General features: G+C 34.4%; 1 protein-coding gene across 2 annotated transcripts; it reads right to left on the reverse strand.

The window, feature by feature from the left end:
* Positions 1-417: 417 nt before the first annotated feature.
* On the reverse strand, positions 418-40,253 carry LOC138710385 (uncharacterized). Of its 2 annotated transcripts, none has more exons than XM_069841267.1 (5): positions 40,016-40,253; positions 30,430-30,723; positions 15,232-15,271; positions 8,449-8,588; positions 418-3,422 (listed from the first exon to the last, which is right to left on the reverse strand). In XM_069841267.1, exons 1-5 carry the CDS (start codon positions 40,097-40,099, stop codon positions 3,330-3,332), a joined length of 651 nt encoding a protein of 216 aa, XP_069697368.1. In that variant the 5' UTR covers positions 40,100-40,253; the 3' UTR covers positions 418-3,329. The 2 variants fall into 2 exon arrangements, with proteins under 2 accessions (XP_069697368.1, XP_069697367.1); XM_069841266.1 differs by having other exon boundaries at positions 30,430-30,726; positions 40,016-40,178.
* Between the last annotated feature and the right edge of the window lie 31,836 nt (positions 40,254-72,089).

Here is a 72,089-nt window from a genome sequence, read left to right on the forward strand (position 1 = left end):
TCATATACCGTTTTATTTAAATATGCATAATTATATACACCACATATAATGATGCCATTTGCACTGTTTTTAAACTTTTATCATTTTCCACTATTTCCACCTTGGACATGCCTTCATATTCGTCAGTATTTAATAATATGTATTGTCTATTTTTCACATAGATATCGAATGTTATGTTTGAAGATGACCACAATTGGGCGAAAACGTTAACACTAATAATGTAATTGTAAAAATAACTATTTTAGTATTTTTCATTAAAATAATTAAAAAGACTGAACATTTGCATGTTTTTTTTTTTTCATTTGAATATACTTGTCTTATTGGAACTCAAAAATGAATTCGAACGAAGAACGATGTTCCAATTTTATCTCGATGTTGCATAACTGTTTTTGTTCAGCATAAAGAAAGTTGAAGCTCTGTGTATCCAATTCCATTTATTAACTTCTTAAATATTTTGTACAGATATGAATTTAAAAATACAAAATATAAACATCACCTTGATTCTGTATAAAAATAGATACATAGTACAATATTTTCAATTCATTATTTCATGGAAGTATAATCAATAAATAAATAAAAATAAATTTACTGATTGACAGAAAAATCTTCCATACATTTGAGATTTTTTATGATATTTGTGAAACGTGAGACGAAATAAATTATAGTCCTCAAATGTAACATTTTTTTGGCATATTTGTATTTATTTCAGTAGTGTAATCCAGTTAATTAATAGTGATTCATATACCAAAATATATTTGGTAATTTCTACTTACAAGAAGAGATATTTGTAACTTTTAACCTGTACGTGGCAAGAAAAACCTCCACCACAGTGCTGAATATTATTAAAATTTCCTTTCTTCTTTTAATAGCAAATATTTTTACTAATTTAAATTATGATTTTTTAATATTACCAAAGTAATTTATTATTTATCTGTTTCCCGTAGTTTGTTTCGTCATTCTTCTTGTAAGAACTCTGAACTAATATTAAATACACATTAGTAGTGGAACTGCTTAAAACTGCATAATTTTCAATCGGAAGTAAATGGAAGCAGAAGTGACAGTCAATTTCATTGACTGGCGTCAATTTTATGAACTCATGTCAATTGCAATTTTTATTTTATGTACATGTACGTACATTAGCAATTAATATTTCCAATTGATGAATATTTTGCATAATATATCACTTGGGACATAAAATGCAATGAGTCACAACGTTGCTAGGCACTTTTCTGAAGCATGTGAAAGTTATTAAGTTCTAAATGTTATTGTACCGCTTTATCAACCAAAATAAGAAATCAAAATTTAAATTTTTAATACATTCAGAAGTGGAATAATGAATAGGCCTATAATACAGGAGATTTATTTTAAGTCGTTCTATTTCGATATTGCCTATTATTTCTAAAATTTTGGAAAAGTTTATGAAAAAAAGACTATATAATTATTTGACAAGAATAGAATTTTTCTACATTCATCAATATGGTTTCTGGAAATCATCATCTACTTTAAATGCTGTTGTTGACATGGTTACTTGTATAGAATAAGCTCTGGACGAAAATAAAATTCCAGCGGGTTTATTTATTGATCTTAGAAAAGCATTTGATACAGTTAATTATTCAATTTTGTTGTGTAAACTGGAATCTATTGATATTAGAGGCATTGTTTTACAGTGGTTTCAGAGTTATTTAAGTGAACGGTATCAATATGTCTCAGTGAACGACTTGGAAAAGTGATACTCTCTTATCATCATGCGGTGTGCCGCAAGGATTAATTTTGGGACCTCTTCTCTTTCTAATTTATGTCAACGACATAAAATTTCTTCATTTACATGGGACTGCCACTCTTTTTGCAGATGACACTAGTGTATTTTATATTACTGACTCCATTGAAGTACTATTTCTAAAGTCTGAGACAGACAAATTTACTCTTGAAAACTGGTTAAGCGCAAATAGGCTTTCTTTGAATTTGAAAAAATCTGTGTATACGATTTTCACTAAACCTTCATTTTATTATATTATTCCGAAAGAATTAAAATTTAATTATTCTGTAATACAAAAAGTTGCATCAGTTAAATTTTTAGGTTTGATTGTTGATGAACATTTAACATGGCATAAGCATATTTTGGCTGTCTGTGAGAAAATTGCTCCAATATCTGGTATTTTGAAGAGGCTTAAAAGATCTTTGCCTATATCTTGTCTCTTGAATGTATATTATGCTTTCATGCATTCTCATTTAATGTATAATTATGTCATTTATTTGCGGACATAATAAGAAAACTGCTTTGAGACCTTTACAAATTATTCAAAATAGAGCTTTAAGAAATTTATTGGGTTTTCATTATTTGACTCCAGTTAAATATCTATCAATTTTCTTTCGTTCTACCAGTTGAATCAATTATAAAATTAGGTGCTGCTATTTTATGTACAAAGTTATTAACAATTTAATACGTAGTAATATTATATTTCAGTATAATAAAGATATACATACTTATTTAACAAGACAAAAATACAATATATTTTTTTCTCAGCATAGCTCCGTAACTTATGGAACGAAAGGACTTAACCATTTTTTAACAACAACTTTTAACCAACTTCCTTTAGACTATAGAATTTTACCAAATTTCCGGTGTTTTAAGAATTGTTTAAAAATACGTTTTTGGGAAGATTATTTATTTTAATTCTCAGTTGATTTATTTATTTCATGGTTTCAAACTTTTTCTTCTATCTACCCAAAACTTTCTCATCTTATTATTTGTTCTTATTTTGCTTTCTTTCCTTAATAAATTCTAGTGTTATTGTTTGTTTTCACAGACTGTAGTTTCATGACGTTTTCAATTACATTGTATAACATATGTATGTGTTCTTGTATAGCCCCTGGATATGAGTTATACTCGTTGGGCCATACTCAATAAAAAAAGTGGTGTAGGCCTATGACTTTATTTTGGTTTCGTCGATGTTTCTACAATATGCAAATATAAAGTCTTTGTCATACAATGTCGAACAAAGTACATTTTGATGACGTCTATGTGTACATGTCGTACATATGATTTAGCATTAAGTAGAATCCGCCCTTGCTTCATTATTTTTCGCATTTATTATTTCGTAGCATAAAGTAATTTGCATTTATGATACATCACAATACAAAAATAATTTACTCTCATGGACATGTTTGCACCATAACATCGAGCTGTACACTTCTACAACACAGTTTGAGTGTGGAAAATTACACTAATTATAACTATTACACTCCTTCCTAGTGTTTAAAACACCTGGACATCACGAATCTGTATGGCCAAGCTTTGGACTGTCTTGTAATATCCGTTTTAGCTCTGACTATGCTTTGGCCACACGACTTACTCCTTGGCCGTCATTTCTGTTCTTGTTGTTCAAGAGGTCGTTCACAGATTTCAGTACTGAAATTGGAATCTGCAACACAATAAAAGCATCGCATTAGTATGTTATATTATTTACTCTTGTAGAAACACTGATTTAAGTAAACAGGCATTCGTTGATGCGGTTTATAGTTTATATGTATAATTATTCACTTATCATGGGCAAATAGATCACCAAATATAATGGACGCTACAAGATTTGAGTTTCCTCAGAATATTTTAATGACTTTTGAAATGTTGTCTCGCTGTGATGAAATCTTGGAGTCACATTAATTTCATAACATAATAATGTTAGTTTAAATGAGAGTTTAAGATTAAAGACCTCTTGATTACGGACAAGAATCCATTATATATATATATATATATATATATATATATATATATATATATTCTATGACAGTGAATAAAGACCACTTGAGATTCCACTAATTGAAATTTGTAATTATTATTATTTAAGAAAATTTCGTACCTCGGTTTAATCAAATTATAGTGAACAATTATGTAATGTAGGGAAATTTTTAACGAAGATCATGTACATAGCAATCCTATACATCATAACTCAGATCCACATTTTGAAAAAATTGATTAGTATCGTATTATTTTGTTTAGCTAGGTTTGGTGAACTATGGATTCATTTCGAAGAATCTGTAAGGATGAGTACATTATATTAATTACCGTGAATAAATCCAATTAATATCACTGTAATTAGAACTTGTAGTACAGCGTTTCTCAAACTTTTTTGAAGTGGAGACCACTTTTTTAAGTCAGAACAATTCCGCGGACCACCTTACTTAACACATCGTTGCAAAAATTCGACAGGTTTACTTTTTACGCTCGCGTTTTTTCGTCTCTAAGTGCTATTTCAATTTCTCGGGTTTAATACAGTTGTTTGAAAGCACTTCGTAACAAACAACGCACCGAGGTTTTAATTCACTCTCATTGCTATATCAAGTAAATCCAAGTTCCAAGTAACTCTTGTCATATTTACGAAAGTATTTTTTTCTTGAACAGCTACTACTAGGAATAAATATTTTTTAATGGCACTAGAATCATAGATATTAATATCTTCACACACAGCTTATGTATAGTGGGCACTATAGGTATTTACACAGATATAGACAACTAATAGCGTGTACCACATAAGAAGGATTTCAAACAACTACGAGTAACTGCTAACATGCAAGCGACGAATCAACAATGCACAGAATTTGTTATATGTTACTTGTGATTGTCTACAAAAATATAATTAGAAAAGTATTGTAATTTGAATTTTTGATCTGATTCACCCGGATTTTAAAGTAGGTGGAGTCTAAAATTTCTTATATCGTCATTGGAAAAACAGAAATAAAGACAAACTTTAATGCAGTAACATGTCCGATTTTCAACAAGTAAAGATGCAATTTGGTACGTTCTATTATTGGTGTAAGACGTAAAATAGTCAGCATTTCAGTGTGCAGACTGGGTGTTGGAAAAACTATTCAGAAAGTCATAAATACATGAAAAGTTTCGGTACTTTGGTAATCTGTTGTGAATTCGTGTGGTCCCTGACTTGGTTACAGGTGCGACGCCAGAAATGTAGGAAAATATGGCGAGAAACACCACGTTCATAGTGCTTTAAATCCCTCTTTTGTTGCTGACAGTAGATTGGGAATTCGGTAGACGGGTAGAATGATACATTTCATAAAATGTCAGTACTGAGGGAAAAAATGAAAGGTGATTGCCATGTGTAATTTCCAAACTATCAGAATTTCAGTTATAGTGTGATACGTAATTCGTTTGAATTTTATTTTTTCTTCTGTCTTGCTTGAAGGACCACAAGGGCAGACCTCGAGAACCATAGGTTGTCCGGGGACCATAGTTTGAGAAACGCTGTTTTAGTATATAAGAAACATCATTAACAGAATTTGGTGTAAATTCAACGATTCTTGGATTTTTCACAGCAACATGAAACTTTAAAATGCAGTTATTGCAAAACTTTGCATTTTGAATTGTTTACCTTTTGAACTGTTCCGTCGAAATATTTTACGGAATATGCAGTGTAACGTAACATCTTCAAAAAATAAATACATGGCAGGTATTTACAAACAGCGAACTGATATAAAAACTTGAAACCTACGTATGGCCATCATTCAATATACCAGAATAATTTCCAAAGTACATAGATATAACCTTCAAAAGCAAAGTGTCGATGTAGCAATTCTCCATGAATATTTATGATATTTAAATAACAGAGTTTTAACACCTTCAGAAGAAAAAAAAACTTCTTGTAGTACTTGTCAACATAGCAATGGTTATTTTGCTGCCTTGTTGAACCCTTCAGATTCCATTAATATGAACAAAGCCCTACAGATGGTGAATTTTATACTGACGCAGATGGATCTCAAGGCCTCCTTTGTACGCGTTAGTGGACAGTATGTGCAATGCCTCAAGTGTAAACACTGTGTACTGGTGTATTTGTATTTGCCAATACCGGGAATCTGAAGTGTTACTGGAAGTCCATTAAGTTCGGCCACGCAAGCTGCGAGGTGACATTGTGTGCTTTTCGAGTATTTTGAAATCTAAAGAGAGAACATAATTACGGTGCGAAAGATTTTATGGCTACTGTGCTTTGTCTAGATATACTATAGAAACATCCAATATTTCGATTCCATCATGAGAGACGGTAAGGAAAGGAAAATTCGTCTGTTGGATCCGTTATCAAAAATTATTCTTCAGTTACGATCCAACATACACTTTCTTCTCTTTCTCGATGACAGAGCTGGCGCGCAGCTCCGAAACGTCAATGTTTGTACATCTAAGACGTAATGCACGATTCCAGTAAGTCTACATTACGATGGATACAATAGCCTATGATACGTCTTCTGAGAAAGCTTTATTTAAAGTTACTGAATTTAAGTGGCATGATGACGACCATTAAGCTAATACATTGAATTAGGGATGAGCGATCAGGGTCCGTCTATGCTTATCTAATTAACAAATATTAAGTATTAACATACTTGTCACATTTTATTAGCTTGAACGTTTTCGGCTTGAATAAGCCATCTTCAGAAAATTATGCCTGAGAATGGATATAAATGTAGATTGGTACATGAGTGTTATGTAGTACAATGTGAACAATGAGTTAATTATGAGCCTCTACTATAAACAATAATGTGGACTCAAATTAATTAAAATGTGGATAAAATTAAAATCTATGTAAGGTGTGTTCAATAAAATATTAAAATGTTAAAATATTAAAATATAAAATGTTGTCCTGAGTTGCAATTTGCTGAACCATCTGTGACAAAGCTCCAATGATGTCTTGAATGGAGATAATTCAACTGTAATATGTAATGAAAATGTATCAAAATGTGGACCGATATAATACATACATAATGAAGAAGTTACAAACAATAAGAATGAGATGTACTAATGTAAATCTTAATACTGTTGAGTCTTTAAGAAGCTTAATATGCGCCCATAACTCGCTATGCGAAGTTTGTAACCAGATTTATATATTTTCATATTAAGCAGCGTCTGAGGCTGCGAACCTTTAATAGATTGTCTGATAAAAAAACAAATTCATTTTAAAAAATGGTCAAATAGTATTTTCTTCTAAATCAATATATATATATATATATATGATTTATTAAAGAATGTAGATGAAAGAGCGTGATAGGCTATTTTATACATGAGTTTCAGCAATAAAATAAAAGAGAGAGAACATGAAAAAGGTAACAAGTTTATGAGTTATGAGGAAAAAGCTTCATCACTGCACAGTGAACTGCCACCGTTTTGAATTGTGAAAAAACAAAATATGAATAATCTTTTGAATCATACAAATATCTTTTTCATATAGCAGAAGGACAGTGTTTTACACATACCAATTTTCATTATTGTACAGCATACATTAATGGATGGAAAAAAATGTTGAATATTTCCAAAATTTTACTGCTGTAAGCTGTACCTGACCCCGTAAGTGATTTTAAGAGGCATGTTACAGTACATAACCACCTTTTAAATTTGAGTTTCCTGCCTACTTACAGTGTGATTTTTATTTCAAAACTACTACGCTGCGTTCACTGATACCTAGTAACTGTAGAAGAATTTTATTTTCCCTATATTTGTGTTGCTCCACTAAGATGACCGATGTTGTTGTGTATAGTTGGGGTGTGGAAGACTCGCTACGTGTTTTTATTTCAGTTGTATGCTAAAATATCACAGTTACGTAAGTTTCTATTTAGTATTATTTGTCTTTCGGTCTTTTAGAACATATTTCAGTAACAAGATTGTAATTTCTCCGACACATGTGGTGTCAATATAGAAATAATGTGGTGGTTTCAAAACAACCACTACGCAAACAGGGTAGTTATGCTTACCATAGCCAACAAAATGTTCCATTTTTGTGTCAGTTTATTCATCAAGGCTACAAGGAACAGGTGGTTGGTGACAATCACAAAGTGTTTTTGACAACTTTTTCACAAGTTTGAATCTGATGATCTCTAAGGCAGCAAAATATGAATACATGTGGTACAGTTAGACATGGGCGTATTGGTTTACCACACGACGAAAGAAGAGACCGCGACATGAAACGTGGTGAGAGTGATAACCATGCTGGAGTGTCCTGGCTCAAGTGGAAGGATAGAAGATCCATTCTTTTCCTTTCTAATTACCACGCAACACATGTGAAGTGGCACTTTGCCTTAATGAAACCAGAAACTGTTTCCTTTTGTATCATTCGCAATAAGTCTGAAGGCATTGTGTTCTGCAGTATTGCATAGTGGTTTTACCATGAAACCACCCATTTTCTGTGTAAAAAATTTAAATTTTTAAGATTTTTAAAATTTGAGACACTTCTCTTAGACAAATAAAAGTTTAATTTCATTGCAAACGCAATTTTTTATTTCCTTTACAAATGCGTGCTTCAAAGGGTTAAGTAAAATATAGCACAGAAAACCGAAAGATCCTAGAGTTATTTAAGCAGGAGCTGGCATTCAGTGTTTGGAGATGAGTGGCAAAATCCTACGCGACGGGACATATTATGGATGACAATAAAAAGAGACATTCATCTGGTAGCTTACATTGAAGATGTCATCGAAGAATGACTTCCCACCAGGTGCAGGGGCAGGTGCTGGCGCTGTGGAGTCTTTGGATGCTACCGTCCTGGATCTAGCTTCCGCACGATTATGCACTCTGTTACCACCCAGATTTGGAGTTCCGCCTGCAATAAAACAGAGGTGTGTAATGTGGCATGTGATTTCATACTGACATTGCAGTTATGTCAAGCAGAATGTGTCATAAAGAACAAATGGTTAGTTTTAATTTCACTCCATTAGTGTCTTCTTTAAATTGATATTTAAGACGTTCATTGAACTGCTTGCACCTGATTAGGTGTTTATGAACGCAGTTACGTTATAAGAGGTATTTATTGAATGACGATGTTTCTAGCTAGGACGATTATTTCAACACTGTTCACGGAAATTATTAATATTTTAATAATGGTGCTTTATAACTTCAAAGATTCTGATATTTTATATCTTGTTACAGATAAACCCAGTCCTACAAATTGTTTTAATGTAAATGCAAAAAGTCAATACATATAACCTAGTGCAGCATATATGAACTTAAATTTGAGTATTTTAAATAGTAATTTTATAATTTTTATTTGAATAAATTTTCCATTGGATTACATTAATAACAGTTGCTCACATAAGAAGTAATATATTACAGAATGATTCCACCATTGAATGGAGTGACAAATCATTGAGACCAATCCTCGCACTACAAACACTCAACTAATGGAATTGTATTGGCTTATTATGAAGTTGAAAGAGGAATCATATGGTTTTTTATCATGTTGTTTTAATGATCACAATTTTATAATTTGAAATATAAGATCAATACAACATTTTAGTCGCAATTTTATCATATATAATTTTAATACCTGAACTCATTTAAATTTCAGATTGTTATTTATCATAGAGTTAATCATGTAAATAGTTGTTCATTAATATATACAAGATTATAAATTTTAATTATCTGGTAAGCATTCCACAGCAAAGATATGAAAAATTGTATAAGATATTGTGAATTAAATGCCTGATGATGCCCAAGGGCGAAAACGTTTGCATTCCAATTTTATAATATGCAATGATCATTTACATCTGTAAGTGTTATTGATTTTAAACTGTGATATGTCAATTAGACTGAACTCTAAATAAAATAGCATTATATTATATTACATTATATTGACTATCGGAATATCTCTATCATCATGCTTTATAAGATAGTTTTATAACATATTTAATTAGAATTGCTATAACATATGCTATATTATACATACATAAGTGTTCTGTCCAAGGACAGGTCTTTCACTGCAAACCCAGCAATCTCCAATCTTTCCTATTTTTCTGCCTTCCTCTTAGTGTCCACATATGATTGTGAACACAATAATTTAAATATTAATTTGTGAAAGTTTTAAGTGACATTACAGAATAATGTAAAATTTCATAAACCTTTTACAACTTTGGTAAATGTAAGTCATTTTTGAAAGATGCATGTGTCATATATAAATCCATCCAGATATGGTTACCTATCTATCGAATTAATATTGTATTTAGAATTAATATTATATATTAATCTGTATTATATTCATGGAACAATCTGAGTCTAGTTGTATGAATATCACGAGGAAATGAAGTCGCCCGCCTGAGTAATTTATAGTGCACGTGTATAAACAATCTTAAATCACGCGCAGAGGGCCACAATAACATTAACTCTCTCATCACAAGTAAGATGGTCAGAGTAAGCAGCACTCATGTGATAAACTTAAAAGATGTTATCCATACATGCCTACTATTGGCTATTGATGACCTCATGGTTAAAAATACATCTACCCCTAATTGGATGCTAATGACCTCATGGGGAGGTAATGACCATGTGGTTCTGAATCTAATTGGCTGTCGATGACCTCATAGGGTGGAGTTTTTCATTTCCTCGGATATATAAGCATGAAATTCATTACCAGGGGCGCCTTTTGCTACTGGGAGCTCTACAGTTGAGTTCAGTATTTGTATTTTGTATATATTATAATAAATATACTCTACAATTTCTTCGAGTCATCATTTCGGGACTTAGGTTCCGAACGAAGCCTAACATTTATAGTTTATGTGACTACACCACACATGTATTACTCAAGAATTTGTTTGTTGTGCTATTACTGGGCAGATATTCGTTACATTTCTATTTTACTACTGCTATAGGCTATAAGCGTTATGGAAATGTAGAAATTACAAGCAATATCTTGAAAGTAACTAATTGAATTTTATACTGAAATATTGAAATAACTAGGTTATCTTCAATATTTCTAAGACAAATTAACGTTGTTCAAAACTTCACATATCTTAATAAAAGTTCTGATTTAAGGGTTAATTAATTATGAATATTAATCATATTGGAGACTTTTGTAAATATTGAATTTCCTAACTTTTAGGGCAGAAATGTCAAGTTTTGCACTCTGTTTTCGCTGTACTTCAAGAATGTGCTTAAAGCGAAACTATTATTGGACATTCTCATCGTTCATTAGCTGGATAGTCTTCTGCAATTTCGAAATAAGTAGACCTACCTGTGTAACAGGAGAAGAGCATAGAAGAGGACATGTCAAATGTTATCACTTGCAAGTAATGCAACTTACTCCTTAACCTTCTCGGACAGTTGACATGACGGTCAACAGAGCCGAGTGCATTGATCTCGTGACCTCGTTTCGAAGCCTCGAAGGGCTGCTCTTTGGCTGTAGGATATAGCGGACCATGCTGAGGAACTTTCCTTTTCCCTTGTGTTCATTTCCGTTTGACAATTACAGTGCCCACTTATCTGTCCTTGAAATAAAGTGCTTCTTTGTTGTGTAACCATTTTCAGTTATTAGGAATTGCTATATCTTGGTTACCCTTCAGTTCATCTTCTGATTTCAGTATCATTAAAACTTCAGGGTCCTCAATCCCACGCTATTATAAAATATATAATACTAAAATTAATGGGCAAAGGAATCATATTTGAAGCAAATTGACGCATTAATTTCACTCTGAGGATCACTAAAGCTCTTCAGAGTATTAGTCTATAAGCTTTTTGCCTTCGTCTTTTCTTTTTGCTCTTATATTTCCTATCAAACAGCTTGTATGCATTAAATTTCATTGACGCATGATGCACTTTATCCTAGTTTCCATATTCCTTCGATTCCCTTGAATTACTCCTATTATTAATTTTGTATTGTACCTATTTTTAAGAAGGGGTACAAGATTAACTGTGATAACTTTCGAGGAATATCATTTTGTTGACGTCGTACAAAATTTTGTCTAATATTCTTTTGAGAAGATTAACTCCGTACGTAGACGAAATTATTGGGGATCATCAGTGCGGTTTTAGGCGTAATAGATCGACTATTGATCAGATTTTTTTTATTCGACAGATATTGGAGAAAAAATGGGATTATAAGGCTACAGTCCATCAGTTATTCATAGATTTCAAAAAGGCGTATGACTCGGTTAAGACAGAAGATTTATATAATATTCTTATTTAATTTGGTATTCCCAAGAAATTAATTCGATTAATTAAAATGTGTCTCAATGAAACTTACAGCAGGCTCCGTATAGGCCAGTTTCTATCTCTTGCTTTTCCAATTCACTGCGGGCTAAAGCAAGGAGATGCACTATCACCTTTACTTTTTAACTTTGTTCTAGAGTATGCCATTAGGAAAGTCCAGGATAACAGAGAGGGTTTGGAATTGAACGGGTTACATCAGCTGCTTGCCTATGGGATGACGTGAATATATTAGGAGAAAATCCACAAACGATTAGGGAAAACACAGGAAATTTTACTTGAAGCAAGTAAAGCGATCGGTTTGGAAGTAAATCCCGAAAAAAACAAAGTATATGATTATGTCTCGTGACCAGAATATCGTGCGAAATGGAAACATAAAAATTGCAGATTTATCCTTCGAAGAGGTGGAAAAATTCAAATATCTTGGAGCAACAGTAACAAATATAAATGACACACGGGAGGAAGTTAAACGCAGAATAAATATGGGAAATGCATGTTATTATTCGGTTGAGAAGCTTTTATCATTCAATCTGCTGTCAAAAAATCTGAAAGTTAGAATTTATAAAACAGTTATATTACCGGTTCTTCTGTATGGTGGTGAAACTTGACTCTCACTTTGAGAGAGGAACAGAGTTTAAGTGTGTTTGAGAATAAGGTTCTTAGAAAAGTATTTGAGGCTAAGAGGGATGAAGTTACAGGAGAATGGAGAAAGTTACACAACGCAGAACTGCACGCATTGTATTCTTCATCTGACATAATTAGGAACATTAAATCCAGACGTTTGAGATGGGCAGGGCATGTAGTACATATGGGCGAATCCAGAAATGCATATAGAGTGTTAGTTGGGAGACCGGAGGAAAAAGATCTTTGAGGAGGCCGAGACGTAGATGGGAGGATAATATTAAAATGGATTTGAGGGAGGTGGGATATGATGATAGAGACTGGATTTATCTTGTATAGGATAGGGACCGATGGCGGGCTTATGTGAGAGCGGCAATTAACCTCGGGTTCCTTAAAAGCCATTTTTAAGTATGTAAGTAATTATTAATTTTGTATTTCTCATGTTTGTAATACGTTTATGTCAACATATCAATCAATCAACTCCTTTATCTCCTGATGAGGAGCATAGGGCATTCACAAAGTGCCTCCATCGGACCCTATTTGTAGCCAACTTCTTCACTTCGTTCCATGTTTTCCCCTCCCTAGCAATTTCCTCCAAAACTGTTCTCTTCCATGTATTTTTTGGCCTTCCTCTTGTTCTACTACCCTGGCGGTTCCAATCCAAAGCCATTCTTTCTACTGCTCCATCTTCTTTCCTGATTGTGTGCCCTATCCAATTATACTTTCGTCTTTTGATTTCTATTGTGATTTGTTATCTTCCACAGTTCTGAGTTTGTGATTATATCTGCCCATCTAATTTTTAAATTCTTCGTAAACATCTATTAACAAATGTTTGCAGTTTATTTTGTATAATTTTACTTGTTTTCCATGTCTCACAGCCATATAATAAGACTCACTACACTTTACTGTTAAAGATTTTAATTTCGTAGATCTGGATATAATATAAGATTTCAGTATTGGGTACAACATATCAACATATACTTCTGTTCTTTATTACGTAAATTGCTAAAGGATTTATTTTGCGTTAATTTTTAAAAATATAAATTGTAATTCTCTTTTGTTTCATAATCGAAATTGTTTCGGCACGTCTTTGTCCTAGGAACATTCAGAGGATGAGGAAACTACAACCTCTCTTGATAAAACTGATTGACTTTTAATGACAATTCAGTTATATTCGAAAAGTCCCATAGATAAACGCGAATGTCGAATACAAATTTTTCTCAAGTACCCTCAGAAAAAATTCCACAATATTTTAGTCTTTCAAAACAAGATCAATTTCATATTGTTTTCTAGGCTTTCATGTCTTATACTTGCTCCTTATGTGGGAATGGTTGTTTGAATTCGAATGGTCGCTTTCTTGTAGATATGACTCAGATATGTGCTGCCATCTGTTGATTTAGCCACATACATTCAAGGTCCGGTGAAATCCCACTAGTGTGAGCTTCACCCCCCCTCCCGAGCTTACTACGCTTCATTTTTATTATTTTCTTGGGTTATTTTACGACGCTGTATCAACATCTAGGTTATTTAGCGTCTGAATGCTATGGAGGTGATAATGCCGGTGAAATGAGTCCGGGGTCCAACACCGAAAGTTACCCAGCATTTGCTCGTATTGGGTTGAGGGAAAACCCCGGAAAAAACCTCAACCAGATAACTTGCCCCGACCGGGATTTGAACCCGGGCCACCTGGTTTCGCGGCCAGACGCGCTGACCGTTACTCCACAGGTGTGGACTACGCTTCATCACATTCATGATATCTGTAACCTAGTTCACAATACTGCATCCAAGTTCACAACTTTGAGTAGATACTATTGAAATGATGATGATGATGATGATGATGATGATGATTGTGACAATAATGTGGTAGAATGGTGAAGAACCCTAAGAAAAACCATTTGGAATTTTGGCTTTGTTTACCACAAATACGACTCCGCGGTCACTGGGATTTCAACCCGGGTCCACAGTCACCATAAGCCAGTGCTCTACAAGCTCGCGCCATTGCGTCCTCAGAGCAACGCTTGTCATTTTCGACCTATTACGCGAAACAATACGTTAGTTTACTACCAAACAATCATGGATAAATTAGAGGACAATAGAATTAGGATGCGATATGCGTTTCATAATTACGATACATTCATAATTATTGTACTGAGAAAATATCCATTAATATATTTATCATAATGCTTATATAAGCATCTTTGTCAACTCTAACCTTTAAATAAAGCAAATCAATAAATTGTTTTAAATAATGTATACCTCGTTTTGTAAATATTTGAAACAATACCTCTCATATCTTGATTATTTTTGGTAGGGTTTTACCACAGTCTAGTATATACAGTCACGAAGCTCAATACATAGTAAATATGCATCCATAGATAGTTGCTAACCACTAGGATCGCTACTATCGCCTCATTACAGACAATGCGAAATAGTACCGGCAGGGTCTAGTGTTCCTAGCATCCTCACAACTCAAGCTTCATGACTGTTTATACTAGACTGTGGATTTACTCAACCCTTCTTGTGTAATTGTTAAGAAGGTAAGAGTGTATTCACTTTCTAAGACTCACTCACTTGACTGACTAGCTATCAATCATATTACTGACAGTAGAAATCGCCAGTTGAGCCGAGTAAAAGTTCAATTAACTCACCTAGGAGTTGGTTTACAGCCTGCAGCGCGGATATCGGGATCTGAAACAAAAATGCATTATGATAGTATGACTTCATAACCAATTGCACAGCTTCAAATACTGGGGTTGTACTATACTGTACTGTCTATTGTAATTGGGGCTTTGGCGTGTTATATAAATAAATGAATAAATAAATACATATACTAATAATAAATTAATATGTAAGCTAACATTGTTCATGAAAGATTCACATTTTACTTTCACAAATACTGATTGAATAATGCGTCAAGAGGTTGATGTCGAGATTACAAACTGTAAGACTTGAAAGAAACAATATTTTTCTCCTAGTTATTTTTAGACTTATTAGACAGAAATCTATACAACCATGATGGCATGAATTTACGTCCTAACCGCTGGGTACAGTAATTGCATGCTTATAAATGAAATCAACATGAAAATAAAATTTACTGGCAAAAATACGCCAAGATCTTCGACACTATTAGCTCCGTTAACCTCATTTTGATTTAAATTATAGTTTAATTTCACCAAACTAACTTGCCTAGTAAAGTTTATGACACTAGTTTTGGAAATATTTATCTTTATGCTTTTCTCATCACATATCTTACGTTAAGGAGATTGGCAGTCAATAAATATTTCTATTGTATGAAATACTTTGTGCTTGTTTGAAACCTTAGCAGCTTCATTTATTGGATTAAGATTCATTCACCAAAAGTAAAACAGAGTATCAATGACGCACTTTCAACGGATTATCTGCTAATGGCGGAGTTCGTCTATTCATCAGCAGTTGAAGTTGCCTCTTATACGCCAACACCCTAACATTTACCTGCCATCCAACTCTCCAGCAGTTTTAAGTAAGATATCCTATAGCATTAGAACTAAGAAAAATTATAACAGCTTCACAGAATTTGGAACTCCAATATTTTTATCTGCCAGAAATACAACATACATGCCTACATTTTCATAGTAGTACCGCTTCGGTACAGAATTTGATGCAGTTCGAAAATACTGTATGTTTGCTCAAGATTGTTCATGTGATTAGGAGCCACAGACACCTGACACTACATTGCTTCAGAAATATTCATCTACGTAGGGAAATCCGGAATTGGGATCGTGTTATTGAAGTAATGTACCGATACTGTAATAATAAACTTAGATCGTTTCGACGAAAACGCTTTGGTTTTATATTTATCAATCCTATTTATAACAAAATGATTCCATAAGTGGTTATAACGGTTTTTAAATTTGAAAACACATTATTCTCTGTTGCTGATATCGAAAATATGTTTGTTCAAGATTCTTCTTGCGATTAATAACCATAAACACCTCACATTACTTTGCTTCAGAAATGTACCTCTACGTAGAGAATTCATACAGGAACTATAGACGCGTTGTTGAAACTGATGTTCTGTTTACAGGATATTAAAAGATAATTTCAGCGAACACTAATTTGTTTTAAATTTGTCAATCCTGTTTAAACAAAAATGATCCTGTAAGTAATGGTTATGAAATTATAAAATAATTACATTATTTTGTTGTTCAGCCAACTGACCGAAGATAGATCTGAATCTCACAAGTAATACAAACAAGGCATCATTCATTTGCTAATTAAGCCAGGAGTTAATGAGTTAAGATGGCTAGTTCATTTCCCCATACAAAAGTTATGGGAAAATAATTATTTATTCTCTTATATACCTACATTCTTTTACAAATAATACTGAATACTAATATTTACATACAGAATACTTAATAAATTTTACAGGAGAAAGAGTTCGTCCAAAGGGCTGGATTCGGGAAGAGAACCTAAAACGCTCATCGCATTTCCGCGTTGAATAGCAATACTTAAGCGTTGACGCAAATAAGTAGTGCAACTGCGATTACCAGTAATGGACATCAAATTTGGCCGATTTGAGATACCAAAACTTTAGCGTCATGACTCCAAGGACCAAAGGGGACAAAGATATAATTGTCTTAAAGATGAGCATATTTATTGACTTTTTTTCACGGCTAATTCAGCAGCAGATGCTGCTGGTTATTCATCCCGACTCTACGAACGATCTCATAGATGCTTCTAGTGCCGAAAAATGTTGACCAATTAATTCGTCAGAGACTGCCCGAGAGTTGCTACAGGCGGTGGCTGTACATTACACTCGTAATGAATGAATGATTGAATGGATGATGATGATGGCGAAGAATATTTGAAGACCTAACATTCTAAGTGTACTAAGTGCCAAATTTTTAAATTTAATTTTCTTCAATTTAAGGGAGAAACATCCATACGAGAATAACATACTAAATTGTCTTTGTCGTAACTGAACTGAAAGTGACTCATTCGTACTACAAAGTAACTCTGTCTAACTCGGTTCAGAGGTTAAATCGGTTCAATTTAAAACCCTGTCTCCATATTCAAGCGTAAACCAGTTCAAGCAAGTGCTACCATATACTGGTCAGGAAGAGAACTTCCTGTACACGTTGAGTGCCACTGATGCTAGCTGGTGTGTGTATTCTTTGTGTTGACAGTAAAATAATAGAGAGAATATAAAGGTGAATTAAGGGTATGTTATACATTTTAAATAATACTTTATGGTTCCTTTATTATTTTCCAGCAACTATTGCAGAGAATTTGTGCGATTAACTTTCAATATTAAGTTTAAGTTTTTTAGAAGGGATTATGGCTATTAACGCCTTCGTCGAAACAGTATTCAGTACTACCAACCTCTAGCGCAAAAAAGTCCTAAATTTGGATTAAATAGGGTCAGTAATATAGGACAAATAGGTTCAACATGTTTGAAAACAGTCCACTCAAATTAAGGATTTATTTTCAATTCTTTGTGACAGATGGTTAAATGTAAGAGGAAAACGTCAAATTCGTGGACTGAGAACGACATGCAGAAGGCTATTAAAGTATTTCGCGAGGGAAGAAGCCAACGTCATGTTGCTGAGTTGTTAGGAGTTCTTCATTCATGTCTGCAACGACGTCTTCAAAAAGGCCAGGACAACCACTTGAAAAGTAAAAGCCGTCAAACTACGTTTACTCCAGAACAAGAAAATGAATTTGTGTCTAGAATTTTGAAACTGTACGCATGTGGTTTTGGACTACACTGCAACACAGTTCGTTGGTGCAGAAAAGAAAACAGTGTTTGTTTGTGGAAGGTGTAAAGTGTTAAATTAAATCAATTCAATGTTCATTTTAAAGTTCCGTGCAGGTATATAGAGGGAAAAATTGTGACCCGATTTGCCCTAAACACTTACCCCATTTATCCTTATACAGAATGGTAAAAAGAGTCACTGCAGTGAAATATTTCAGTTCATGTACATACAGTTAGCTTAGAGTAAAAAAGAAACATTTTTGGGGAAGTAGTACTCACATGTGGCTATAACTAATGATATATTATGAGTGTAATATACAGTATTATGAAATTAACAATAAAATTAAGGATTTGTTATTTTTTGACTCCATTTACCCTTGGTTACTACGGTGTTGTACGTATCTCAACATGCATTTCGCAGTGTTTTTTCATCAATATTTCAGAAAGTTATTCTTGGCACTTTAGCACATTTAGAATGTTATGTCCTCAATTGTTGGGATCTCACAAGGGAACCGAAATACCCGGAGAAAACCTCTGTGCTGCTTAGGATGAAACGGTATTTGAACCATGGTCCCCTGGCTTATAAGCTCGATGCTCTAACACTGAGCCAGCATGGCAATCCAACGCACAATCGGTCATATTTTTAAACAAAAATTAGAGCCAAATTAAGTGCTTTACGAAGGACGAAATTAAAGAGACGTTTGTCGTTTAAAACAGCGTTCCAAGAGTAACAATATTTTCAACTAGCATATAGAATTTTTCACGTAGTTCACATGCTACAGTAGAAGTAAATCTCTGTGAAAGCCTTTCTTATTCATTTAACTGAATTTATTTCTGGGTTTGAAACGAAATTTGAAGTTATTTGCTGTTAGTTGCATTATCGTTTTATTTTATTTAGTTTTATCCTCCATTTAAGTATGTGTTTAAAATGCGTTTTATATTATTTATTTTTCTAGCATGCATCCTAAACTAACTAAGTCATGTATGGTTTTTCTATTTTAGTCTCACCTACAGAGCAAATTATATTGACTATTTCGTTTATATGGCGTCATTCCATTTTCGACTAACGAAGTGTAATGGAATTTTGAATTCCAACCAATCACAGTGACACTTTGCGATAATTTTTGCTGCTAGATTTATCGCTATCAATTTATCGCATGGTCGTTCTTTTGTTTAGTCGTTGTCACCAACTGTTTCCCCCTAAATCGATGATTATGAATACATTAAGATGCAACTACACGGTTAAACTTTTCTTTCAGCTTTAAAGCAATGAATGCAAGATTGATATTTAATATTAATGAATATATTTACGCAGTGAAAACGACGTTCAAAACGGCGCACCATGTAAACACAAAATCTTCATGAATCTTAATTGAACGTACCTTTTAAACTTGATTCTTTCAATATTCTTCCCAGCTTGCACGCATACGCGATTGAAATATTGAACTGGGTAGATGCAGCTTTAGTTCAGTTACACATTACAGCGAGAATGCGTTTGTCGAGCTATAAAAAATGCTTTCGTGTAGCATTGATTGTAACGGTCGAAATAAGACACAGCTGACATTGGTCCTGCTCCCACAGGTAACGTAATCTATAATTGTAGCCAATAAAATTTGTATTTTGTGAATGAAATGAAACAATTAATAAAAAGTCAGATGTTCAAATTTATGTAACATCATCGGATATCAAGCCCAAAGACCTTGCATAGTAATAATAAGGTCTTTGATCAAACTGCCTTCCGTATGGCGTTATAAAATTCGTGTTTTAATTAGGCCTATCTATACAGAGATGACTTCACTGTGTAGCAACATGTCTCGCTGTGAATACATAAGCATTGGTATATAGCTGTCCCCTCTGTTACTGTTAAATTAAATTATGATTTCAGCAGATAATGAAAATGTATTTATGTTATAATAATAAGAGAAAAGTGCAGTACATGTAATTAACATTGTTAAACCTGTATTCCACTTTTCGCAATTGGCATTACTAAATAATAACATCGAATTTCTTTATTGTAGTAATCGATATTCATCTACGACTATTACAACTTCACAATGTCTGAATAGGTTAAGTATTCGTTAATATACAATTACTAACATTTTGTGATCGAATTTTAGGGACATATTATTTACATTTTTATTTTATTCACGAAATAGTCCTAATAACAGAACATTACAACAGAAATGTTTTTAACAGAAAATACTAATTTTATTACTAAAAGCCACGCTTTGTTACGGATCGAGTTTTTTTTTCTAACCATTTCGAGTTTCCTTGTAAGAGATCTACAACGTGTTAAACGCTGTAAAAATAAAGTTTGGAATGACGATATGAGAAATAGCTATATATATAATAATAAAAACAGCAAAATGTTAACATACCGTCTAATTTGAATTCACTATCTAATAAGAGTGGATGGTAATATGCTATATCCTGAAGAAGTACTAATTTATTTATTTAGAGAAGAATGCAGGAAAAACCCAGCAACCTGTGAAACTGGAACAGAGAACAGTGTTTAATTTTTTGCTTGATGGAGAGAAAGAGGGAGAGGAAATTTCTTGTACGTATGTTCAAGGTTTTCCCCACTTCTCCTTACCGAAGTTACTAAGAGGACGTTTCTACACACGTTTGCTATTTCCAACTGAGGTTTCACTTGAATCTATCTGTACTGAGATGTATGTTAGTGATGAATTCTGCAGCTTTCTTTATTTTAATGAGATTGATTTAACAAAAGTCTTTTTTATAAATGAGCAAATCGAGAGAGATGAGAGTACTTTTGTTCACGACAGTTAATTGTAGTGATATATGTAGGTCTTTAGTAGTTAATAATTTGAAAAAAAAAAAAAAAAAACTGAGTTGTGAATAGAACTGAAATATTGTCTTCGAAAGATGACATGGCGACGGACCTTACCTACACAGAGTGAAAACGGTATAACCGCATTAACTCTAAGAACAGAATCTTTAGGTTGTAAGCACTGTAATCAAAAAAATCAAATATAATTTTGGTATTCGAATAGTTTAGCCGAATAAAATGTATCTAAGGATTGAATCCCACTTTATGATAATACTATTGGATAGGAGACATAAGAAATAACTGATTAAATACGCATTTATTTATTTATTTATTATTTAATTTAATTTAATTAATTTATTTAATTTATTTAATTTATTTAATTAATCTAATTTATTTAATTAATTAATTTACTTATTTATTTATCTAATTATTTTTCTAATTATTTAACTATTTATTTTTTTACTTATTTATGTATTTATTTATTTATTTATTTATTTATTCTGGTAGAGTTAAGGCCATGAGGCCTTCTCTTCCACATTACCAGAAGTAAAATACACATTGAAACAATGACAAAAATAGTAAAGTCATACTTAAATATGAAAATAATTTTCAATGCGCATTAACAAGCTTACATGGGCTATAATGAAATGTTAACTAAACATGATACATAATTAAGTTATTTACAATTCATATCCTAATTCTACTTTATGATAGGCCTAAATGACAATTTATATACACACAGAATAACCTATAAAAATCGGCTAACACTCACAAATTAATTTCATGTAAAAGTATGTAATTCTTAATTTAAATTGATTAACAATTCGGCAATCCTTGACATCACGAGGTAAGGAGTTCCATAGGCGACAAACTGACACGGTGAAAGAGGATGAATAGGAAGAGGTGCGGTGACGAGGAATGGATAATAAGGCCTGATGTTGATTCCGTAACGTTGTAAGATATTCAAAGCGAGTTCAGATATTTTGGAGTAGAAGTGAATAATATTCTAAACAGAACAGATAAAGAATATGCTATTCTACGTTCCTTTAGGCGGACCCAAGAAAGATCTTCAAAAGATGGCGTTATATGGTCAACTTTACGAGTATTGCAGATGAAGCGGACACACACATTATGAACACGTTGTAGTCTTTCAACTAAATTGACGGTTATATTTGTCAAGAGAGAATCGCAGTAATCAAAATGGGGCATCACTAGCGACTGAATAATGTTTCTTTTTATGCAAAGAGGCAGACAGTTCCGCAAGTGATTTAGAGAGTGGAGCAATGAAAATATTTTCTTACAGATGTGAGTTACTTGATTATTCCAGTTTACAGTGTCGCTATACTTAATAAACGATCCATTTATTGACAGTCTTAGTATGGTTTTGTCGTCAATTGTACTGAGTAAGCGCTGATGTCCCATTACAATTGCCTGCGATTTTCCTGGGTTTAACCTCAGTCCAAACTTTTGTGCCCACAGATAGAGTTTAGGTCTTCAGTCATTGTCATTTACAGTGTGACGAAAATTTTATCAGATAATTTTGTACGTTATTATAGTAATAAAGCGATTTTCAAAGAATTGACACAAGAATATTTTTTTCGGCTTGTTCTTCGCGTTGATATCTTACCATTCATATGTCTAATGCCTAATAGTTTTACCATAAATGGGATTCAAGGTTCAGACACAAATTATATTTTCGCTAATTTGTTATCCAAATATCAAAATAACATTTGATCTTGGTTGCTTACAACCTAAATATTTTATTTTTAAAACGAATGCAGTTGTATCCCTTTCACCCTGCATCTATGGGCAAAAATTGAACATTGTTTGCTTCAAATTATATCTACAAAGAAAAGACTTAAAGTTATATTAAGCAAATGTTGCTTTTTCATTTTATTGTTTTCATTTTTCGAAGATAAATTCTTTATAAAGAGATAATATATAATTATACAACAATTCCGTAATGCAGAATATAATTTCCTCTTTGGATATAAAGTCACTTATTACCTTTTCCTTACAAGCAAAACCAAATGATCTTAGTGGAGAAATATGTGCGCTTTCATATGTGCCTAATTTATTTCCTCCGCTTACAACGACATCGAAGTGATAAGAATAATACAGGGTGAACATAAAGTCTTTTCCTGATTATAAACATTTATTACTGAATAATGCGCTAGATGCAGAGACGAGATTTCCAGCAAATTATATCGCAACTTAGGAAATTGTCATGCATATCGTCGTTGTTCCTGCAATAACTCCTATGTGATATATTTATCGATTTTCAGATTCCTGCTCTATTAAATAACTGAAATAGTGATATAGCAAATAATAAAATCTCCTATATATAATTATATTTCTTTCTTTCGAAAATGTAAGAATTCATAATCTCCCATGTACCACTGCCACAGAATGAATAAATGTGTTTTTTACTTGCTACTAAAAATTTTATATTTTGCACATAGGAGTTATTGAAGGAACAACGACGATATACTTCAACATGCGCTCCGTTTGTTGCCTGGAGAACATTTAATCTATGCCTTTCTTTCCGCCAACGTCTCGCTTTCCTGCCCCAAAACCGAACATTGTATTTGTTTACTTTTCCGGAGGTGTGGACAATTTTGCACAGACGGCTGTAGTTCTAAGCGTTCTAAGTGCAAATCATGCAAGCTTTGTTGCTAGACGACCGTCCCCGAAGTGATGCATTTGCTGTCGATATTCCGGAGGGAATTGAAAGACACAATGACTATCTTAAGCAAATTTGATTTTTCTGATGAGGCAATCATACATACCTCTGGAAAAGTTAACAGACACAATGTTAGGATTTTGGTGTAGGAAAATTGATATGTTAGCAAAACGTGGCGTTCTACGGGTAACAAAATGACCACATGTTGAGGTGTATCCATGAAAACTTTGAAGGTTGAGGTATTATTTGCTGAAAACCGTGCCCTTGTATTTAGCGTAGTTTTCAGTAATAAATGCTTGTAATGAGCAGGCGCGGCTCCTTAAGGTTGTAGCAAGTTTGCGCTACACCTAAAAAAATTTACGGATATTTTGGTTTAAAATACAAGTTAAATTATTGTGGTCTAAGTACACGATTGGTATGATAAGCTGTAGAAAGTTTCTCATCCAACTATAATCGTTTGTAGGAGCCTCATCGTTGACTTGCCAGAGTAAATACTTCTTATGGGGACTGACTTGATCTTGGGTATCTCTTCGGGGCGAGGGGATGAGAGAGGTGTTGTCCACTGTGATACGTTTTTGATAAACGAACAGGAAGGTAAAGGAGCTTTGAAAATGGAAACAGATGGCAGTAGCTGATGAGTGACAATCAATGAGGCAGAGATTGAACAAGTCCGCCCTGCGACTGCAGTTAGGCGCGAAAACAAGTTTTTTTTTTTTTTTTTTTTTTTTTTTTTTTTTTTTTTTTTTTTTTTTTTTTTTTTTTTTAGAGTAGAGGGTGAGCTTGTATTTTATTGTGATTTAGCTTTCCGTTTCACTGCTGTTACTTGAGTCGAGTTTGTTGAGAGCGCGTAAGAAGCTGTTTTAATAAATTGTGTTGTTTGTGTTATTCTACTATATTAAATAGACCCTAGTTAAGATGAATACAATTCAGTCTTTAATAGAACATCAATTTTCATCGCGCAGCTTAGAAGAGAAGTGTGAGATTAAGCGTCTTGGTAGATCGACTCGGAACGTTTAAATTTCGCAGAGCGTGAAAACCAAAACCAGGTCGTTTAACAGAGAATTCAATTCTGACGCGTACGATAAGTTTCAGTGGTTAATGTGGCTGTGAAATAAGAAAATCTTTGTCCTGTTTTCCTTGTGTTTTGTTCGGAGGAGAGTAGGAAAACACCTTTCAGCCTCTGAAGTCGTCACAGGGATTGTTAGTAAACTTTCTAGTAATTTTGTATACTCGCCGAAAGTTGAACATGAATTGTTGTCTCTGAAAAAAATCCATTAGAGACACACAGCCTGAAATGTTTCTGAACTCGTCAGTGCCATAAATAACTGAAAGTTCAGTGCGAATATTCCTTTCATTTATGAACGGATACGCTCTAATGACACTACGAAGAGACTCTTCTGGGAAAACACTGTGGAAATAAATGGGTGAGTTTTTGCACATTTTTACGACTCCAGCATGATAGGCCTAATATTTTGTAGTAAGAAAGTAAACGAACAAAATTTTGAAGCACCAGCCGCCACTGATAATGAGGGAAGGACTTTATGTTCAACTTCTATAAACGTACTTGGCTTTTAATTTTGATTTCCATCAATATTTTATTAAAAATACATATTAATTTCCATCATTATTTCGTGAATAAATATGGGAGATGCCCGTTATTATTCGGTTGAGAAGCTTTTGTCATCCAGTCTGCTGTCAAAAAATCTGAAAGTTAGAATTTATAAAACAGTTATATTACCGGTTGTTCTGTATGGCTGTAAAACTTGGACTCTCACGTTGAGAGAGGAACAAAGGTTAAGGGTGTTTGAGAATAAGGTGCTCAGAAAAATATCTGGGGCTAAGAGGGATGAAGTTACAGTAGAATTTAGAAAGTTACACAACGCAGAGCTGCACGCATTGTATTCTTCACCTGACATAATTAGGAACATAAAATCCAGACGTTTGAGATGGGCAGGACATGTAGCACGTATGGGCGAATCCAGAAATGCATATAGAGCGTTAGTTTGGAGGCCGGAGGGAAAAAGACCTTTGGGGAGACCGAAACGTAGATGGGAAGATAATATTAAAATGAATTTGAGGGAGGTGGGATATGATGGTAGAGACCGGATTAATCTTGCTCAGGATAGGGACAAATGGCGGGCTTATGTGAGGGCGGCAATGAACCTCCGGGTTCCTTAAAAGCCAGTAAGTAAGTAAATAAGTAAGTAAGTAAGTAAGTAATTAAGTAAGTAAGTATCATTATTTCGTAGGAATAAATGGTATTAGGCCTGTTATATCTAGAAGTGAGTCATGTGGTTTTAGAACTCTGACCTTTGAACTGCAAAATAGAGCTCAGATTTCAATTTGCTTCGAAAAATGACCTAGAGATAGACATAACATAGACTTTAAAACCACGTTTAGGTCCAGTTTTATGACATTTCGGCACTACTTGCACATTCCATCTTCAAAGTAGCCTAATAACACCGAAATCTAAGGAAATTGTTTCAACGTACAAACCACAGTCTAGTATATACAGTCACAAAGCTCAATACGTAGTAAATATGCATAGATAGTTGCTTACCAATAGGATCGCTAATATCGCTCATTACAGACAATGCGAAATAGTACCGGCACAGTCTATTGTTCCTAGCACCCTCACAACTGAAGCTTCGTGACTGTATATGCTAGACTGTGGTACATACAAATTCCCGGCTGAAATCTCGTAAGCTCTTTGGAAAGTAAACACATCGGAATGCAGTAATGTTACAAAACCTAAAAAAATTAATGACAGTCTTTCTACAACTTTTCGTAAAAACCTAAGTCTGCTGCAAAAATGATTGGAGTTACAACACAAACATAATATTCCTGCTTTTTAAGTATATTTTAATTGCTTTTGCAGGAAGTATATTAATGTTCTTTCACGAATATGGGATTACATTTGAATGAGCTATTTTGTGTTGTTTAAGAGGAATATTTTGTTTTTATTATATCTAAAGTTAAAAACGTGACTGCAAAAAAATAGCTGGTCTAACACTAGAATTGATTTTCATGCTCTAAATAAGACATTATAAATTGTTACATATGAATGAATTTTAACGTAAGATTATACCTTACTCTCATAATTTTAAACCCGGAAGTATTTTTATAAACAAATATCTAATTTGTGACGTAAAATTGCGCGCGCTTCCATGTATTGTATTGACCTGTACAAAGTAAAAGCGCACACCTTTGACATAATCATAAAACTATAATGCATTATGATATTTGCAGTGTCATTATAACTTTCTATGCTTGAGTCGGACGTTCAAAGGATCTTGTGCAATAAGTAGCACGGAAATATCAAAATAATAGACGTAAGACATATTCACTTCTGAAATGTTGTGCAACAGCTCTGTTCTCTAAGAGCTTTCGACAAAAATTAACTTGTAACGACCGATTAAGACACGGGATAATCTACCCTCAGGTGCAGGATGACCAAGCGATTCCGTGTTGCGATATCAACGTTTTATTGTGACATACATACATTAATTCCGTCTGATACTCTAAGCGAGGAATATTGAAGTGCGATTCCTCATACTACAGTCATACAGTCCAGGGTAACACAGAGGGTTTGGAATTGAACAGGTTACATCAGCTGCTTGTCTATGCGGATGACGTGAATATATTAGGAGAAAATCCACAAACGATTCGGGAAAACACGGGAATTTTACTGGAAGCAAGTAAAGAGATAGGTTTGGAAGTAAATCCCGAAAAGATAAAATATATGATTATGTCTCGTGACGAGAATATTGTACGAAATGGAAATATAAAAATTGGAAATTTATGCTTTGAAGAGGTGGAGAAGATCAAATATCTTGGAGCAGCATTAACAAATATAAGTGATACTCGGGAGGAAATTAAACACAGAATAAATATGGGAAATGCGTGTTATTATTCGGTTGAGAAGCTTTTATCATCCAGTCTGCTGTCAAAAATTCTGAAAGTTAGAATTTATAAAACAGTTATATTACCGGTTGTTCTTTATGGTTGTGAAACTTGGACTCTCACTTTGAGAGAGGAACATAGGTTAAAGGTGCTTAGGAAAATATTTGGGGCTAAGAAGGATGAAGTTACAGGAGAATGGAGAAAGTTACACAACGCAGAACTGCACGCATTGTATTCTTCACCTGACATAATTAGGAATATTAAATCCAGACGTTTGGGATGGGCAGGGCATGTAGCACGTATGGGCGAATCCAGAAATATAGAGTGTTAGTTGGGAGGCCGGAGGGAAAAAGACCTTTAGGGAGGCCGAGACGTAGATGGGAAGATAATATTAAAATGGATTTGAGGGAGGTGAAATATGATGATAGAGACTGGTTTAATCTTGCTCAGGATAGGGACCAATGGCGGGCTCATGTGAGGGCGGCAATGAAACTCCGGGTTCCTTAAAAGCCAGTAAGTAAGTAAGTAAGTAAGTAGTACAGTCATACACACAGTGGGAAACCAGTAATATAAAGTCAATCTGAATGAATAACAGCATAGGACATCTTAATGGCAAATTGATAACGGACAAACGTATATATCGTAAACAAGATTCGATGTCACTCAATATTAACCCTTAAATTGACAAGGTATCCTATAGGATACAACAGGTTAATTGGCTATATGCTATAATTTTAATAGGACAATAGAAAAGAATTGGTAGGAAAATTAAAATTTCACAAAAAAAAAGTACAACATATAAAATATGGACATTGCGATAGTTGTTTTCTTTATGGTCCGACAAGGTTTAATAAACTAGTGTGAGAAATGAAGCTTTTCCAAGTTAAGGGTTAAAGCTGTGCGCATTCAGCCGTTGCGTAAATTCTAAGGGTGCTATTCATAAACATTTCGCTAGCCCGCGCTACTAGCGTGCTAAATAGGATTCATATCATATCATATCGCTGACATTGGTTTGTGAATACGAAAAACGTTAGTTCGCTGATTATCCACCGAAAGCCCGCGCTAAGAATGTCTATGAATATGGCCCTAGAAGGATAAATATCGTTTTCAATTGTTTAAAATCAAATGACATATAAATTAAAAGTGATAATGCATAATTTTAAAAGGCGAACATAACATTGACATAATAAATGTAACACGTCAGCACTTTCAAGATTATCGTCTTCAATGTGACGCTGTTACGTTTTATGACTGAAAATGTGATTAGGGGAGTAAATATACAAACCGTGCTCTTTCCGATCAGAATTCTCAGGAGATCGAAAAATAGTAATATGCGTTACAAGAGCGGTATGTAGGGACCGATGGCGGGCTTATGTGAGGGCGGCAATGAACCTTGGTTTCCTTAAAAGCCATTTGTAAGTAAGTAAGTAAGTAAGTCTACTAGTACAACACATAGTTTTAATATAAATTTCATGAAGTGTTATTGAATGTCATGAATTCACCTACAGAATAGAAGGCGTGAGAAATTAGGTACTTCTTTAATTTGGCCCTAAATAATCTTATGTTTTGAGTTTCATTTTTTATATCGATAGGGAGGCTATTAAAAATTTTTACTGCCATATGACGCACTCCTTTTTCATAGCACGATAGACTTGCCGATGGAGTATGAAAGTCATTTCTTTGACGTGTATTTATGCTATGAACTGTTGAATTAGTTACAAAGTTTTTACGATTACATACGAGGAAGATTATTAATGAAAATATAGTACTGACAAGCCATGGGCATTATTTGTAGTTTTTTTTAAATTGTCCTACACGATTCCCTAGATTTGGTACCTATTATTATTCTAATTACTATTTTTGTAATAGAAATATATTGTTACTATCTGTGGAATTTCCCCAGAATATTATTCTAAAACTCATTGCCGAGTGGAAGTATGCAAAGTATATTATTTTTAAGGTAGTGATATTTATGATATTTACTATCTTTTGCATAGATCTAATAGCAAAACAAGCTGAATTTAGTTTGGGGGTAATTTCTTTAATATGATTTTTCCAATTTAATACATTATCGAATTTTAAGCCAAGAAATTTGGTTGTTGTTGCTTCTAAAAGGGATATATTGTTAATTATTGCGCTAGAAATTTGCGAGGTTGAATTTGGACAGAATTTAAATTGAATTAGTTAGTTTTGTTACAATTTAATACCAATTTATTGACTGCGAACCAGTCACATATTTTGAAAAGAATTTCCTCTGTTGAAGATTGGAATGTGTTGGAGTTATTGGCTGTAATTACTATACTTGTGTCATCTGCAAATAATATGGGATGACCTACATCTTTTATTAGGGGGGGTAAGATCATTTTTAAACACTAGGAAAAGTAGGGGACCTAATATTGATCCTTGAGGAATTCCATTATTAATAGTTCCCCATGTCGAGGCATATTTCATAGTTGCATTGATTTCAACTTTCTGTTTCCTATCTATGAGATATGAGTGAAACCATTGGTAGACGCTAAAGAGGACGAGACGGGAAGAGAATTTAAGAATTTTTACAGATTTTATAAGGTAATTATTTTCTTCTATTGACAATAAATGAGTATGCTTCTTCATTGAAATGAAATTAGTTCGTGTTCCGAGACTTATTTGGGAGTTATATAATAACAGGCGCACATAACTACTTCATACACACAGTTGGGAAGACACAGCTGCATTGTAGTCGGCCTTGTACTCACGTTAAATACGTTGTCGAAGAAGTCGGGCGGTCGCCTGGAGACAACTCGGTTGTCCAGTCTGGATGAGGATGCCGAGGAGTCTCTCGTTCCGGCACCTCCATTGCCCTTAGGGATTCCGTCGTTCTGAACTGAGCCCCCAAGGCCAGCAGATGCCAAGGTGCCATCAGGAGTACCAGCCTGTGCAAACAGACCTCCAGAGGGGCCTCCGTTCAGGGTTCCTCCGAGCCCGGCGCTGGCGTGATAGCCGCCGAAAGAGGCGGAAACGCTGTCACCGCCGAACTGAGCAGTTGGAAGCTGCTGGTATAAACGGAAACAGTTGCTGAATTTAACAGGACTTGAACATTTTACAGTTTAACTCTTGTAACATTAAACAGTTCTCTTTAAAAGGTGCTGGTCGCTATATCAGCATTTTCTAAGGATTAAATTCAAATGTCAATCACATCAAAATGGAAGGAGTTGTAAATTTGTCCCTTTCTCTAGGTGATTTATGTTGGCTATTACTTGCTAGAAGAATTTTATTCGAACAATATAGAATAGTACATTATGCAACGAGCCTATAATGGTAGTAATTAAGATGCGAGTATGTTTATGAAACGAGCGCAAGCGAGTTTCATAATTTTCATACGAGCGTCTTAATTGCCGTTATAGTCAAGTTTCATACGACTTTTTATGTTCGACCATATTTCTAACTTGAAATTATTCATAAGGATTCATGTTATTCTTATCTGACTGAGGAGCGGAACTGACCTTGTGCAATACCTCGTAAATTGTGAGATGTGCGCAGACGCGAAAGTATTGATTTTTTCCGAGAAACAAATGTCGACATTGACCTTGATATAATCTAGAGAGTAAAATAAACATTAATCCTTATATAACCTTGAAATTGAATTAGACATTGAAAAACGAGATGACAGATTGAATTTATTTGAATATTATTTAGAATTAACGCTAAATATTATACAGTAGTAACAGAACTGACTTTATTTCAAATATAGGTGATTTATTGTGCAATTGGTGAAATGAATTTGCGGGAATGTGCTTTGTGAAAGGCTGGAAGATAACGCTGAATTGATGTTAATTTGTGTGTTGTTTTATCGACTGAGTTTAATATTGTATTTGAGATATCAATTTTATTTTGGATCGATTCTTCAACATGACCTTCTGCGACAGTATTGGATTTCCAGCCCCCGTGACGTTTCAATGTTGTGATATCCGAGAATAATCGATACTCGCGCTTTCATATTGCTACAATGGTATTTTGTGATTGGTGGAACACTTGAACTTTAATGAATAGGTATACTTTAATGAGGTCCATTAAAGGGCTGCTACCAGGTGTATAATTACTACATTTCGGTATGGTCGAACATAAAACATTTATCAGACCAGTAGCTCGGTTATGATGGAATAATTACAGTCATGTCTTTCTAAATTCAGTGAATTTATAATCACATTCGTTTTTATTGTTTGCCTTTAAATGTTCCAACATATTGCAATGCAGGTATTTCACCAGAGAACTCACCCTTTTCCGAAATGAAATAAAACATGTGTTTTGCAGTATAAAGCCAGTTCTTCTAACAAAACATACTGCATTCAAGTATCCATCTTTCCATGGGACGCCTGTGTGACATACTGCACTTACGTACACTTAAATATTAATGTGTCTATATCTACATGTTTTGTGCCTTAATAAACACTCGTAAATTTATAAATGGCTCGAGAAGATTTAATTTGAAAATGCCTCGAAATTAAATTAAATCAGTACCGGTATCATTGATTGTGAATATTTCAATTCTAGTTATCTTCTGGCATATTTTCGGTAATTTTTTAAAGAAAAATATTTCGCTTTTCTTGGCTTATTGAGGGCCGAACCCGTTAGGTTCTTTTTAGCCTATTACGCACCCTATATATATACAGTGATTGTCCAAGTCTGACAGGTAGCTAGAGTAGCATTCATGAATCCGATGTTGACAGGTGAGCCATCCTTTCTTAGGCCTGAAGAAGCCAGGTCCCATCCCAGACAAGTAACGTGATAAGCCCCGGGGCCCGAAGTCCAAAGCCCTTCCTGTATCAGCAACGGAAACCCGCGCTACCTCCAACACTTCACTATTGCAGCTCATGCATTTTGTCAAGACACTCGCGATGCGCAGTAGTGGAACAACGTTTCAGTGTAGGGGGTAGGAGTAAAAGGGAAGGTCGGGCGTGTGTCTACCGAGTTCAAGGCAAAGGCTAACCCATTCCCCTATAATTCGTAAGTAGACTCATCCGATCTCGTGCGCAGCTCTGTAGGAAGAGTTGGGAAGTGTCTGGATTTAATGCTTGCGCTGTAAGATAATAGCTGAAATGAGGGGAAAGTTAATAGTGTTAGTGGAATATTATATAAACGGGAGTCGGACTGGTTGGCGCAGTTGATATAACGCTGGCCTTCTATGCCTGAGGTTGCGGGTTCGATCCCAGGCCAGATCGATGGTATTTCAGTGTCCTTAAATGCAACATGCTCATGCCAGTGGATTTCCTGGGATGTTAAAAAAAGTCCTGCGAGACAAAATTTCGGCACACCGGCGACGCTGATACAACGTCGGCAATTGCGAGCGTCGTTAAATAAAACATTTGTATATATATATATATATATATATATATATATATATATATATATATATATATATATACGGGAGTATACTGAGAAAAACCTCCCTACAACTTCTTCTGTTCACCACAAATTCCATCTAGACTTGGCCGAGGATTGAACTCGATCATTCTGGAAGGAGGACCAACGCGCTAGCATTCAACTACAGACGTGGTAAAGAAATATATCACGACTCTTTCATTTGGACTTCTTTCGAACTACAATTAAAATAATAGGACCGAAAAAAATTGAGGTGTTTTGTGAAATGTTATTTATTCAGATCATCTGCGAAAATGAAAAATTGAATTTAAATATTTGGAACATGTGTGAATTATGAATAAATGTAACGTTTCAAATGGTTAATACGCGTGTTATATATAAGCTTCATTTATATAGGCCGACCTATTGATTCGATAACACTGCGTTACAAATTTTAACTTTCTTCTTGCGCTGGGCATGTGATACATGTTTTCCATATAATTTGAGCCTCCTGAATACGAATGTGACAATAAAAACAATTGTTGGTTACGGGTTTTGAGAAATTTTGGAATTTACATCTATTCAAAATACTGCTTTATATAATGACAATAAGGTTAATATTCACTGTTGAGAAGATTACAGCTTTCCTTTTCTGCATTTTCTTTCATACTAGGCATCAGATAAATTACGAGATAAAGTTAAACAATAGTCTGCTAGCATATTGGTACTCCACTGTCCTTGGTATCTTTTTTCTATTAGTTGAAATTTATTCATGAAAGCGCTCACCATGCTCATTACTGAAATCGTCACAATTCTCGGGGAAAAAGTCAAGATGGAAGTCAATTTTCAGGCACATGTTACATCCCATAGTTTCATACGTCAACAATAAATTTTGCCCTAGTTCTTTACAGTTCTCACTTCTACGGTTACCCAGAAAATTTAATACAACCTCCTTGAATGCAATCCAGGCGGCTTTCTCTTTTTCTTCCAACAAAGATTCGAATTGATTGTCCTTCATTATTTCTCTAATTTGTGGTCCATTGAAAACTCCCACTTTTATTTTCGAGTCACTAATAGCAGGAACGTTTTCCTGGATATGTTTAAATGCTTCAGGTTTATGATTCATCCCTTAAAAAAAATTCTTTATTATCCCTAACTTAATGTGTGAAGGGAGTAAAATTACTTTACTTTGAGGTATAAGGGGTTGATGTGTGATATTTTTCTTCCCTGACTCTAGTGATTGTCGTTTTATTTTATAATGTTTATCTCGAGAGCGACTGTCCCATTCACACGGAAAGCAGCAAAATTTTGTTTAGCCTAATTGCATTCCAAGAAGCAATGATACAATCTTCAAACCCGCACATATAAACCATTCGTAATTTGAATATTATCATTAGCGCACACTTTAAAGAAATACACGTCTTACACAGAATACTAACACCACGGAAATCTCCTGGTAAACTGAAGCGATTTCATATAGCGAATCTGTTTCTCCCCCTCCAAATGTAACAGAAAAGTGCAATGAAACAATTTCCGCTCCTAGAAATCGTTTTGACAAGGTGGTCTATTGCAAAATATAAACTACAGTAATGTCATTAAAGCTCACAGTGAAAGAAGTACACATCTCAAGTAAAATAAAGTAAACTCAAGCGAATTCATACCGCGAACCTGTTTCACTCCCTCCAAATAGACTCGTAAAAGGGCAATAAAATAACTTCCGTTTCTACAAGTGCTTCTAACATGGTGGCCTACTTATACTAATGTTGTTTTCACATAATGGGTCGTCATATTTGTAAAACAAAGTAGTTACACACGAAATACTGTGATTTTTTAAATAGAATGCATATAAAATGAATTATATTGTGCATCTGAAAAACCCGAACTGATGGAACATTTTGATTGTTATTTTCTATTTCAGGAGGTCGAAATTAAGTAAGAATTTGTTAGTTTTATGTCTGGCGCAAAATGGCTGTTGACCAGTGTAATCACTGTCATTCTCACTATGATATTCAGACTATGTTGTTAACACAAATTCAAGGACGGATTGACGCCAACGATTCTTAGAAATATCACTTGAATACTAATACAAGATGTTATTATTTCCTCAGAGAATGTAATATTTGGCCCGTTACATTGTCTTGAATATTATTATTATAAACTAATGTTCTGCATTTGCACTAAAACCAAGTATCGGAATGTATGAACTTCTTTGTCCAACGATTGTTTTTAACTACAGACGATATTCGGATCTGATCATCATGATCAGCAATATCGCCATCATTATCACCACCGCTATTCCCATGGCCACCAGACCATAATCATCGTGATCGTCTTAATTATTATCATGACGTCATTGGAACGTGAAAATAATGGATATGTAAAGAGTCACAAAGAAGATGAGAGGAATCGAAGTACATACTCGGAGGAAACTAATCCGACAGTCATTTCCTCCATACCAAGTCTCGCATAAACATCCGGGAAATCCAATTCAATCTGTTTCTTTAGTCCTAGAGATTGTAATAATTATGATGGAACTGGGGTTGGCCCACGGTGAATCATTTGATCGGAATCCCTCTAAAGGAAACTTGTCATAATGTAGTACGGTGACAAAAAACAAGCGAATTATATACCCAGTTACTGCAGGAGAGGAGGAGGCCTCAGCTTTCGAATCACCAGCCAGAAGAAACCATTTGGATCTCGAATAATAATAATAATAATAATAATAATAATAATAATAATAATAATCTCTATACTAATAATAAATCTGTAGCCGAAATGTTTCTGGTAATTTTCGATTTTCCAAAAAAATTGGTCCTAACATATATAATTAACCATCCTGAAACCGAAAATCGCTTTTTTTTTAATTTTTGTTTGTATATCTGTCTGTCTGTCTGTATGTTTGTTACCTTTTCACGCGATAATGGCTGAACGGATTTCGATGAAAATTAGAATATAAATTAAGTTCGTTGTAACTTAGATTTTAGGCTATATGGCATTCAAAATACATTATTTAAAAGGGGGGTTTTAAGGGAGCTTGAATTAAATAAATCGAAATATCTCGCTTATTATGGATTTTTGTGAAATACATTACATAACAAACGTTCCTTTAAAAAATGATTTCTGCTAAGTTTTATTCTTTGCAAAATTTTGACAGGACTGATATTTAATGAGATAAATGAGCTTTAAAATTAAATACAATGCCATCTAAGGTGGTGTAATGAAATGAAAACAAATGATTTCGTCTATAAGAGGCCTTGGACAACAACAATCGAAAGCTATGAAACATAGCCTACAGAGAATATTTCTGTGTTTGTATGAAGTAATATCGGAAGCTAAATTAACCGATTTGTATAATTAATTATTATTTCACCATTGGAAAGTGTAGTTTCTCGAAATGGACATGATGCTATAATGTTATTACAGTAACTTCTGAGTGAATCGAGGACAGTTAAGATTGAAATAGCTTCTTACGCACAGAAAACTTGATAGGTTATTCTGTATATTCGTTTACTTAAAGGGGCCTGAATTACAGTAAATAAATCGAAATTCGACCTCGCTTATTATTGATTTTTGTGAAAAATGTTACATAATAAAAGTTTCCTTAAAAATGATTTCCGATAAGTTTTATTCTATGCAAAATTTTGATAGGACTGATATTTAAGGATATACAAGGCTTTTAAAATAACAATATAATACTCGTACATTTTCACCGCCGCCTCAGATTATAGCGTTGTTGTTCCTGCAGTAATTCCTGTGTGCAAAATATAAAATTTTTGAGTAGGAAGAAAAAACACATTTATTCATTCCATGGTAATGGTACATAGGAGAACGTGAATTCTTACATTTTCGAAACAAAGAAATATAATTTTATTACATATCGCTATATATGCTGTATCACTATTTAAGTTATTTGAAGGGTTCAGAACCATGGTGGGCCAAGGGCCATTTACTGAAGACGTAGAAAACAATGGTTAAAATTAAGTTATTACCATAATTCAATGGAAACATAAGTTATAGCAAGTAATATAAAGTTTACACATTAAAACTAAATGATATGTCAATCTTCATTAAACTATGGTTTCATGTAATAACAAATAAGAAACATGTTAAAGGAATTGTCATTGCACCAAATGAGTGCTCTCTGGACCAAAATGATCGCATTTTAATTATTTAAGTACAATTTAAATTAAGTAACATATTAATCGATTTATCCTTCTATCAAACACGAATGTTCCCTGGATCAAACGTCCTATTTTAATTATGTAATTACTTTATATTAATTTCTAACAGGTGCAGCGGGGCGCACGGGTACGGATAATAATAATAATAATAATAAAAATAATAATAATAATAATAATAATAATAATAATAAATATATATTAAAGGTGATAATTTTCAGTTGTATAAACACTAGTAAAAAGTTAAATCAGCTCAACAACTTGTCATAGATTCTGAAATTGCATTATAAAATGTTAATGATCCCCAAAGGAATATAATAAGACACAAAAGCAAATAGAATCAACAAATTACAATCTAACATCAAGCAAAGTAAAAGTCCTTTTACTAGAAATACAAATAAACAAACAGTGAAGAAACCTTGCAATAAAATTTCAGAAAATAATTTGATTGTAACAAAAGCAGATAAGGGAAACGCAACTGTAATTTTAGAAAAAAACAGATTACATTAAAAAACAACTGTATATTTCGGAAAATAAGTTTGAAACTTTGAAAAGAGATCCCACAAATCACTATCAAAGGAATTTAAAAGATCTCTAAAATTAAATAGAATTCACTATCACGAAGAAAGGAAAACGTTCATTAATTTCAATGAATCCACAGGGTCCTAAACTGAGATCTTTATCAAAAATACACAAACCAAACATCCCTATTAGATCAGTTGTAAATTTTCCCACAGCTCCCACCTACAATACTGCAAAATTCTTACAAAATTATTTTAAGACTAATTTCAAATTTCGCAATAAGTACACTATAAGGAACACTGTAGAAATGATTGATATAAAAAAAATATCAGTGTTCATACAACTGAAATACAGCTGTCACCTTTAATGTATTTTATGCTCGACCATGCCGAAAAGTATTAATTATACATCTGGTAGCACCCCTTTAATAGACCTCATTAAAGTACACCTATTCATAAAGTTCAAGTGTTCCACCAATCAGAAAATACCATTGTAGCAATATGAAAGGGCAAGTATCGATTATTCTCGGATATGCAATCGAAAGACAACTAGTTCTGTTACTATAATGATTAGCGTTAATTGTAAATAATATTCAAATAAATTCAATTTGTCATCTCCTTTTTCAATGTCTAATTCAATTTCAAGGTTATATCAAGATTAATGTTTATTTTACTCTCTAGATTATATCAAGGTCAATGTCGAGATTTGTTTCTCGGAAAAAATCAATACTTTCGCGTCTGCGCACATCTCACAATTTACGAGGTATTGCACAAGGTCAGTTCCGCTCCTCAGTCAGATAAGAATAACATGAATACTTAGAATAATTTCAAGTTAGAAATGTGGTCGAGCATAATCAGTCGTATGAAACTTGACTATAATTGTAATCAAGACGCTCGTATGAAAATTATGAAACTCGCTTGCGCTCGTTTCATAAACATACTCACGTCTTAATTACTACCGTTATAGGCTCGTTGCATAATGTACTTTTATCAAATCAATGAACACTGTATTATTGACCTAACATGTGTGTTTTATCTTGAAATATAATAATAATAATAATAATAATAATAATAATAATAATAATAATAATGATAATTCTGATAAACATGAATGATTTAATTATATGATAGTGATTCCGCAGTACCAGCGAGTACGTCGAATACTGTCATCTGTAATTTAGGTATCAAATAATATCAACTGATTGAATTGATATACAGTAAGGTCCGAAAGTCTTGTCACCCCCCCCCTTATTTGTATGTTAATGTGCATCCATTTTGAACATGTCATGGCAGATGTGTGACAATGGTTGATACTTTACGTTCCAGCTTGTTTAGTGATCCAGAACATCAGTATGGGACCATCATTGTCGCGGCACAAAATGATGCGGCGCCATGTCCTGTGTGAAATTTTCCGCAGCAAAGGCGGTGTGATTTCCCTGAATGCCTCCCTAACAGCTTGCTTCAAATCTTCAATTGTCTGGTATCGATGTTGCGAGACATGCTGCTTAATTATTCCCCAAAGAGAAGTCACACCGCCTTTATATTTTCATCAATAACTTCGCGCATCAAACATTTTCTTTATTTATTTTAGTAGGTTATTTTACGACGCTTTATCAACAGCTTAGGTTATTTAGCGTCTGAATAAGATGAAGGTGATAATGCCGGTGAAATGAGTCCGGGGTCCAAGACCGAAAGTTACTCAGCGTTTGCTCATATTGGGTTGAGGGAAAACACCGGAAAGAACCTCAACCAGGTAACTTGCCCCCACCGGGAATCGAACCCGGGCCACCTGGTTTCACGGCTAGACGTGCTAACCGTTACTCCACAGGTGTGGACCAACATTTTCTTGTAAGCCTACTTATACACACTTCAGCAATAAGTGTCCGATTTTTTGGTCTTTCTTAACACATTCGCTAATTAATTCCTCAATATTTACAGCAGTCCTATGTAAATTATTCCATTAGTTTATTTATATAATAGGAGAGCACAGAGTTTTTTTTTTTTTAATTTGCTGTGCAAGATGTTTAATTTTACAGTCGAGATATGAAGAACATTAGAATTTCACATTCTATTGTTTCTTTAAATTAAACAATTGGACAACACAAGAATTTTTTTAATATGCCGTACAAGAACTTCAATTTTTTCAGTCGAGATACTGTATGTCGTACGTGAGAATTCTATTGTAGGCAGCACTACAGCAGAATTTTGTTATAGAAAAATTAAAAACATTTCATAACTATCTTGAGGAAGCGGAAGACAAATCAAACATAATTAAAATTACTTACGTCGTTAGACTCCACTGTTGTCCGCGGTGCAGCGCTGCAGGCGATGAGCCCACACAGGAACACAATTAGTACGTGCAGCGCCATATCCAGCGAGGCGAGTAGCAAGAAGATCGCAGAGAAACTGATGGCAGGCCGGCAGCTACCGCGACTCTTACCTCGAGGAAAGGTATGACGGCACACTATTGTAATATTGCGGCACCAAGGTCACGACAGTTCTGGCATGTTAAAGCGGCCCCACTTCCAGGTTCCCCTACGCAATGCGATTGCTTCTTGTGTTTTGTTGCAATGCCTGGGAGTCGAAATTGATCTTTGATTGGTATACGTCACAAATGACTTGAAATTAAGTTGTTCTTGAATCTACTGTTGTGGCTATTAATCATCGCGAGTAAAGATGATTTAGCTGATTCTATGATTGCGTTATATTGTATGAATGAAGGCTCAGATGAAATAACAGTAGAGATGTTTCAAAATGATATCGCAGTTTTCACTGTAATTACCTCAGTTTATAGTCCGTAGATCTTCCTTTGTCTGAGTCCGTAGTGCAGCTTCAAGGAGTTTTGTGCAAGTGTGAACAATTCTCTGACCCCAATATGCTGCAAGCCTAGACGTAAATTTTTCCTTATTTTTTCTACTTCATTCTTTGTTTCTATTTTAGTTTACCACAACCAATTTCCTGAACACAGCGAAAGCCTTTGATAAAACCTGAAATAACAGTCTCATTTTGAAACCAATTAAACTCGACCACCCAGAAGTCCTCACACATTTTCAGTACATCGCTCCTTCATTAAAATTAAAACACTAATCCCCTACAGGGTATTTCAAAGATAACATACAGGGACATCATTTTATTTTTACTAACATTTTTAATATTAACCTGGCTATAACTCTGGATCAACGCCGTTTGCTAGCCCGTTCCACGACTGGAGTTCGATGATACTGGCGTAATGTACAAACAAATCACTTTAATAGGTATAGGAGGGAAGAAAAGTAGTTCATCCATTCACGTAAACTAGGAAATATCGCGATTTTGAGTTTGATAATTTTCATTAGGTTCTTGTTTAATCAAAATACAGTACTGTATTAACAATGAGTATTTTTACTCACGAACTGAGCTGTCCTTGTGGACATATTCATTATGCAGTGTATATTATACTGTCTACAGCACATTAACGTACAATTTAGAGAATGAAGTTAAATTGAAAAATAATCATAATATGGATATTTAAACACATTTTTTAAAATGGTGGACGTTCATTTCGATACAGGCTTCAGTTCTAATGTGCATATTATCGCACTATAGACTATTGTACCTAATCCCAATTACCAGTTTCGTCCTTCGTACTAGTAACTCATGTTGAAATATTTCTGTACCTACTCTATAAAAGAGTACCTTACGCACTGTAAATTCAATCTTCACTTCCGCCCGATCAGAATAGATAAAATTACTCAGGCATACTATCTACTGTCCGTCCAAGTGGTTATGTCGTAGGGTCGTAAAAAAAGGGGGGGAAATCACGTGATAGTTAATTACTTAACGAGGCCATTTTATTTAAGTTATTTTAAACAGTTGTATAATATTACATAGACGTCCAATTCCTAACAGAAATTAATGTTCTCAGAAAAGATTTAAGACAGCCCAGCCACTAGCTGGCGAATAAAAGCTGGTGGGGGAAACCGGGATACGACGTAGGCAAATGGACGACAGTACCTATGCGAAAATGATTTAATATTGAAAGCTCTTTCGTCACTGGAAAACGCGATCATATTTTTGGAACGTATTGTTTACTATGACCGTAAGACTACTATGACTGTATGTGCGTCTTGGATCTGTGTGGAGGACGGTTGAACTTCATTAGTAGAAGGGGTGGGAGTGAAGTACATCCAAAAACTCAGGTACAATAAAAATTGAAGTAAAAATAAAATGATGTCCCTGTATAATTACAATTAAAACTGAATGAAGGGTTTTAGATAAAGCGCCCATGCACATCATAACTTGTATTTAGAAAGGAATATTTTTAACGAAACAAAATAATTGTTTTATTTTTATACGAGTTATACCCTCATCGACAAAATAATAATACCATAAAGTTTCTTTAAAATAATCTGAAAGAATATATTTTTTATGCATTTGTTCTATACCAAGGGTGCCAAACATGCACACCCTAGAGCGCAAACATTACCATCCCTACTTCCTCCACATCCTGTTCGCGACTCTATTTTCATTCCCTGCAGAACGTAAACAGTGGCGAGCAGTAGATATCTGAAAATGACACTGTCTACAGTGATCTGAATGAAGGGGGGAGAGCAAAGGTGAATTGTTCAATGGTTGAGCTGTATGGACTTTTTCCATTGCTAATTGTCAAAATTATAATACAACGTTTCGAAGAGTGAACCTCTCTTCGTCTTCAGGTGAAAACCTACTGTGGGGATCGTTACAAAAAATTTTGTGAGTTCCGTCTTTATACAGGATGTATCAAAATGTCTGGTCAATCCTTAAGGACATGGTTCAGGACCTTATTTCCAACAAAAAACCCTAATACACTTTTTTTTTTTTCCAATATCCATCTCTGTTTCCGAGTTACACAAATATTATGTACCGTATCTATCCCCATTTGATTCCACACCTAATGGACCTATCTGCTTGAGAGAAGGTAGGCTAATTGTCAGTTAAATAAGTATATAATAAATTTTTAATCTTAAGACATATCAACTTGCAAATGTTTATTTGCTATTTAATAAGATATATGAACGTTTTCGCCGTTTGGGGCATCATCAGAGATAACGAAAACATATAATCTGAACCTTTAATAATAAATTATGCAAATAACAAGAATAAAGAACAATGTATGTATGCAATGCATGAGATTCATGAGCATACATGCATTGTTCTTTATTCTTGTTATTTGCATTATTTATTATTATAGGTTCAGATTATATGTTTTCGTTATATCTGATTATGCCCCAAACGGCGAAAACGTTCATATATCTTATTAAATAGCAAATAAACATTTGCAAGTTGATATGTCTTAAGATTTAAAATTTATTATATACTTATTTAATAATTCACTAGGCATATTGAAATATAAAAATGAATTGTAAATTAATTGTCAGTTGTCTAGAGCAGATGTTCAAAATTTCCTCCTCTCACACGAACACACGCTTCAGCACGCCGTCTGACCTCATGCTGCTCATTATCCAACCCGTGCTGGTGTATCTCCATTGCAGCCGTGTTAATATTTGCAATGAGCTCTTCCCTGCTTGCTATCTCCATTTGGTACACTTTCTCCTTCATACAACCCCAGAAAATGAAGTCCAATGGTGTTAGGTCTGGGGAGCGTGCTGGCCAGGCAACTATGGTATCAACTAGATTGTGCTCCAGCACATTTCAAACTTCCAGTACGTCAGTGGTTAGATCACCATTTTCCATGTAGATGGATTGGAAGGGATGGTCCCATTGCCTGGCCAGTCCGGTCCCCAGACCTAACGCCGTTGGAGTTCTTTCTCTGGGGCTGCATAATATAGATTACAACATGCAAATCGTTGCATCGCACCTCAGGAGTCTCGCACGTCCTCATCTAGAACTACAGAATAGAAACATCACACGCGATGTTCTGTATGACTAAAAATACTTAATATGTAATACAATAAATAGCATACATTGTGTACCGGAAAGCAAGAACAGGAATCCATAATAAAAAGTGAACTATGTATGCATTGCCTATGGCCGAACATGCGTGCCGACTGCCAATTTAGTTTCACAAACTTGTATTATATAATTGAAAGGTTTTTTGGACACCCAACCATAGTAAAAAAAACATAAATTTTCAGGACAAACAAAACACTATCTGGCATGGTGTTATTGTCACTTCATCGTGCTGTTTCTTAAGGTGTTGTAGAAACTTGGGAAAACTGTAGTATATTTATAACTTAAATTGCTTCATATAAATACATGTGTAAAGTAGATAACTGTGGACAACGGTTGTTTTAGGAAAAAAAATACTCTGTTGTGGCTGAAGTATGCTTCTCCTTTAATGTTCTTTATCTTTATTATATTTTGTTTCTTCTCCTTTCGTTGCATATGTTTCTTCAATTGGGTTATTTCTGCATCTAAAGATGACTCCATAACTAATACAACAATTCACGTGCTAAAGTATTTTTTACCTGAGGTGACTTTTCCCGCGTACATAAGAAGCAGTACTGGCAATCTACTATAGTTTAAAATTGTATGGATAAATGTTTCAAGATGATACGAATGGGATAATTGTAAATGTTACCATCGTCCTGGACAATGGCTTTGTTCACAAAAAAGGTCTTTGGACTATGTTGTTTTATGTAAGCCACTGAAAATTTACACCTCTATAACATACAGTAGGATTATGTTTTTTTTTTTTTTTTCACTAAAACTAATTCAGTAAATGACCGCTACAATACGCTCACCACATGCATAATATCTCAAATTGCATTATTGGACTATGTTTTTTTTTTAAAACCTTCAATTTCTCTTGTACTTATGATGGCTTTTAATTGGTACTATAAATCGGGAGTGATTCCAATATAACTGTAGAAATTTAATTCCTATTCAAAATTGCTGTATTTTTTAAGTCCTGTGCACGATTATTGCATTTTGAAAATGTTTCATTGCCTTAAATACAAGGTGCTTACAAATGATTGAAGCAGTTTAAAAAATCGCTGCACATATATTATTTAACTTATGATTATAAAATTGTATAATTACATAGAAAACTCACCAAATCTTTTTTACACGTTACATTTCCTCGCTATGTGCCCCTCTAGTGATTCTGTAAAGAAGTTCGATGTACCATGTATCTGTCAATTTAAGCAAAGGCGTTAATGATACGAACCTGGAATTCTACAAACACCGAATTCTTCACATATTTCATACAAAAAATCACAAGAAATTAAGTCGGGGGAGCGTGCAGGCCATGACAGCAGTTCGTGATCATTCCCGATATGACCAATCCATCAGTTTCGTACTCTGGTGTTTAAAAAGTCACGAGCGTACGCGCTCAGCTATTTCTTCAGGCACAGGAGGACGACTCGTGTTTATTGTTTAAAGATGCCTTCCATAGATTTAAATTGTTCATAATGTACCAATACCAAATGGAGTTGGCGCTGGGTGAATCTTTATGGAACTTCGAAAGTATCGTCGAACCGTTGTGGCAGATTCACTTGAATGAAATTCGAGGATAGCATTTGCATCCTCACCGTTTGTTGTCATCTTATTATAGCGTTTTCCCGGAAACATATGCTTGCCGGGCAATTGGCAATTCAAACAAGACTTTGAGAGATACTTAATTGTAACGCTAAACGCGGTCACTAAGGGTGCTATTCATAGACATTTCTCTAGCCCGGGCTACGAGCGTGCTAAACAGGATTCATATCATATCATATCGCTGACACTGGTTTATGAATACGAAAAACGTTAGTTCGCTGATCATCTACCGAAAGCCCGCGTTAAGAATGTCTATGAATACGGCGCCATATCTCTAATAATACGGCCATTAAAAATCATGAAACCGCTTCAACCGTTTGTAAACAGCCTGTATTGTTTCGGTCTTACTAATAAAAACTCTATATACAGACGTTTAACTGTGTTATACTTATACAATGAGTAACTCGTTTATAAGTCGTGTGTAAATTCCTTACTAATAATCACGACATACATCGTGTATAACAGTATAACTGTTAACGCAGCTACGTCGTAGTTTCGTCATTACTTCATTACAAAAGGTAATAGAATATCTGAGATTGTCTATTGCATCCGGTAGAGCGCTCTAGTGTGCCGTGTTAAGTATCGATAGTACAACTGGCTCTGACCGATTACACACTATATTTTGGTCAAAGAGTACAAGCTACAGCAATATTATTCTACTTATTCTGTGCTCTTTGGTGTGCTCTGTGGTTACAAGGCATCTATCATCATAAAATAACAGTCGATACGAACAGCTGTTAGAGAAGCGGCCATTTTTTCTCTATATACAACGCTTAAACAAGGGTTTTCGTGTGTATAACTACTGCAAAGCAATTCCCATTGTAAAGTTACAGACTGTTTATACTTCCATCGCTTATGCATGGTTTATTAGTAACGTTTTCTGTCTCAACTCTGCATCAGTCTCGTATAAAAACTGTACACGGTTTATTAGTAAGACCGTTTATGTTTACATAATGTTAAATATACCCTTAGTTCTAGGCTTTGAAATTAACGTTGTTTCAGTAATACTCCACAGACTTGAAAGTTTTCGAATCGTTGCCTTTAATTTTATACAACTCATATGCTCTAGTAAACAGTAAAATCAAGGTCTGTTTCTATGCAGGAAATGCCATGTATACTGCGACGAAGCGTTCAGCCATATCGCCTAAATACTGCACCAAGAATCGTACGTCATTCTTGACAATCGCAGAGCGCATGTAACATCAGACCAGCCAACGAATGAGAGGAGGGAATTTAGTAGAAAATATATTTTTTAAATAATGATGATAATGATAATAAGAATAGCTTATTTACTTACTGGCTTTTAAGGAACTCGGGGGTTCATTGCCGCCCTCACATAAGCCCGCCATTGGTCCCTATCAGAGTCCTGCATTGGAGCTAAATCGCTCGCTTGAACTCGATCGAATGTCGCACCCTCGAGTGAGATAAGATCGGTCGTGATACGCTCGTAATAAATAGAAGCACAGTACAAGGTCATCTCACCCACATGTCTTATCTTGTATGGAAGGCGACAGATAAGATACACATATGTTTTGCTCACACGGTAAAAATAAGGCTTTATTTTCTGCGTTTATGACAAACGTTTAATGGAACAGTCAATGGAACGTACCAAAACAGGAACATGAAGTTATAAATAAAATAGTATGAAAAACATCGATATACAGTTATTACTGCTAATTAATAATTATTCAATATTTGATTTACCACATATATAATATGATAGGTCCATACATAGAGTTCCGTCTATATACTGCGACAATGTAGAAACGTTTTACAAAATATTATTGATATAGCAGTAGATTAATAACAATATTAGTACAGAGATAACGTCACAGAAAATATAATAAAACGAATAATCATACTGCACAACTGTTACAGACGAAAAAGATTGATACACTAATTATTATTAGAGATTATTATTATTACTAGAAATCTTGATACGGTTTTTGTATTATCGTGATTGTGCTCTCCGTTTATAATAATTACATTTACATCCAATAACATCTATCAGATGTGGCAAAAACAAAATCACTCCTGTTGGGGGGGGGGGGGACATTTACCTACAACATTTACATTGCATTTTAAAGGAAGTTTTGTAGTTGTACTATGGAGAGATTAGTTAAAAACTGCAAAGTTTTGATATGATAAACATCTATGATGTTACTACACAGTTCATCACTGTAACAAGAACGAATGTGTAACGCTCGGCTTATACCGTACGAGAATTTATCGCTCGCGATAATTTTACCCATCATGCATGTGCGCTATCTATCGGATTATGCTATGAACTACTTGGCGCTCGAGCGAAAACGTCCGATGCAGACCTCTGGTCCCTATCCTGTGCAAGATTAAATCAGTCTCTATCAACATATCCCACCTCCCTCAAATCCATTTTAATATTATATTCCCATCTACATCTCGGCTTCCCCAAAGGTAATAATAATAACAATAGCAATAATAGTTATGATAACGAAATAATAATAATAATAATAATAATAATAATAGTTATGATAATGATATTGATAATAAAAATGGAGGAAAATATAGCTAACATTAAACAAGGAAGTTGTGTGATCATCTCTACATTCCCGAGATTATTATGTCAATGTGGGAGAGCGGAAGTCGTGAGTTGATTGATGGTGACGTGTGCATTATACATGAAAGTTGGGTTAGCGAGTCTAACTTCGAACCCAGCGGTCCCGGGTTCGATTCCCGGTGAGGACGAGTTGGCTGGGCGAGGTTTCTTCGGGATTTTCCCTCACTCCTATGGATGAATATCAGGTAACTTTATCAGGCGATTGGAATCCCACTCATCTTCGCCACTTCCTTTCCTCCCCCATCATCCTTTCCTCATCATCCAGTTTCTGTTTTTTCAGATCACTCTACAGCCGGCCTCCCGGAGCTACTGGCGCAATAGATGGAATTACATGTCTTAAAAAAATTACACTGTTTATGTGTCTCTATTTAATTTATTTGTCGAGATTCCTCACATAGGTATATTAGTAAATGTGGAAAACATTTCACAATTTTATACGCTTAATGTTTTATTTTGTTGTAGCTGTAATAGAGTTGTAATTAACTACAATTTTATTACAAAACGTCATCAAGTAAACTAAAAACTTCAATTCCATTCCGTATTATATTTAGCTGAGCGTAGCAGACTTGTATTGTATCGAGTGAGTGTGAGTATGATGGACTAAAACGATTTTTAGCTCCTTTTTAAACTATGAAAATGTTATTAGTTAATATTCTTATTTGTTTCCTAATTTTTATTTTTTATTGGCTGTTCATTCTAGCATACCTTGGGAAAACAATTTTCATAGAGCTTATTTTTTGAATATATTTAAAACCCAACTATTCTGACGCTTGTTTCTTTTGTTTTTTTAAGAAAGACGATGTTAAGTTTCTTCATTGTTACAACAGATGTTATTTCCCTTAATGTTGTCATATATAATTCCTCTGATATCAATATTTATTGTTTACAAGAATTATAACATTATTAAAAACGAAAATCTTCATTAGAAGATCGTGTCTTCTTGATAACCCTAGCCTATCAAAATTATTAATTATTGGCCAGGTATAAGAATTTTTGCTATCGCAATATTCAAGGAAATAGTAATAATTAAGCATGTGGATTACAGAGTGAAGTATAGGAGTAATTAATATATTAAAAATGTTTCCAGATGAAGATGATGAATTATAGAAGGGCAGTGACTACTGAAGTTCAAGAATGCGTAAAATAATAAAACAAACACCTACGAGTAGGCTTACTCACATTTAACTCTTTCTTTTCTCCCACAATTTCATGGAAAGATTTATTGAAACAGATACAGCAATTGCTGTGCTATTTTTCAACGTGTTACCCACTGGAATTGAGACATTTGCCATAGGCTATTGTGGGATCAGTTTTATATCCTTGCATCGTAAAAGTCTGCCGCCTGGGATTCGAACCGGTATGACAAATGTCTCATTTCTGGTAGGGAATATGTTTAAAAATAGCGTAACAATTGCTGTGTCTGTTCCAATAAATCTTTCCATGAAATTATGTTTTTTTTCTGTAAACGACCGCAGGGAAAATCACTTTCTGGACGGTCTCGTAATTGCAGCCTAGTGGCCAAAATTTGTATAACCATTTGTTTTGACATTATAAATATGGTGGAAGAAAAAAATTTAACTTTTTTGTCTGCCCCCCTCAGAATGTTTGTTTGTGACCCATAAGTTCCTATAACATGCCACACATGAGGAAAACCACGCTGTTGATGAGTCATTAGTACCTTACTATGGCCCCCATGGCCTGAAACAATTTATTACAGACTAGCCGTACCCATGCGCTCCGCTGCACCCGTTAGAAATAAATATAAAGTAATTACATTATTAAAATAGGACGTTTGATCCAGGGAACATTCGTGTTTGATAGAAGGATAAATCGTTTAGTATGTTACTTAATTTAAATTATATTTAAAAAATTAAAATGCCATCATTTTGATCCAGAGACATAAATATTATTTTAGGAAATAGAGGAAACTGATGTACAGAATAGCCTATCAAGTTTTCTGTGCATTAGAAGCTATTTTAATCTTACCTGTCCTGGATTCACTCAGAAGTTACTGTAATAACATTATAGCATTATGTCCATCCAGAGAAACTACACTTTCCAATGATGAAATAATAATTAATTATACAAATCGGTTAATTTAGCTTCCGATATTACTTCATACAAGCACAGAAACATTGTCTGTAGGCTATGTTTCATAGCTTTCGATTGTTGTTAGACGAAGTCATTTGTTTTTTATTTCAATACACCGCCTTAGATGGCAGTTATTTTAATTTTAAAACTCATTTATCTCATTAAATATCAGTCCTATCAAAATTTTTCAGAGAATAAAACTTATCAGAAATCATTTTTAAAGAAACGTTTTATATGTAACATATTTCACAAAAATCAATAATAAGCGAGATATTTCGATTTATTTAATTCAGGCCCTCTTATAACCCCCCTTTTAAATAATGTATTTTGAATGCCATATAACCTATAATCTAAGTTACAACGAACTTAATTTATATTCCAATTTTCATCGAAATCGGTTCAGCCATTATCGCGTGAAAAGGTAACAAACATACAGACAAACAGACAGACAGACAGACAGACAGACATACAAACGAAAATGTCAAAAAAGCGATTTTCGGTCTCGGGGTGGTTAATTATTTATATATGTTAGGACCAATTATTTTTGGAAAATCGAAAATTACCAGAAAAATTTCGGCTACAGATTTATTATTAGTATAGATAATCCCATTAGACATAGCTACAAAACATAGTTTGGTGCTACCTCGAAGGGCTATGCAAATTTGAAGGATCCTTACCAAGGAAAATGTACTACTGCAAATTGTACCTAGAAAGATTTTGGTGCGAGTGATCTGCAATACTGTCATATTTTGACCTTAGCTGTGCATTTTTCCATTTGAAGACTATATACAACAAAATTTTAGCAACGATTTTCTTTTAACATTGTGTCCCAATAAATCAAAAGTAACGGTTGTTTTTGTTGCACTTTATTCTTGTGGCTATGAGCATTCATAATACGAGGCGCAAGCAACTTTCTAATTTGTAAAATGGTTTAAACGTTTCAAAATGTGTACTTACGTTGTTTTTTTCTTCGTATGATTTTGGAAATGTTCATAATCTGTGTCTAGCCCCATTTTTACCATGTAAATGGTACGTTAGTAATGGAGTCTATTGTACTGTTATTACCTCATTTTCAATAAAAGTTATTTATCTCTTTTTATTATGAATGTGGATAGACTTATTTGGAAGGACTCGCGTGTTTTCATTCAATTCTTATCGTGTATTGTGTTAATTCATGTATTATTTATTATTATGTTCATATCTCGAGTCCAGATTCATCACATTTATTATGTTATTTTAAGTAAATAAAAAGTTATGACATTTTTATTCCTTAAATAAATACATAACCCATATTTTACTAGCGTCCAATATATAGGATGGCCCTTTTCTTGTAAGCGAGCATTCCAATGACAGTTTTTTTTTCCCCGAATTATTGTGCTTTGGTAGCTATTATGAACTGATAGGGTAGACCAGGGTAATTGTAAACACTTTTCACTGGTTTCAAATATATTTCAACATTACACAACCCTCAGTAACGGTAAGCATGACAAAGAAACATTGTGTTATTTTTAGATCTTTCTTTTCCTTGAAAATGGTTTAAAATGATAAGGTTGACTTTTTTTCATCCTTTAATTGCTAGTTTAAATTTACCCCACCCGTTTAAATTTACCCCTTTGAGAGGAGGGTAATTGTAAACACTAATTTTCGCACGGGCTATCAGACATTGAACATTTTTTGTTCTGTTTCAAAAGAAAGAACTGTACTCCTTCGAACTCCAATTTTGGTCACTGGTACATTTCGTCCCTTTAACCTATGATATATGACGATATAGGAACTCAGTACCTCTCCTGAGATTCACGATAACTGTAGTTACTATTTTTCACATCTGTGACAACCCTCTCTAAATCCTCTACAGTGTAGTTGGGTGGGGGGTCTGTTTCTAATATAATTTCTTGGAATTTTGATTACTGAAAAGTACGAAATGTAACCATAGTAAAACATGTTTACAATTACACCCAAGCAATTAAAACTGTGGGGCAAATGTAAACCCGTCATAATTTAATGAACTGAGGTTATAGTAGATCTCAAAACCATTGTAATAAATGTTAACTGCTATACATTACTGATAAAACCAACATATTCTTAAAAAAATAGCACTGTACGTTTACTTACAATGCCAAAAATGAAGATGAAGCAAAATTCTTTCCCAACTTTTTTTGTAGACTCTTACAAAACATTCGTTCACAACTAAGTAGTTACTCCTATTTGGCGCCAAACTACTTTGTAGGTTAGCTAACATGTTAGTTTAAATATTCCCCCGAATTAAAATTTTTATATTGATAGTTTTGTATTTCTCACAGCATTTGTTTACAGTTACCTCTGTTTACATTACTCTCATCTACCCTAAACACAAAATTATTTTGAAAATTAAACAAGAAATAATTCAGGCATATATGGGTTAGATCATCACTATTGAAGCTTGGCACATTGCGATGAAAGTTTTTCATACATTCAATTATTGTTCTCTTATTAATTGTACCTGTTCTTTTCTAAATGAATCTCCTCAAGTTAAGTATCTCGGAATAATACGAGTAATTGACCAGAACTTAGGTTGGGATAAACATGTTCTATTTCTTGCAATAGATTAAGAAAAATTATTCACTGTTTTGTTACCCTACGAAATTACTTGACTATCCATACTTTACGATTATCTTGAAATAACACATTAAGATTAATATTAATACAATTTTACCGGCACTGTCATGGCCTACTCGAAGGAAGGAGCGCTTAGGAATTCGATTTGTATTAATGAAAGCATTGCGCAGTCCGCATCGAATTTGTATTCCGACTGTTTCCAAAGGAACCTGCATTGTGCAGCGGTTATGAAACGTCTGGCCAAGAGAAAACTTTATTGCTTCCTCGTGAGCCGACCGGAGATAGAAGTCACTGGAGTCTATTTCATCGCGCAAGAGGTGTACAATTTAACAATACAGCAATGCAGATGTAAAAATAGGACATTTCACCTTTAGGCCTATAATATAATGCACTACACGTTTAGTGTCCTGTGTGTTACAAAGCATTGGAGATTTATCCTTCGAAGAGGTGGAAAAATTCAAATATCTTGGAGCAACAGTAACAAATATAAATGACACTCGGGAGGAAATTAAACGCAGAATAAATATGGGAAATGCCTGTTATTATTCGGTTGAGAAGCTCTTATCATCCAGTCTGCTGTCCAAAAATCTGAAAGTTAGAATTTATAAAACAGTTTTATTACCGGTTCTTCTGCATGGTTGTGAAACTTGGACTCTCACTCAAAGAGAGGAACATAGGTTAAGGGTGTTTGAGAATAAGGTGCTTAGGAAAATACTTGGGACTAAGAGGGATGAAGTTACAGGAGAATGGAGACAGTTACACAATACAGAACTGCACGCATTGTATTCTTCACCTAACATAATTAGGAACTTAAAATCCAGACGTTTGAGATGGGCAGGGCATGTAGCACGTATGGGCGAATCCAGAAATGCATATAGAGTGTTAGTTGGGAGACCGGATGGAAAAAGACCTTTAGGGAAGCCGAGACGTGGATGGGAGGATAATATTAAAATGGATTTGAGGGAGGTGGGGTATGATGATAGAGACTGGATTAATCTTGCACAGGATAGGGACCGCTGGCGGGCTTATGTGAGGGCGGCAATGAACCTTCGGGTTCCTTAAAAGCCATTTGTAAGTAAGTAAGTAAGTAAGTATGTGTTACAAAGCTCAGTTATTGTTGCATGCGACGGAGAAATAGTAGAACTGATGTTAATGTTTTGATTCTCAAGAATCAGTTAAGTGTATTTGTTTATAACGATCCCAATGAGTAGGATACTTTCTCGCCTCATTTTTTTTTTACCTCAAGACGAAGATAGAACCAGTCGTCGAAAAGATATAATTTCCTTTTTTCATTAAGCCTACCAGCAATGGAAAAGTCCATTCTACACCTGTTCTAGAGATAACTCTAGATATATCACTTAAGATAGAAAAATATTCAAATCTTTACGTGGAAAAAAAAAAAACGATCGGAGAATTTTGCGTCCAGGCTTCAGTATTGTTTAATATGTATAACTATGAAATTCCCTAGCTTTACTTTGTTTCCTACTAGAAGCATGTTCAAGATTATTACCGCACTTTGAATTTCGTCGATCTCGTTTGGAATCATATACCTCACACCTGATTAAAAATAAATTATTACAAGCATTCTAACACCAAAAGTACAGTGCCATACATGATTATTTCTTCATTATTGGTATTAATATTTAAATTAATGTATTTACTATAGCCTATAATTTACGAATTTATTCTGTATTTTATGTTATTGAAATCAAAAATGTTTAACAGTTGTTTTGTTGTGTTCTTTACATTTGAATTTTATCTTATGGAAAGAAAGTCTTCATCAGATCCGTGTTACTTTGTGTGCCGATGATAAGTTTTATATACAATTGTAATCTTCATTACACAAATGTTAATTTTTCTTTTAAAAATACATTTTATGTAACAAACTTGTGTTAACTAGTAAAATTATTTCAAATTACAAGGAGAATTAAAATAGAATTTATTGGGATACATGTTACAAAATGACAGGATGAGTGTAGATCCTCACAGGAGCAAGCGCGCGCTTTAGAGCCCAGGAGAGCCTGAGCGCTTTACAGCGGAAAGGAAAGAGACAGACGAAAGAGGTCGTATACGCCGCTTGGTCGAGCTATATTCAGGGATGGCCAGAGCTGATAAGGGAAAGGGAAGAGAACTTATTAAAACTGTATCCATGTTAATTTTTAGATTTGCCTGTGAAGTATAAGTGCATTATAAGAATGAAAGTTTTAATTTTAATGCTCATTTTTCACAAGTTTGATTTTTTATTCAAAAGATATATTTTCTCAACATTTCGTATAGAAAAGTGAAATTTTCAGGTATAGGCCTATTTATTTAGTAGCCTTACAGAATGTTTTCGTAAATCTAATATACCGTATATACGTATTACTGAAGATAGTGCATTGAAAGTTTTGAAAATATTCGCATGGAAATTATTTGTAAGGAAATGAATTAACAAAGCAACTACAGTTACATCATAAGCAAAAGATACGTGCCCATGTGTTGTAAAAATGTCAGCTCTATAGCTTCAGTAGATTTCGAGAAAACAATTTAATATTCTGATGGTAGGAAGTTGCTCACAAATATCACCTTAAAAGCATAATGCGATGAGAGTTTTGTTATGTAATATTAGTTACACTTAAAACAGATGCAGTACCTAGGTAACTTTGCTTTGTACTGTAATATTGTTTTCATTAGTTTATTGATTACTTTTGTAAGGCTAAAGATACCATCAATATAAATTTTAACTTATCATGTCATACTCAATCTCTTTCTTTGGAATATCACTTTTTTTATGAATGATGTGTTTCATCCACTTAATACAGTATAATATTACACTACTGTGGAATTTAAGTGAATATTCCTTCTTAACTGTCTATTATGTTATTAAGATTTAAAACACAAGTGCAATCTTAAGTACTTTTGTTTTACAGACAATATAGATAATATCAAGCAGAAAGAAGCCATATAAAAATAACGACATAAAATTTCACGTTCCGTTTTAAGTTTGTGCACCACTGTTTTCTCAATCCAACAGGCTGCTTATTCATATACACAACCCTTCCTCTTTCCATACTAGCGCTTGCTGCCCGCGCACGACGTCAAGGTAAGAAAAATGCGCTTGCTTTGACATCACTGGTGTAGAGCAACAATTGAAACATGTTTCATATTATATGTGCAATTATGCTCGATTCTAGTTCTACGATCCGCAGTCTTGAGTGAATATAAGGTCGATGTAAATGACGTCGCTGTAAGTTTTTGTGCCATTCATTATGAAAAAAGGAATGTAAGAATGCTGTTAACATGTAAATTAAGAAAGATTCACCGTGACAAGAATCGAATTTCATTTTCCGCTAGAGACCTCAGAGAAACTGTTAAGAATGGTGACCTTCACCATCAGCACGTAATGTCGAATGCCTCTGCAGAGAATGTCGGACTCAGAGAACAGGAGTTCGTCTGAGGGCGCCGTCGCAGGGATCCTCTTGTTGATTGATTGCGGTCTAGTACATCATTTTAACTACTCTTGGGAAAGAAATCAAAAGGATTAAGGGATACAACTAAGTTCGCCATTCTTTCTCTTTTTTCTTCTTCTTTACCAAATGGTGGTAATCGCTGGAAGCGAGTCCCGGGTTGTAGGGTGGATATTTAAACAGCTTCCAGCGGAACTCCTACTGAAGATCTGTTGTTCGCCGAGTCGTATGTGGACGAGAGATTACCATCGTTTCTTACACCTCAAGAAATTCCTGCCCAGTCAGCATTTTCACAGTGACAGAGAGGTGCGGACGGCTGTCACCCACTGGTTCCGATCCCAGACGGCAGACACAGGGATACAAAAGTTGATCCCACGGTGTGACATATGTCTCAAATCCAATGAGGAATATGTTGAAAAATAGTTCAACAATATTGCTGTCTCTTTTTAAATAAATCTTTCCATGAAATTGTGTTTTCTTTCTCTAAACGGTAGCAGGGAAACTTACTTCCTGGACAAGCCTCGTACAAGACAATAGAAACAGAAACTCAACAATAGTAAAAACGGCGCACTGATATATCCAAAAATTCCAAAAACGCGATATGATCATAGGCGTTAAAGGGTGTTTAAATTATTCTAAAAATGCGAAATGACCACGCACAGATGTTAAAACGTGTTTTAATTAAGTTAAGAAAAGACAAATAGTGGAACAATAAGAAAATACAAGTGTCTTTGAAGATAAACCCAACTTTTATTACAGGAACCAGGTAGTGATTGGAGGTCAAATATTTGATTTTTTATTTTGTGTTTTAAAAAAGTACAAAACTTACTCTTTAAAACAATATAAATATTGTGGGGGGTATTTCTGCAGATAAGCCCTTTAAAAGGCCTCTTTAAATTTGGTGACGCATGTAATTGATAAATCCTTCTTTTTTTAATGCAGTTTTCCATAAGTTGACATTTTTCAAACTTAAGTGCATTTTTCTCTGAAACTACTGAATCAATTTACATGAAATTTTTACAGTGTTTTCTGCAGCCTGTGTTCTATATAGTAGACCTAAAGGGCTTAAGAATATCGCGCACATAACATGAGAAAAAAATATATGCATTCATAAAAATTGTAAAAAAAATGTTAAAGTTCAATATTTTTCTTTTGCATTAGAATTTACAATATGTATGTATTTATTCACACTGCAGTGGGTATATAGCCGGTGGCAGTGGTAACTAATTACACTCAATAATGACAATAATAAACTTATTAATTAAAAATACAATTAATAATAATACTAGTCATTAATACTAACAATAATTAATAATAATAATAATAACAACTACAACAACAACAACAACAACAGGGAATATACTAAATTAAATGAAACGATCACTTAAAATAACATTTGAAATAAATCTGATTTGTATCTTAAAACTAAGATGGAACTAAAACCCACGAGTATGCTATGTTCATATGTGCACAAGTACCTTTCAAATTACACTCATTTCGCTGTCAACTCACTCACTGCAATGGAACTACGACACATTTCACTGATTCTATCCTGATTTCACTAACACTTCAAAAACATTTCACTGCCACTATAAACTATAAAGCTTCACTGACAGGAACACGTTTCACTTACACAGTACACTTCACTGACACGACATACTTCTTCACTGATACAACACACTTCACTGACACAACATAATTCTTCACTGATACAACACTTCAATAACAACATATTATTTACACCCTTTAAATACTGTGTATAATTACCGTCTATTAGTAAGGTCCTTAAGCCTATTTTAAATGCATTTTTGGTTGTTGGTAAAGCCTTTAGTAAGTCTGCAGGTAAAGCATTCCAGTCCCTGATAGTACGATTGAGAAAAGAAAACTTTCCAGTGTTCGTCCTCTGCCTTCTTTCCCTCAATTTATATGAGTGGTCGTTCCTTGAAGAGTAATTTGGCGGGTGCAACCTATTACTATATATTACTATATTACTATATATTACTAGATAATTTAAAAAAATAAAAAGTACGTATATAAGTGAAGATTGTAGCAAGTAATGTGCACCTGAAGAATGAGGTACACTTAGCACAGTGGAAAACAGATTATCAGTTAGGGCCTTTATTTTGCACTTGGATACGAAACAAATTAGTTGTCTTTTATACCACTGTATTCAGAATTGCCGCAATTTGCAATATAATAAGCGTCAGTCCAAGTTTTTCCACTAAAAAGTAAAACAGTAAAATGTTATAAAGCTACTGTTTTTTTCCTTCAAATTTTTAAATCTTCCCTTATATTTCAGAATTTGCAGGAAATATACTGTACATTAAAACGTTACATGTGAAGTCGGAAATCCCCAAAGACTTGAAAGTCAGTACAGGTAAACAAAGTGAAGGTGAATGTATGCTTTCCTTGTCGTGAAGTATATATTACGTCTTATTCATCCTCAAGGCTTAGCAGTCTGTCACTCAACTCATCAGCTGATAGTTTTTCGCCAAATGGACTGGAGTTCAATCTATGAGCAAGTGGTCGCCTTCGTACTGGATACTAATATAACGCGAACTTTCAACTTGATTTTCCACTTGACAACTAAAATAAAGATAATATGTTTTTCTTTCCTTGTCTGTTAGTGATCGACGTTTCGATTTCATGGTAAATTGCCGAACTAGTTGATGAGTTTTTACATGCACGATATTGTGCTTCATTGTTAAAAGATTTCTCTAAACCAGCCATGGCGAAAATGAGACTCACGAGCACATTGTGGCTCGCAATGAGAGCTATGCATTTCTCTTACTTCCTGCCTTCCCCAATCCCCACCCTCTCACTTACTGGAATCAAACTCCGTTCAATTTGCTTATTTGTCTCTGACCTGCGAGTGGCGTATCGTCGCAATGTCTCTCTCGAAACAATGTACCTCTACAAAAACGAAAGTTTCAAGGAGGATGGTAGGACGCATTTTTTTGCTGCCAATATGATGAGAATATTAAATGTATGATTTGTTCACGAGTATTACGAGGAAAACAGTTGTATAACATAAAACGGCATTATACTACATGTTACTGATGAAACATTAAAAGGAGAGGTATTATTATTATTATTATTATTATTATTATTATTATTATTATTATTATTATTATTATTATCGGATATTTATTTTTTGGCGAAAATTTGAAAGTTCAACATTTGTCAAGTCCTTACATCTAGCTTTCATTTGACATCACGTAGTAAATCAGTGAGTTCAAATTGAAGAGCTAACCGCATTATTCGTACATCTGCTGAAAAAGGGTCGACGTACAGAGATGATGATGATGATGATGATGATAACAACAACAATAACACTTAACCTTTTAATGTTTTATCAGTAACATGTAGTATAATGCCGTTTTATGTTATACAACCGTTTTCCTCGTAATACTTGTGAACAAATCATACATTTAATATTCTCACCATATTGACAGCAAAAAAATGCGTCCTCCCATCCTACTTGGAACTTTCGTACATGGTTTCGAGAGAGACATATGCCACTCGCAGGTCAGAGACAAATACAAATGCAACGGAGTTTCACTCCAGTGAGTGAGAGGGTGGGGGTTGGCGGGGGTTAGAAGCAAGCGAAATGCACAGCTATTACTGCGAGCCACAATGTCTCGCGAGTCACGTTCTCGACACGGCTGCATTAAGGCATTGCTGTTTCCAAGATACTACGTTCTCGTCTGCGATTTCACCCCTACAAACTGCAATCAGTGCATAAGTTGAAATCTGATGATCATGCAACGACGTGTTTTCTGTGAAAATTTATTGACACTATTGACGGATGATGAAGACTTTTCAGCCAAATTTATTTTTAGTGACGAGGCAACGTTCGACGTCAATGGAAAAATAAACAAGCACACTGTTAGGATTTGGGGAGCGAGAATCCACATTTCATTTTGGAGATTGAACGTGACTCCCATAAGCTAAATGTGTTTTATGCCGTTTCAAAATGGAAAACGTATGGCCCATTTTTTTTTTCAAGAGAACACTGTCACTAGTATGAGTTATCTTGATATGCTTACTGAGTGGCTTTTCCACAATTGGAAGAAGAAGGCAACGAATTTCTTTTCCAACAAGACGGAGCACCTCCACAGTCCTCGCATTCAGATCACTTAACAAAATTTTCTTATATCCAACAATACCTTAGTGACAAGCGAAATAGCGGAAACGGCGTTTTTCTCTTTCTTCTTTTGCTGCCATCTGTTGATTCGGACAACAATTATCAGTTACACATTTCCTGAAATTCTTTGAGCTGTTCTTTCTAATGACACCGGTATGAATTTCGTAAAACACATAGTGACAGAATTATATCAGTGTATTACCCCGAAATGTTTCTGCGGACACATTGTACAGTATTATAATGGTTAATTTACTGTGTAATATAGTCATAGACGTTTTCAACTCATTTTTATCTATTCCACTTCGCCAGTGAATGATAATTCGGCCGCCAGGTGAGCGGGTCTCGGTCTTTAAGATCGTGCTCGATCATGGGTTCGAATCCCACTGGAACTGGTTATGTAATTGGTTTCTTTTGGGGTAATCGCAAACTGTAAGACGAATCCTTTGCTGCTTCTTATCAAAATACCTTCTCGACATAGTTAATAATTATACCGATGTTAGAAAACCGCTTGTTTCATAGAGCGTAATGACATAACCGAACAAAATTATAATTAATTTGTTTAAAGTCGACGAAATTGTGTTGCAAGGATATATACAACGCCTTCAAGCAGATAATATTATCTACACACCTCCCAATGTGTTCTGTAGGCTATGTACTAGGTTACTTCCTACGTACATTCACTTTCTAAGATGCTTTGTGTAATTTCTTTTTCAATGACGTCGGCTTTTATAAGAACGCTGCGGGTTTTTATAAAAAGGAACAGTTCGTAGAACGTTTCTGTGTGATTTTATCCTTTCATTCGCCAAATAGTTTTCAATATTCGTGTTCGCAGTGCAAATTCGTTAAAATACTTTTCCTACGGACTTATTTAAAACGCGACTACCACCAAATTTCATGCCCAGAACGTTATACTGGAATAAGGGAATTCACAAAAAGAAAGAAAGACAAAGAAAAGTAACAGGGGATTAGAGGATTGCGTATAACGTCTATACAGAGTGATTCACGAGGAAAGGTTTAATTTAGGATGTGAATTCTGAAGTTATTCTGAGTCAAAAAGTTCATATGAATATAGGTCCGTTCTAGAACGGTTACGAAGATATGGCTCTTTGATTTCACAAAAAACTTCTGAGATTCCATTGTACTAACTCGCATTTAGAGACAGATAACGGACAAATTTAAAGTTTATATTCACGTATGCATACAAACCTAATATTCTAGAGGTCGGGGTCGATGTTTTCGCACATTTTCAAAGTTACCTCCTTCTGTTTCAATGCACTGCACTGTTGCGCTCGTGCGTCAATCGCGCTCATCGCTCGGGAGAGTTGTGCATAACTAACTGTTCTTTATGCCGCATCCAAAATACGGTCGATTAGTACCTCTCTCGTTTCCCCCTTCCTTTGCTATACGAAGTCTTTCATCCAACCCCATAGACAGTAAGTACTCTTCGATATGGTACCCTTCTGTTTGGAAAGCGTCGTTCATATTCAGCGACGGCACGCAAGGAACTTCCATCGCACAAACCATAAACATACACAATATCGGCGTATTCTGTACTCGAAAATTTATAAGGCATCTTGAAAAACACAACTTAACACTTCCGTTAACTGTACCTGTATAACTACTGTACTGTATGTAGCTGACTGGACTGCTGTGAATTGGTGATAGTGTAGGCTATTTATGTTATCTGCGGGTTCTGTGTCATTACATCAGACAAGGGCAGGCGATTGGACATTTGTAATGCCCCACCACACGGTTTCTTCCTCTTATCTACATCGTTCACAATGCAGATATCAATGTTACGTAATTCATTGCGATCTTGACCTTGTCTCACGCCTCGTCTCACGTCAGCAGCGTATGGTAACGTCTGATTCACATTGGGGCGAGACGTTTTACCAAAAAAAAAATGCATCTAGCTCCGCCATCGTTCGAAAACGGACCTATGTTCATATTAACTTTTTCATTCAAAATGGCCTAAGATATCGTATCCTAAATTTTTTACCTTTCCTCGTGAATCACCCTTAGAGGAATTCTTGTTCTGTTGAACGTTGTACTGGAGTAGGGGAATTTTACAAAAACAAAAGAAAGCAAGAAAGAAAAAGAAAAGGAACAGGAACAGGAGATAATGGAGTAGGGTGTCCATTTCGTTTCCTCATCAATTGCATACATTCCTGACTAGCTACATATTACACTAATCAGACTTCAGATGTATACAAACATTATTGTTCTTCCTCTGATACATATCGTCAAGTGAGATATACTACCTGATAAAAGATGCACATATCAGCCAGAACCTCAATCAGAGGTAATACAGGAATAAGGATAGTGAAATTAAGATAAATAAATACAATTAGCTGTAAAATTTAATTATGTCTAATAAATGGAAATATGTAAATTATGAATAACGGTTAATCCTACAGTAATAATAATAACAACAATAATAATAATAATAATAATAATAATAATAATAATAATAATAATAATAATAATAATAATAATAAAACTAAGGTAATGATAGTGATAACATAAAGGTGATTAATTGACGACGACAGTGATAAAATGATTATTATAGTGACTATTATACTTTTACTACGTCATACTACTTTCGACCAATAAAATGGTACGAAAGGACGTGTTTCTACCAATCATGGCTATTTATCGCTACAATTTTATCACTTCCCTAGCAGTTGTTTGTTTTTATCACTTCCCTACCTAGTATTTGTCTGTTTTTATTACTTCCCTAGCATTTGTTTCTTTATCCGTCAATATTTCAAAATTCAAATTCTTTACGGTACTATAAAACATGCTTTGCGATCGTCATTTGTTTCCCGCATAGATAATCAACTGAAAATGGCGGCACCGTTGAAACGTTTTGGTGAAGCTGACATTAGTGAAATAGAATTTTAGTAAGTCAATATTGTGGCATGTTGAAAAACCTGGCGCGCGTTCGGCAGAAGGGAGGGCGCGCGGGAAGGCAGGCGCGGGGAGGAAAAGGAAGAAACTACGAGCGCAAGTCGGCGGGCGCTGGGCTGTGCGAGGTGAAGGGGGAAAAGAAGCAGCGAGAAACAAGTTTCCAGAAGCGCAAGCTTCGCGACATCCGCAGAAACTTCGTGAAGTAGTACATTCCAGAAGTGTGATTTAGTAATAAATAGAAGGAAGAAGAGCCGCAAAGCCAGTTTTAGTTTAGTTTGGACAGCGAGTTCAGTTGTGAATCAGCAGCGCCCAGGAGGAAGCAACGCCTCCAGAAGTCTTGGGTTCGTCGAGCAGTGAGCTGAGTAACTGTGGCAGCGTCCAGACAGAAGCAATGCGTCCGGGAGTCTTGGGTTCGACACGCGAGTGAGTTGAGTAACTGTGGCAGCGTCCAGGCGGAAGCAACGCGTCCGAGAGTCTTGGGTTCGGCGTGCAGTGAACTTTATCTGAAAGTCTTGAGTTCGAATATCAATGGACTGTCTCTGGAAGTCTTGGGTTCGATATACTGTGAACTTGAGTGAATGAGCTAGAAGAACTAGTCAAGGCAAACGAACTGTGAACTGAGAACTAACAGTTTTGTTTTGTAAATAGTGCTTTGTGAACATTAGTTGAGATTAGGGGTACATTGTTGTTCTCAATATTCCAATTGAATTGTCATTGTCGTCAGTGGAGTGCAATAACGAATACTATGTTGCTGTATGGAGTGGAATACCCGTTGTTGACGGGAGTGTTGACATTCAGAAATAGAAAGCCATTATTGTTGTGAATAAAAGTAACATTATTGTTGAATTAAAAGTCACAATATTAATACCTATTTCATTGCATTAGAGTAGGCCTACTTTATTTATTCTAATCTTTATATACTTTCTTCTGTTTTCATCACCTCCCTACCATTTGTTTATTTCTTTGCCAACAATTCAAACTGCAAATTCTTTACGGTACTATAAAACATGATTTGAGATCGTTATTTGTTTACCACATGATATTCAACTGAAAACGTTTTTATGAAGCTAAAACATTGGTGAAATATAATTTTAGTAAGTCAATTAATACTTTATTGTATTAGAATACTTTATTTCTTCTAATCTTTATACATTTTCTTCAAATCGTGTAATAGTCAATTAAATCCCACTCGAGTTTTGATTTTCTCTCGATAAATCAAAACCTCTGGTGAGACTGCTGTTGATAGACATAATGACGGGAGCGACATGGCAATTATGATAGTGGTAATAATATGATGAAGACAAGGACGATCATGATGATGAAAATGATATATACCAAAAATAATAGTAATAAATAGGCCCAGTACCATAAAGTGATGATAACGGTAAAGAAAATGAGGATAATAAACGACTTCCGTTATAATAGATATTTACGATACAACTGTTAAAATTGAATTTTATTTTGTGAGTATAGATATTTTCGAAAGGAGGCCGTAGGCGAAGTGTAGCATAGCTACAAATTAATAGTCATGTTTAACATGTGTGCCGTACTCGTTCACTATTTTTAGACAGCCTTCCAGTAGGCCTGTTTATAAATACATTATATAATAATATAACACTTTATTTCCATAATATATTATTTGATATTTTTAATGTGCTGCTGCCTGACGGAAAATGTATGAACTGCTATTAGAGTATTGATCCAAATAACAGGTGTGGCACTGAAAGCCATCTGACGATGAATTTATGAATCATTATGACTGGAGTTTTAAATGGCGCATAATAATTGTGAAAGTGAATCGGAAAAAATAAAAGAAGCTGTAACGAGAGTAACATTGGAATTATTACCAGAAAAATCGAGGAAACAATATGTTATATCATACAGCAAGTTTATTTTATTTATTTTATTGGGTTATTTTACGACGCTGTATCAACATCTTTGGTTATTCAGCGTCTCAATGAAATGAAGGTGATAATGCCGGTGAAGTGAGTCCGGGGTCCAGCACCGAAAGTTACCCAGAATTTGCTCGTATTGAGGTAAAACACCGGAAAAAACCTCAACCAGGTAACTTGCCCCGACCGGGATTCAAACCCGGGCCACCTGGTTTCGCGGCCAGACGCGCTGACCGTTACTCCACAGGTTTATGAAATGGTGCAAGTTAAAGAATGTTGAAGTACAGAGACTATGTTTTAAACCTTGATTTACTTTCCGTAAATTCTGGCAACTTTGTTACCACTAGTAAAAGTAATGGTTATCAGTAGAAAACTTGTTGATGCAATTTATTTTATATATATACATTTATTAACAAAATAAGAAAGTCATTTTTTTAAAGTAGGCTTGACTTTGAACCGCATTATTGATCGGTTACAATTGCTGATGTGTGACATTTGGATCTATTTTAGGAATGACTATGTAAGAAGGTAATATTATAACAAGTTAAAACTATTATTGTTAATATTAAAATCAAGACTGTACTGTTAATTGACAATAACGGAAAAGGTGACAATGGCGATGATGAATATGATAAGGAGTACTTGGGCCATTATGATTCTTCTAAATTTCGAAATGGTTAAGAAATTTTTGTGTAAATTTACGTCACTGGAGTCCCAGATTTACTTTCCTTCCAAAGGAAACTATCACCCCCTGTCATGCAATGACATGTACGATAAGTAATAAACCAAAGAAGATGACGAAAATGGCGATTATTGTGTTGTGATTGTCAAAGAAGAAGAATAAGGAGATGAAGAAGAACATGCTTTTTAATTGGTATATTTTACGATGCTTTTTCAACTGCTTTAGTTATCTAGCGTCTGAATGAGATGAAGGTGATAATGCCAGCGAAATGAGTCCAGGGTCCAGCGTCTAAAGTTACCGAGCATTTTCTCTTAATGAGTTGAGGGAAAACCCCGGAAAAAATTCAACCAGGTAACATCCCAACCAGGATTTGAATCCGGGCCCGCTCATGCTATGATCAGGCATTCTAAGCGTTACTTCGCAGCGATGGACTATAATGGTGGTGGTGGTGGTGGTGGTGGTGGTGGTGAACATGACGAAACTGAAATGTTCTCCATGTGTCGAGAGAAATTATACAGTGTATAGCAAATCTGAAGAAATATTTGTGGTCGATTACAAAGCAACAAGAACGCAGAAATGCGGTGCACTCAGCTTACCTACAACGGACAGGAGCATGACACGGGATATTTCCATGATATACGTCACTGAAGAACTGAACAAATAATAGACATCGCCTACACATGTAACAGTGAATCTTGCAATTACAAGGTTCTTTAAAGACAAGTTAAAGAAGTTCCAACGTACTTCCTCAATCCAAGTGTTTGTGTATTTGTTATTAAACGAGATAGGTGTAACTGTATGCTATATTTCTTTCTCTCGTATTTCGGATTAAATTAAAAATTTATTTCGGAAAAGTATATATCAGGCTATATGCTTTCACCTGTTAATTAACACGTCATCAGAACTGAGTGGTCTTCGCGCCTACTGATTGCGTTTCCTGTGGGGTTGCGTTTGTGTAGTGTAATGTGGAGTCAGAAAGTGTGTGTGTTCTGAAATTGAGCTGTGTGTTGAGGATTTAATGCGGGTGTGTTTTTGTGTTTCGTAGGCTATTGTTCTATTGTGTTTAGTTTCTGGTTTTTCGGTTGGCGATGTAGAATTTCCATGTCTGTGTCTATGTTCCTGTAGGTGTGTTGGCGTTTGTGATGTGTTCTGCATATGTGGAAGTGTTTTGTTATTTGGTTATCGCTGTAATTTGTTCTTTGTAAGATGTTTGAAATGATCTATCAGTCTGTCCTAGTAGAAATTGTTGCAGTTATTGCATTTGAGTTTGTATACGGCAACCACACCTACAGCAACATAGACACAGACATGGAAATTCTACGTGTCCAACCGAAAAATCAGGAACTAAGCACACTAGAACAATAAGAAATATACAGAAACACTTCCACAAACACCAACCAGAAAGAGAGAAAGAGAGAAAGGGAAAGTTTAAAAAAATAAGGAAGGTTTATGCGTACTTTTCAGGGATTTAGTAGCATATAATTTATTAACATTATAAAATACATTTACAGTAGGTACATGTGTGTTTGGCTTATATATATATATATATATATATATATATATATATATATATATATATTGTAGCCTATATACGATATATAATGCTAGTGTAAATGTAATAAAACCATTATCTAGGAAAACATGAAGGATGGCTGATATCACCCATATTTAACAGATGGTTTGGCAGTCTGAAGTAATTTTGTATAATTTTTATTTTCCAAGATAAATTCTCTGCATAACTGATTAAAAAATACTTATATTTCAGACTTTATCAAATCCACACAACACTTATTTCTAACATACATACATACACATACATACATACATGAATACATATATAAATACATAAGCAGATTATGACACAATATTGTAATTTTAAATGTAAATTACCCAAGGCATATATATATATATATATATATATATATATATATATATATATATATATAAATTTCAAGCTTATAAGAAGAGGATTAAAATTAGTTAAGGTGATGCGTAAATTCAACTCTCATATTATGAAAAACTGAAATTGTAGCATAATATTGCAATACCACGTGTAAATTATTTAGTATAATGCATGTAATATTACTATGTAATGGGGCATGCAGTTGATGTTCTCAATAAAAAAATACATACACGCATACATACATACATACATAGGGTACATACATACATACATACATACATACATACATACATACATACATACATACATACATACATAGGCTACATACATACATACATACATGCATACATACATACATACATAGGCTACATACATACATACATAGGCTACATGCATACATACATACATAGGCTACATACATACATACATACATACATGCATAGGCTACATACATACATACATGCATACATACATTGGCTACATACATACATACATGCATACATACAAACATACATACATACATACATACATACGTACATACATACATACATACATACATACTGTACATATATACATACATACATACATATATACATACATACATACATACATACATACATACATACATACATACATACATACATACATACATACATACATACATACATAAATACATACATATATACTGTAAATATGTGTTTTGCTCAAAGGCAGGTCTTTCACTTCAAACCCAACATTCTCCAATCTTTCCTGTTTTCTGCCTTCCTCTTTGTCTCCTCATATGATTCATATATCTTAATATCGTGTATCATCCGATAACTTCTCCTGCCCCGAACTCTTCTCCCGTACACCATTCCTTCCAGTGCATCCTTCAGTAGGCAGTTTCTTCTCAGCAGTGACCCAGCCAATTTATTTCTAACATTTGACTATTTACACCTCATTAAAAAAAAAACATTTCTTCAACATAGGCATTAGAGCCTTGTATACTGAACAGACAAGGAATTGTTGTTGAAATATTTGGAACTTTTATTAGAAAAAAGTTAACTCACTTTTTAACAACTTCGACTTCCTTCTCCACTTAACTATATACTCGTACTTGGTCTTTGATTCACAGAATTTTTCATATAATTTATTAGAGAAAAAATTCTTCAAACAAGAGACCTACAGCAACTTCAAATTCACAATATTAAATTTTTTATGTCAAAAAAATTCACTGAACTGCTATAGCAGAAACTCGGATAATTCCGCAGTACGGGTAATTCCGCAGTGGTGCATATATGATTTTACTGCGGCTTTACAATAGCGTGAACGTAAGTTTTGAGAGGCTGTCAACAGGAGGTATCTCCTCTGCAGTGTTATAGGAAAAAATCAAGGATATTGGTCGACACCTCTGTCGGCAATACAGTGAAACATCGAAAGTTGGCTGTTTTTCTTGTTTTGTTACACAGCTGTGAAGAAAGTGAGCATTGTTACATATAAATTGTTCCTTTTATGTTACTTTCATAATGTATTTCTTAATTATTTACGACTGCAGAATTAGCCAAGACTTATTGCGGAATTACCCGAGTTGTTCTATTTCAACTGTAATGTATGTACAACTAAATATATTTGCATTTTAATAGGTCTCTTTATCTCATTTGGTAACTAAAGTTTTCGTCCATATCTGCATACCTTGATAATATTTTTCAATAAACATTTTGATAAAAATATGATAGATTTACTTCTTAATATTCCGGAATTAGCCGAGTCTACCGTACTTGTTGCATGACTAAATTAAAGTTGTAATCCAAATACTTCAAACTATTTTAATAACTTAGTAGACAGTGCTCTTCTATTGTCTGCTGAAAATTTGGCTGTAAAATTTTCAATCTCATTTAGCTCCATTTTCGAAACACCTGTTTGACATTCTTTGCTTGTTGACATTCTCTGTATACAGAGTGAGTCAGTAGGAAAGATACATGGTGTGAGGGATGATAATATTGGTGATTCTGAACAAAAAAAATTTATATGAACATATGCCCTGTTCTTAACAGTATCTGACATACAGCTGTTTGAAAATCACGGGTGTCAGTTTCATGTCCTTCATAACCACTCAACCAAAACTGCAATAGGTTGGAAATTTAATAATAATAGTAATAGTTAGCCAATAAGCAGGAATAATTATTAATGTATGTCTATTATATGATGGCCGTCTATTTGTTTATCAAAGTACACAAAGCGTTCTTTGATAAGCAAATAGGCGGCCCTCATATAATATACATACATTAGGTTATATTAGGATCAATGAAACGTATCCTGGGCATTGGATCGGTCGCAGTGGTGTCATATCTTGGCCACCGAGGTCACCCGACCTTACTCCATTGGATTACTGTGTGTAGGGTTGGTTTAAGAGCAAAGTCTACAAGCGCAAATTAGAAACAAAGGAGGAACTTCTCGCTCGCATTTTAAATGCTTATGCTCAAGTAAAGAAATGTCCAAATCACCTCATTGTCAGATTAGCAAAACAGCAGCTTTCTACAAGAGGTACAAAGTGCATTGAAGTTTACGGCGGAAGTTTGGAACATGTTCTATAAAGAAAAGTACATAATTAAACAGAACATAAGGCAACAATGTTTTAATTTACTTTCATCGCATTTTTTACGTTCCTAATATTTCTCCGAAACAGCTAAGAAGAGGACATATGTTCATATAAACTTTTTTGTTCACAATCAGATCACTCCTCAAACGATGTAGGTACCTTTCCTCCTGACTCACACTGTATAGGCCTAATAAACTCAATAATGAAAATAATTATATTACTGTAAACACGTAGATAACTTTCAAATTTCGGAAAGGTATTTTGAAGTAAAAATGTAATAATGCGGAAAAACGTACAATCCGGGAAACCTAAAATATGCATTTAGCTCACCTGTCCGCAGTGTGTAACATGCGACGTGCTACAGCTGAGTTTGGGCTGCAGGTGCTAACACATTCCAGTGACTGTGCCGCCATTCCAACTTTTTGTCATAGCCTATAGTTCACGTGAAAGAGTTGTTCTTGCTTCTGGTCTCACTTATCCACTTGACTACAACATTGTTTTTATGCGAAATGCTTTTAACTTCCCATATCAAAGTGAGTTCATTTTAAACTACAGGCTTGTGGCTTTGTGACTGATGTACAAAATCTTCAGTAGGGGAGAAGTGGGTACAGTAAGACAGGGAGAACAGTGAGACTTTTCTTATTAGATGGTAAATTTTGATGTTGAGATGTTGGTAACAGTGGAGTTGTATATTGCATGAGTAAAGTAACAGTATTTTCATACTCGATTTGATTCTATTCTTAAAAGTAAGTGATGAAGAAATAATTAGTAATTTTTTACTCTAGAAGTAAAATTTTGTTTTGTGTTTAATGAAGGTTATATAGGATATACAAATGTAAAAGAAATATGAATATTTTGTTACCTAATTCTATGGTATTTGAGGTTATGTTTGGCAAAGTTTGTCTTTCTTGTTTTAATTTTGAAGTGATGGCGTCATTTTTAAACGAACTATGAGTAAAGGGAACAGTGAGACATGCCATTGAAGGGTACACTGAGACGTCTCACTGTTCCCATGTACCAATGATTTGCAAAAACAAGCTGTAATTATATTACATTTACCAGTAGCTAACATTAAAAATGAACATACTAGTAACCAATTTAGGAACTATCATCATCATCGTCCTTGCAGGTATTAGGTCTAGTGGTCTGTTACAGTCTCCGTCAATCTTTTCAGGGGGCATCCATGTGGTATATAGCGGAGAATTTGTCTTGGGAGTCTGGAACGGTCCATTCTATTGACATGGTTAAGCCATTTTTGTCTGTAGTGGTTGAGATATTCATGTAATTTTCAATTATTTTGTAATTAGTTCATTCCTTTTGTGGTCAAGCAAGCTGTAGCCGGCAGGATCTATAGCCTACAATAATGGATACATTACGTTTTAATGGTTACATAAATAAAAAAATTATTCACAAGATTTAAGAAAATGTTAAAAAATAATAAATAATTAAATTTAATTCTTATAATTATAACCTTTGTTGTCGCTAAAAATTAATTTCATTTTTTTCTCAAAAGTTTGAAATGCCATGGAAAATTCACTTTTCCAAATGTTCCATATGTTTCAATGGTTTCGAAGTCAGACATCAAAATGATTCTAAATAAGCCTAGAGAACATGTCAAGATAAAGAAACAGCAAGCTTTCCTTTCTTTTGAAATAAATGTAAATCATTTCAATGTCCGTTAATAGATACTATGATATCTCACTGTACCCTCCTGAATGGGAACGGTGACACATTTGCATTTTTTTGACAAACACGTATTGTATATTATGTCCTTTATCTATGAACATTTTTGTTTATGTATTATTATACTCCATGTTTTAATGTCTATTTCTATTGCACTTGATTTTAAAAATACTTGAATTATCACTTGCATACACATGTCTTAATATTTTGTGTCTCACTGTACCACTGCTCCCCTATTTTTGTAATGAAAATAGTGGTACGTAAAGTGTAGTCTCTTATTCTGTCGAGCTCACTTTTCCTCCTTATTCGGGTACTAAA

This window comes from Periplaneta americana, chromosome 12, assembly GCF_040183065.1.
Source record: "Periplaneta americana isolate PAMFEO1 chromosome 12, P.americana_PAMFEO1_priV1, whole genome shotgun sequence".
NCBI classification, from domain to species: Eukaryota; Metazoa; Arthropoda; class Insecta; order Blattodea; family Blattidae; genus Periplaneta; species Periplaneta americana.

Excerpts from the sequence above, each read along its gene's own strand:
- LOC138710385 (XM_069841266.1), bottom strand. The coding sequence starts at position 40,099 with ATGGCGCTGCACGTACTAATTGTGTTCCTGTGTGGGCTCATCGCCTGC. Across the intron at positions 15,272-30,429 it reads TCTTCGACAACGTATTTAAC|ATCCCGATATCCGCGCTGCA; the intron begins GTGAGTACAAGG and ends TTTTTGTTTCAG. Across the intron at positions 3,423-8,448 it reads TCTTCGATGACATCTTCAAT|ATTCCAATTTCAGTACTGAA; the intron begins GTAAGCTACCAG and ends ATTGTGTTGCAG.